Source organism: Diceros bicornis, unplaced genomic scaffold, assembly GCF_020826845.1.
Source record: "Diceros bicornis minor isolate mBicDic1 unplaced genomic scaffold, mDicBic1.mat.cur scaffold_95_ctg1, whole genome shotgun sequence".
Taxonomy (NCBI): domain Eukaryota; kingdom Metazoa; phylum Chordata; class Mammalia; order Perissodactyla; family Rhinocerotidae; genus Diceros; species Diceros bicornis.
The window spans coordinates 434,711-504,949 of NW_026691844.1; the positions used below are offsets into that span (position 1 = coordinate 434,711).

The 70,239-nt window shown below is 44.4% G+C and overlaps 1 protein-coding gene across 1 annotated transcript; it reads right to left on the reverse strand.

Moving 5' to 3' along the window:
- Window positions 1-22,478: 22,478 nt before the first annotated feature.
- On the reverse strand, window positions 22,479-59,889 carry LOC131403900 (glycylpeptide N-tetradecanoyltransferase 2-like). The gene is made up of 4 exons (XM_058538130.1): window positions 59,486-59,889; window positions 28,955-29,090; window positions 24,384-24,528; window positions 22,479-22,495 (listed from the first exon to the last, which is right to left on the reverse strand). Exons 1-4 carry the CDS (start codon window positions 59,887-59,889, stop codon window positions 22,479-22,481), a joined length of 702 nt encoding a protein of 233 aa, XP_058394113.1.
- Between the last annotated feature and the right edge of the window lie 10,350 nt (window positions 59,890-70,239).

The following is a 70,239-nucleotide window of genomic DNA, read 5'->3' on the forward strand; positions in this document are numbered from 1 at the left end:
CAAACTGCCTAAACTTCTGCCCCATGAAACTCGTGTATCTGCCACTGTCAACAACAAGGCAGCTAGGAAGAGCTTCAGAGCTCCCATGAAGAAGGAATCACTGTAAGGCAGGAACATCTGGGAGAAGTTTGAAGGAGTTAAAACAAAACACTTAGGAGTCTAAGAGACACAGCCCTGTACAGTTTAAAAATTGAAAATATGATTACCAAAACTGACTCAAATAGAAAATAAAGAGAGAATATTATACAAATGTGGCCATGTGGTTTCAAGAGAACATTTGAGAAAAAAATTCCAAATATCCACCAGGCCTGGAAGAATTTACATGGGTCGTTGCCTGCACGCCAACTTGGCCAGGAACAAGGTCTCCTGAGCTGGTGTGAATGGAGAGCAGAGGGCGAAAAGAAAAGCATTCAGCCTTTCGTCCTGCAATGAGAACAAGCTCTCCCTCCAGCATCCAGGTGCCTGAAGCTGCGGGGACACATGAGTTGAGCTTGACTTCCGCCCCCAGGAGACTCACCCCAGACCTTCCCTGACAACACACGTGTCATTATAAATAACATGTCAGTACATTTGAACATTTAGATGAAATTCACAAATTGCCAGGAAAATGAAAGTTACCAAAACTGTCTCAAGAAGAAATGAGAATTCTGAATAGTCCCATATCTAAAGAAGAAACTGAATCCATAGTTTAAAACATTCCCACATTTCATCGTGGCCAACACCGCTGCTGGCAAATTCCACCAAACATTCAGGAGAGAAATAATACACATTGACTCTAGCTCTTCCACAGAACAGGAAAAATGGGAAAAACTTTTTTATTTATTTTATGAGAATAGCTTAACTTTGCTACAAAAATCTTACAAGGTCATTACAGGAAAGGAAATTTACAAGCCTCTTTTTTTCTGGAACTAAACTCATGTATTCCTAAAAAAAATTAACCTTCCAAATCCAGCTACATATTTGAAGCAGGCCACATCATGACCAAATTTGCTTTAAGCATTGCTATTCAGTGTGCTACTTCCTGAAAAAGGAGAAATAATAATCTGGGTAACTGCGGTTATTGTCTATTATATATATCATGTTTAATCTACTATAAATAGAACTGGTCATGTTCTGTTTGTTGGCCTGGGTGGTGTTAACACATGTGTACACTTTTTGATCTTTACACTTGGGTTTGTGCTCTATTCTGATTGTATGTCATATTTCAACAAATATGTTTATTAAAAAGAGAATGAAAGCACAACAACGAATGAAAACCATAACAGTTATCCAATTGAGAAGTGCCCAGAGGACTAACCAGAAAGTTGGGGGAAAACAAACTGAAACAGACCTAACAAGTTAAAATGCAGAGTTATTTAGAGTCAATACAAACCGGAAATTTACCTTATTGAAGGTGAAATTGTAGAGATATACACATGTGCATGTGAGTATTCTATCATGTATACATACATGTATGTGATATACATAGGTACATGCATTATATATATGTATGAGTGTTTGTGGACACACACGCACATATGCTTCTCTCTATATATAGAACTTATAGGGGGAATATTTATCTGTGTGTGTGTATCCATACATATACATACGGCGGCTCTGGAGACGGCGGGAGGGACAGATGTTTACTGACCACCTACAAGGTTTCTCAAACTTAATTTTTCCAACATTTGAAATGTCATTTTTTTAAACTTAATATATGTTTCAATAACACATTTGTATTTTAATGTGTTATACCAGTATAATCCCAGCATTTTTAATTTGTTCATTAATGGCAGAATTCTCCAGCTTGTATGCATTCTCTTGATGCTGTGATGTAATAGGCTGGGCGCTGACAGCCTCCCTTTTGTATTCCAGAGGTTGTGTGAAACCTCAAGTTTGTGGTCTCTCTCTGGCCTGCAGATTTGGACTAAGTTTCTGCACGTGCTCACTAGCTGTCCTCCAAAATTCACTCTAACCACCACTGTTGGGAGCATACACAGGGAAGAAGCCCTAGGGTGGAGGTGTGTGTATGTGAGGCACGCAGAGCACTGGGGGTGCCTAAGGGCCAGCTGGGGAGATCCATGGGTGAGGCATACCCCACAAGTCGTGGGAGACTTCTTGATGGAGTGCTCAGTGCAGTTACAGGATCCACAGCCTTTAAAGCCCTCTAAGAGTACCTATCTGCCAATGCCCCCAAACTCTTCAACCCATCCACACTCATATTTTTGTGCTCCAACAGAGGGCTGGAACGTCTCTTCTTGAAACCTGGACTTCCACAAAGGCCCTCTCCTCTGTGTGTCATGATCTAAGACAGTGTTTTCAGGGGTTTCCATGCAGCAGCTGAAAGGAGCTTGAGCTGGTTCACGGGCCACTGCAGGGTCCAGAGCTGGGACGGAGGTCTGTCTGCCTATTACCAGATGCATGGGTGGGTGAGACGCCCTCTGGGTCCCTTGGCATATGGTGCTGGATCCCACTTCTCCCACAAAGGCACTTTTGTCTATGGATGGATGCCAAAGCATTGTTAGTGCAGGAGTAGAAAAACAGAAGGTGTCTTATTCCACCATGATGCTGATGTCACTCTCCTTCTTCGAATTACAGAGATTCAAATTTGACTCAGTTTTTCAGGAGCCTGCTATTTGCCTACAATTCTCTACAACCTCAGACCCTCCCAGACCCACTCTATGAAGGACATAGAAAGAATGTTCTCAGATCTACTTACAAGGGCCAGGCAAATAAAAGCCAACAAATTGGTTCTGGTCACTCTGCTGGGAACAGAGGGCAGTGGACGTCTCATACATTCTGGTTTGGAAGCAAGAATTCTTGTTCTCTGTGGAGGAATAAACAACAAGAAAAGAGAGCCTGTGGTAGGTAAATACATGCTTGATTCATCTGAAAAGATCATCTCCTCCCCTTCAACTTGAAGGTTAGTGTAGGGAGAGAGCACGGGTAGTTTCCACTGTTCACCTTCTCCCTTAATATTCAGAACAAAGAATCAGTTTTATTTTGGGTGGCAATTCAACAAACTAAAAGATAAAATTCCTAACCCCTCTTGCAGATAAGAGTGACCAGACCAAATTCAGGCCAATGATGTGTGACAAGAAGTATGGAGCGGGGGTTTGTGGAGGCTGCACAGATGGAACTGACATAGATGGGAGGTTCAGCATTAGACACATGTGACACCAATCCACAGGTGTCGTAGCTATTATCTCATATACACCTGACGATGATCCTAGAAAGCTGTTTTAGCACCATCCCCATTATGCAGGTTGGGAGACTGGGGAGATATTGAGAGGCACAGTGGCTTTTCCAGGACACAGAACTGGTAGGACAAAAGAGGTGTGACTTCAGCTCTGTCTCCTCAAAGCTGGCCACTGGTTCCACTCCCAAGGAGCTGTGGGGAGGGTGGTGATGGATATTTGTGTACAGTGATGGAGATGACATGGGCAAGGAGGGAGAGCAGCCAACAGCCTAGAGGGGGCTTTGGGTGGGTCTGATTGAAGGAAGGGGCCAAGTAATAGAACCTTGAAGAAGTGACCTCACTTCCTTGGTGACAGCCCCCAACAGAACTTAGAACTCTGGTTACCAGGCACCCACATTGTAACCACAGCCTCCTGTCCAGTTCATTTGAGTGGAGACACTCGACACAGCAGGATGTTCTCGTGTTGTCCCGTGACTTTCCGAGGCTCTGGCCCCCGGAAAGCCAAGAATGAGAGCATGTTAAGTCGCATTAGACATTGGCTCAGCCCTCACCTCGAATGTCTGTGGCCTTTTGGCAGGAGGAACCATCAGGTAACAGTGTAGCCCAGGGCAGGCCACTCTAGGTCAGGCCACAACTGTGATCCCAAATGGACAGCCCCACACCCCTTGACCCTCATTGTGTGTGTGTGTGTGTGTGTGTGTGTGTGTGTGTGTGTGTGTGTGTGGGAGGTGGAGTTAGAGAAGGTAGTATGAGGAGGAACCACCCAGAGCAGGAGCAGGTAGCTAAATGGTGGAGATCTGGTGGTGTGTCATGTTCATACTGAAGATTTGGCTGCAGGAGAGGATGGTGAGTGCTGGGGACCAAGCTCTTCTACCCACACGTGAATCCCAGGCCATCGAGGTGTCATCACATTCCTTCCCTGATGGAGACTATGCAGATGCCCCACTGTGCCTGAACTGTGGTGGGGTTTCCCTCTGTGGCGAAGTCCAGGCAGGCCCCTGATGCCTCCTGGCCTGACTTCTGGGCACTGTCACTGCAGAGCTGCACCCAAGTGATGGTTGAGGAGCTGGTAGATGGTTTCCAGTTCGCCATCTCCCTGGAGAGGACACAGGTGCACCAGTCCATCAATGAAGAGGGCTGGTCTGAGGTGAGTGTGGGTGCAGAGGGGTCTTCATACCCAGGACTCTGAGATGACCAAGGCACTACTAGAATGCAGACTCAAATCTGAGTCTCCCCTGGAACCCCCCAGGGTTTTCTCATTAGAGTGCTCCACAGTCCCACTCCCAAAGGAATCTGGACCTCCACTCCCTCCCACCAGCTACACAGGAGGGTAGAAAGTCACCTCAATCCTCCCGCTGGTTCACCATGATGTCATTGAGTGTATGTACCTCCTCCTCTCCCTCAGTGTGAGGATGAGTCCACCGTGAATTTAAATGAGGCCTGCAGGATGCGGGCCCTCCAGACAGGCATGATGGAGAAGCTGAAAGAGTCCATCGCACCAGCTTTCCTGAGGAGGAATATCTCTAGCTTCACCACCTTCATGGTCAACTACTCGGCCTTAGACACATCCCACCAGGTCCTGGACCAGCTGTTTACTAGGTGAGTGGCCACTCCCTCCTCAGCACAGTGGTGACTCTGCCCCCTGCCAGCTGTGTGTCCTGGGAGTGTCACAGAATCTCTCTGAGCCTCAGTTTGCTCCTCTGAAAAGTAGGGTGGGAGAGGATAAATTTCATGGGGATCTTGTAGGAACTCATGGGATCAGCCATGGCGGGTGCCTGGCTCTGCAGAGAGGGCTGTGGACGTGCTGTGGTTGTTCATGGTGTTTATTTCTCTCTTCCCCGTGAAAAGTAGTCTGCCTCAGCCATCTCTGAGATGCGGCCTTTCTGAGTTTGGAAAAGCACATGGAAACCACCCTGTCAAGGAGTTGGAGATTCCATCCAGCTGGTCCTGGTCCTTTTCCTTGGGGTAGCCAATCAAGGATCTCTGGGGCAGCAGAGAGGCCCTAGGCCCACTCAGGTGTCTGGGATGGTTCTGGGTGGACAACATTTATTGAACCATGTAGATTAAGCACCTACTGCATGCAGGACATTTGGAGACAGTAAACTCAGTGAATGAAGGAGACACAATGCGTGGCCTCAATTTCCGTCTGAGAGTCAGACATTGACATTCGACATCATTCGCAGGTCTTGTCATCCACCGTCCATCCCAAGGGATGCCCTCAGAGCCTCCTTTACATCTGGAGGCATCTCCCCTTATTCCAGCCAGGAGGGCAGAGTGCAGGACCACCTAAAAAAGTGAGTGGTGTTTGGGTGCAGAAGGACGGGCTCCTGTCTCTGAAGCACAAGCTGTGGGGGAGAGATGGAGGCTGTGGCTGAGGGGAGCCTGTCAGAGCCGCATCTCACGCGTCTGTTGGTTCCCATGGGAAGGCAGAGGCCTGGTGGCTTCCACTCCAGGAGGACAGGAGTCACAGAGCTATGGATGGGTGCCAGGACCCCTGGGAACCAGAGGGGTGGCTGGGCTGCGTTCTCCCCTAGAAACCCATTCCCACCACAGACCCATTTGAATCTGCCTCCCCTTCTCCACATCTACCTCTTCTGACCACCGCCTCCAGGCCCAGAACAGGAGGTGTGTGAGCAACCTGGTCACACATCTGTCTCAGTGCTCAATCCAGTTGCACAAGTGCATGGAGGGCTGGGGTGGGCTGTGTCCCAGACCTTCAGGAGAAGAGTGTCAGTGGGAAGAGAGTCACAACAGACTCTGTGTCAACCTGCTGGATAAGCAGGCCTGCCACTGCCAGGACAGCCTCACAGGGGTCAGGGCTGCCATGTGGCTCTCACCTGGATGGAGAGGGGCAGGCATAGGGCCCAGTCCCAAGCCAGGGTGCCTTGGGTGAGAAGCGTGGAGGGAAAGGCCAGGCCTCTGACTCTGTTGCCCAATTGCCTCCCCCAGTGCCATCTCTTCTCTGGTGGAAACCTGCCTGGACTCAGGGCAGGATTTCTGGGAGCTCCTGCACTATCCCTGCTTCAGCATGAAGCTGGCCTCTCTGCATCTCAGCTTGCCTGGCTCGGGGCTGCAGGGCCACGCCTACCTTCTCCAGGTCCAGCTGGAGCATCCACGGCCCATTGAGGCAGAGCTGGAAGGTGAGGCGACTGCAGTCTGGGAAGACAATTTGCAGAGTGTTCAGAGGCTTGGTTCACTTCAAGGCAGTGGGGTCTTTCCTGGCTTTGACAGGACAGGGGAAGTCAGCTATTTGAGTGAAACTGTTTTTTTCTCCTATTGCAGTACCATCTCCAGAGCTCCCTCCAGCTCCAGAGCCAGAGCAAGGGCCAGCTCCACGGCTAGATCCAGCTCCAGCTCTAGTTCCACCACCTGTGCTAGAGCTGGAGCCAGTGTCACCTCCATCAGTCCCTCCAGGGCCAGAGCCACCACCAACATCAGCTCCAGCCCCAGTGCCAGCTCCTGAGCTGGAGCCAGCTGGACCATTGGCTCCAGGGAGAATCCTCCCTCCACCTGGAGAGATAACAGCAGAGCCAGATCCAGCCCCAGAGCCCGCCTGCCCCTGGGACGTGACCACCAAGAACCTGCTGAGGGAGGAGAAGCCTGGCTTCTTGGAGTTCCCTCCCCGGCTGGTGGCAGAGCAGTTGACACTGATGGATGTGGTGAGCAGCGGGGCTCTCAGGGCAGGTGGGGCCGGCCTTCCCTGTGCCATCAGCTGCCCCAGACCTGCCATTTCCTGATCCAGAATCCCATGATCTCGGTCCAACCTCTTGCTTCCCCAGTTACCCTCATGTGACCTGAGCAGCCTTCTTAACTCCCAAGCCTTTGCTGTCCTCATGTGGACAGTAGGGGTGGACTTTGAGAGCAGCTGCCATGCAGAGCGGCTGTGCAGGTGGATGAGGTGGAGCAGAGAGGAAGTTGGGCAGAGTCTGCGCTTTGGTGGGGGAGTGGAGCACACTGAAGCGCTGTCTCGTCCTTGGGTAGTTCACTCATTTGCCCAGGAGGCCTCAACAGCCTCAACACTAATTAGGCACCTCATGTGTACATGACTACAAGGCAGACAAACAAAGCCCCTGGTTGTTGCTGCCTTCGGGGAATGTGCATCTGAAAGAGGAGTCAGACCCCAGGATGGTCACAATGGGTGAAAGATGCCCCTAGAGATGGTCAAGCAGGAGCCAAGTTCTGGTGCTTGGAGGAAGTGAGACTGGGTGGCGAGCAAATGCCACTTCCCTGCGCCACAGTATTGGTTCCTGGGTCATCCTGTGCTGGGTGCCCTCAGGGGACACAGGCAAGACCCAGGGACTCCCACAAGCCTCAGGCCGCATTCTCAGCTTCCTGAGCTCCAGCTCTCACCACTGACCCAGCCTGGGACTGGGGGCTGCAGATGCTGAGCTAGGCTGTGGCAGGGCTGGGTGACACTCCCTGTCCTCCCCAGGAGCTCTTCAAGACAGTGAGGCCCCACGAATTCCTGGACTCCATCTGGTCCCAGGGTGACAACAGGGGCATTGAGCACCTGGCACCGACCATCCATGCCACCATGACCCACTTTAACAGAGTGGTCGAATGTATCATCACCACCTGCATTGGGGACCCGAGCATGACGGCCCAGGACAGGGCCAGGGTGGTGGAGCTCTGGATCCAGGTGGCCAAGGTAAGATGTGGGAGGCCCTGGGAGCCCCTCTCTGGATTCAGGGGAACTGCCCCTTCTCCTTTATCAGCTCTCACGTTTGAAGTCCGTGGTCTGAGTCTTTGCACAAACTTTAGGCCCCTCCTGTCAGGACTCGATTACCTGACTCCTGGTCCCAGTGGTAGGAAGCTCACCACTTCCTGGGCTCCTTTCTTGGCTTGAGCTGAAATCCTCCTCCCTGGAAGTATTCCTCATCAGGTTCCAGCTGTGCCTTTTCCGGGTTACCTGAGCCGCTGTCTCATCCAGGACAGGAGACATCAATGAGGGGACAGAAGCCAGAGGAAGCAGGGCTCCAGCTCCCCCTCACAGCTCATTCTCTTCCCTTCCCCAGGAATGCCACGGCCTGAGGAACCTTTCCTCTCTCCATACGATCTTCTGGGCTCTGGAGGGCCCCTCCATTCAACGTTTAAAAGAGACGTGGAGACAGGTGTCCAGGTGGGTAGGCCTCTCTCCATGCGAGCACCACCTGGGTGGACCAGACACCCCCCACAGGGCTGGCATTGCCCTTCAGTCAGTTGGGACCTCCTGGGAGACAGCAAACCCTGGGGATAGGGTCTGACCTGGTTGGCAGGCTTCAAGTCTTTCTGAAAACTTAGGCCAGTGGTTCTGCCTCAGGAATCAGTTTCCCTAAGTGACAGATCATGGCTTGAACCAAATTGAAGATTTTCAAGTGTTTGCAGCAACAGAACTCTCTGTCCACATGAAATTAAGACTGTTTAAAACACATCTGCTGAGAAAATAAGAGAATGGAGGCCCCAGGTGACAATAGGAGAGCCCCTCCCCAGTCCCAGACACCTCAGGGCTCAGACGACACAGTGAAAATGCTCATCCAGGCTGTCTGGATCTTCTGGGTTTTCAAACAAAAGGGATTTACCCTCAAACCACTCCACAGTGTTTCTTTCGTTTTTTCCCTCCTCAGAAAGAACTGTAAAATAGTTAAAAAGATCTTCCAAACATGCCACCGGGAGAGCAGGAAGCTTCTTAAGGAGGTGAGTGGAGGCTGGAGATCTGGAAGGACGGGAGGTGAGGTGGGGAGGGACCAGGCAGGATGTGCTTTGGTAAGTTTTTCACTTAAGGTTCCCCGAGAAACAACGGTCTGTCTTGTCCAGCTGGACAGGAAGCGGGGGTGGGAGCTGCAGGGGCAGGTGGGGACTGTTTGGGGCAGGAGGCCTTGGTCACGGGATACAGTGGTGTCGCCTGGACTGTTCCAAGAGGTGAAGAGCTGGCAGAATGAGCAGGTGTCTGGCTTCCATGCGGACCCATCAGCTGGCCCTCATCATCCTCCAGGCTGGTGGGTGGATGGAGTGGGTGGGGGTTCCTTTCTTCCTAAAGCAGCCCAGTCTGTCCTCAGGAAGCCAGGCCCCTGCTGCTCCTTCTGTCTTCACTGCAGCTCGCAGGGGAGGGACCTCTGCCTGCCCCAGGGATGGGCACTGTGAGGTCACACAGGCCTTGTGGACACATGGGCTGCACAGCCTTGGGCCAAATGGTGGATCTGGGACAGAGCTGTGTGCTCTCTGGGACTGTGCAGTCTAGCCCGATAGTGGTCACTGCTGACAAACCAGTGAGTCTCCCCCGGGGCGTTGTCGACAAGGATACGCCCTAGATGGCAATCAGAATTATCAGGGAACCTACAGATTCTTAGTGGACCTTCCTGACAGATTCTTAATGGCCTCCATCGAGGCCCTGGCAGGAGGGGCCTAAGCATTGTACAAAGGCTCAGACCACAGACTTCAAACATGAGAGCTGAGAAAGGAGAAGGGACATTAGAAGTTTCCAAGTGAAAAAAGATGCAAATGTCACCATTACACAGTGCCGTGGTCTCCCCCTACACTGTCACTCAGATGTGGCACACGGGGGTCCCCTTCTTGAGTGAATAAAGGAGGAGTTCTGTGCAGGGACCATCCTGAGGGGATCCTAGGGAGCTGAGCACTTTGACATGGCTTCAGGTCCAGCCTGGTGTCAGAGAATCCCAGGGGGCTGGAAAACACAGAAGCCACTTGCATGGGACCCAGAGACACCTTGTGCCTCTCCATCCATGGCTCAGGTTGACTGAGGGCCTCAACACACCCCGAGAGTCCAGAGGACAGGACATTGGTCAGAGGTGTGTCTGGAGGCGGAGTGAAGGCCAGGGGCCAGGGCTTCTGGCTGCGAGGGGGAGCGGTCTCCTCTGTGGGCCCCTTAGCAATTCACTGCCCCTCTGTGGGCCTCGGTCTCTTCATCTGGGAAATGGAGGGAGATGATCTGTGGTGCAGGCCTCACAGGGGTGATGAGGTACAAGGGGGAGAGGAATGTGCAGCAGCTTTGTGCTCCTCCTCCTCGAGGGGGGAGGGAACAGCACTGGTGACAGTCAGATGACACTGAGTCCTCAGGGGACCCTGGGAGGCATGGGGAGTCCTCCTCACACTTTCCTGATGAGGAGAGAGGCTTAGGGGCCTGGGCAGGCCTGAGGGCACAGAGGAGGGAGTGTTGGAGCTGGGAGTGATCTAGCATCAGGGCACCCTGGAATGGGAGCAGCCATAGACACCAGATGGCCAGGGTCCAAGATCAGGGCCCTGGGAGACACGGGGAAGGGAACATGGCCTCCCTGAGCCTGTCCTTGACCCTGCAGGAGGTGTCATCTGTGAGGGCCACCCATGAGATGGACCCGCAGGGAGCCCAGGAGAGGCAACAGCAGCAGGTGAGGTGGCCTGAGGGGGAGGGTCCAGGTGTCAGTGGAGGGATCACTCTCCTCACAGCTGGAGGCTTCCCTAAGAGAGGGGTCCCTCCTCCTCCAGCCCAGCTCCTGGAGCCCAAGAGCCTGAAAGGCCTGCCCTGGAAGTGACCAGGAGGAGGCCTGGAAGGGCTGGGCCCAGGATGTGTTAGGGAGGGGAGGGGCAGGGACCACATACCCTGGGATTTGCCAAAAGCCGCCCCTGGGAGGTGACTGGGGAAGTTGGGTGGTCCTGGAGGGGGTAACTGGGGGGAGGCCGCTGAGGGTCCTAGGCTGTTCTCTGTGGGAGTCTGTGGTGGGCAGGAGGCTGGGGTGAAGGGATTTGGGGGAGGGTCCATGGGGGCACCTGAGAGGTTGGACTCATCTCACCACTCCCACCCTGATTTCACAGGGTGTCGTCCCCTTCCTGGGCATGTTCCTCTATCACCTGAAGCTGCTGGACATTGGGATGGAGGATGATGTGGAAGTGAGTGAGACTGGAGGTGGGCCCAGGGAGCAGGATCCTGAGGTTTGGGAGGCGAGAGCCCTGCAATGGGACCTGAGCTCTCAGTACCTGTCAAACCTCCTCTCATGAGAGCCCCATGGCCACCCCTGGGAGTTGGGGAGTCAGGCCCATCTTAGCAATGCGTGAATAGACGCTCTGCATAAGCCCCCCACCAGTCTACCTGGGCTGGTGAAGCTCATAGCTGCCTGCCTGCAGAGCTGCAGGAGGCTGTGTCTGAGGTGCATTCAGCCTCCCCCTCGGGCTGTGCCCCTGGGGGAGTGCCATCAGCCCCTGCAAGTGAGGAAGCACTTCTGTGTTCCAGCTGTCCCTTCCTCCCTGAGGCCTCAGTCTCCCTGTCTGTCATCAGAGAGGGTGTGCTACAGAAGGTCTCTGGCCTCAGCTCCCCTGTCCCTCCTGCTCTGGAGCCCAGAGCCTGGCCCAGTGTCAAGTTCTCTTTGTGGAAGGTCTGCCCTCTGCTGGGCCCTGACATTCCTGCAGCCTGAGAAGGGGTGGGATGAGGCTGGTTCTGGGCTTAGGGGGCTGTTTCTGATGGACATTGGCTGTCTCCCTTCCAGGGAAATTGGGTCAACTTTCAGAAATGGTGTGACGTCAGCAGCTATGGGGAGGATGGGGATGTGGAAATCAGAGACCTGGCCTGGCAAGACTTTCTCTGGCCTCATCCCTTGGGTCTTACATTTATTGGGAGAGTCAGATCCACAAAGCTGGGAATCCCATCACGTTGGCGGGTGCGGGAGGGCCTGGCATCAAGGACACCTTCCTGGATGAGGAACTAATTCAAGCCAACTGTGACGACAGGCAAGTCCTGAATGGAGTGGGAAGGAAGGAGGGTTCCCGAGTAAGCAGAGACCCCAGAACAGATCCTCACTCCGCACAAGTCCCTGGCAGCGTTCCCCACCCAAGCCCTGTCTGCATCCTGTCCTTCCTCCCAGAAATTCACACTCATCCGGAGGATCCAGCTGCTGCAGCAGGCTGCAAATGCATATCACCTGGAGCCCGACGAGCGATTTGGGGCCTGGTTCCAGGCCATGGAGCCCATCAGTGTCCATGAGAGGTGAGGGGGACAGGAGTTGGGTGAGGGCAGGCCAGACTCTCTCTGATGGCCAGCTCCAGAGCCTGTGGCTTGGCTCGCTGATGAGCCACAGAACTCGTAGCGTGGTGACCCATGGGGCATCAGGACTCAGCTGCTGGCAGGCTCTGGGAGGGGCACCTGAGGTGTGGCTCCTGGTAGCTCACAGGTCCACTCTGTCCTGTAGCTACTGGGTCTCCTGCCGGCTGGAGCCCGCACACCAGAAGGCGAGCAAAATGCAGCTCTTCAGGAGAAAGAGGAACCGGACATCCTCCAGTTCAGGGCCGAGTGAGTGTTGGGACCAGGAGCGACTGAATCCAGGGGCTCAGTACAGCTTCGGGCTAAGCATGAGACTGGATCCCAGCTCCACTGCTGAGCAGGCCTGGGACAGGCCGCTCCCCTCTCCTCTCTGGGATTCAGTTGCATCCTCTGAAATGGGTGATGCTAAATGATGCCTCCTGCCTCAGGGACAAACGGGGTGCTGTTGATGGACTGACCACTCGGTACAGGGTTTGGATCAGAGTGCAGTGGGGCAGGGAGTTGTGCCATGAATCTCAGGAAGGTTCCTCAAAATAGTCTGTTTCTTCTCTTCAGCCACCATGCCCTTGGTGATGAGCCGTCACACTCTGGAGACCACAAGTGCAGCTCCTCCTGACCAGCAGGGACACTGGGACCCTCGGGGTGCACCGGGCCAGCTCTTCCCACCCTGAGTGAACGAGGACATCCTAAGACTTTCCCTGGTTCCCCTAAAGCCCCAGAGGGAGGGCCCCACCCCCTCCAACTCCCTGACATCTCCATGCCAGCCACTGTTAACCCATTGGGGAGGAGTGATATTATTTCTTTAATAGTAAATGATAGATTTGACTCTTACGTTATATCCTGTTTCTGTCACAGCCTGGGTGTTGTGGTGTGGTTCTTTCACTTCTTATGCTCATGTAAATGAGACACAGAATCTCACTTTCCTCCTTGAATGAAGAACTTGTGTATGGTCACAGCTTATTGTATGTGGGAGAAGGGAGGAGGGCCAGCCTCCTCCCTGGCTACTGAATGACACCCTCAAGTCCCCCTTCCTCAGAGGACAGGTGCATTTCAGTGTGGTTCACCTGAGCCAGGAGCAGAGACAGCCCCTCAGATCTCCCTGGATGTAGAGGTTGGAGGGACTTTCCCAGGCAGAGCAATAACCACTGAAATGTGGGTGTCTTTCAAATAGCACTTACCAGGACCATGTCCTTCCCCAGGACAGTGGCTGTCTTTCTACAGCTTTCCAGGAAGAAGGAATGTTTTTTGCTTCTCTTGTTGAGGTTTCTTTGATCAGATATTGGAACTTGCCATTTTCTAATCAGTGTCTGGATTCGCATCAACACTAAATGAGGAAAAAATGTAAAAAGATAAAAGTTTGCATGTGGAACAGACAAGGACAGAGGAAGACCGTGTGCAGATGGAGTAAGGGCCAACAGGACATCCCCATCAGGCCTCCTCTAGGGCTCCCTGATCACCCTTCGCCTAGACTGGAATCCTCCTGGGATCCTGGCCCATGCCCGCGGAAGTCCTTTTCCTGCTTGTTTCATGTCACTTTATGATGAAGTGCTGCTGTTCACGCCCAACTCTAGAGCTTTATGGATCAGATAATACCCAGTTCATAACAGTCATCTCAGACTGTCCCATAATTAGGTATTTAGTCCCAACCAGCACCAAGTAGCAAGAAAGGTGCCATTTCTCAAAAGGAAAATGGATATCTGCATGGTTTTGCTTTAAAATCCTAGGTGCATGCATTGTCATTCTCTTTTGGAGGGCTGCCAGAAGATCCCGAAAACAGCCCTAAATGCCAAAGACCTGCTGATTCATATGGCCTAAATGGTAGAATAGCTTATACTGTACCCTGGACCAGCTTCAGAGACTTCTTTTGCTCTGAGCCCCATTTGAAACTCAGTAAATATGCAAAGTAAATCACTCAAATGAGACACATATTGGCTCCAGAACCCAAAGAGGCCTACAAAGCATTGGATCTTTTTTAATGTTAATAGGTGGAAGATACATCAACTTAACTTTCACATTGAAGGAGGGATCTCAGCATGCCCCAGAACCCTAGAGCCCTGCAAACCCACCAAGTCTTCATGGGGTTTATCTCCCACTTATATATCTTACTAAAGCTTCCAGGGTATTTGCTACTTCCTGCCCAACAAATTTATTAGCATGATTTCATGGATTATTTAGCCTCGATTATGACAGAGAGGGCTAGAGCTGAAAGCAACAGTGAATGTTTTGTTGACCCGATCATGTGGAAGCAAATTACTTCTTGGTTGATATAGAGAGAATAAAGCATTTGCCAGAACAATAGTTGCATACCAGTTTTTAGAGACTGTGCTGTTTTGCTCCAGTAAGGAGACTACATCTGTAAAAGCAGCAGCATTTAGGATCACCACCTGATTAAGTGTAGGAAAATCTGCTACCACTCTCCAAAACCCCACTACCATGCATATAGGCCAAGTCAACACACTTGCATCTCTCAAGACTTGCATGGTGGCATTACTCTCCACAGACTTCCTCAGGGAGGCAATATTGCTTTTGATTTATTATTTTGGTTGAGCAGGGCAATTCCAGTGGTTTCCAGTTGGTCTTTCCTATTATATAAGCCATTGTTCTACAGGCAGGGAGCCAGTGTGAAGAGTCTGCTAGTTTGCAAATGTGTTCTTGAGAACTATAAATTCAGGTAAAATTTAGATACAAAGAGAATTCCTATTGGGTTGTATGTGTGGACCCACTGGGCCCACTGTGAGAAGGAATCAGACCAAAGAACTATTTATCATCTAATCTCTATCAATCTCCACTCTGACTATTTGAGCAAAAAGCATTTGGGATCCCCAGGAATTAGCATCAACTCCAATTCTATCTTAGTCGTTCCAAAAAATCTGGCTGTTTCCCTCTTCCCATGCACAGATACCTTGGTAAAGGGTCCCAGGTCACTTTCAGAAGGGCAAAGAGGAAGATTTACAGTATACTATGTTGGCAGGGTTATAGCATTCTTCCTCAAAGGGACCCCACTCATATCTCAATTTCGAATATCTATTCCTGCACCAGTACCAAACTGTTTCTATTAATACAGCCTTATAATGTGTCTTGAAAATTGATAAGGCAATTCCTAATATATTCAGAGATTGTTTTGGCATTCTTTTTTTTTTTTTTTGGAAGATTGGCCCTGAGCTAACATCTATTGCCAATCTTCCTCTTTTTTCTTGAGGAAGATTGTCCCTGAGCTAACATCTGTGCCAACGTTCCTCTATTTTGTGTATGGGATGCTGCCACGGCATGGCTCGATGAGCAGTGTGTAGGTCCGCGCCCAGGATCCGAATCCTCGAACCCCAGGTCGTTGAAGCAGAGTGCAAGAACTTAACCACTATGCCACTGGGCCGGCCCCATATTTTGGCATTCTTATATATTTTCTTGTCCTAATGAATTTTGGAATCCATTTGGCAAAATCCACACACACAAAAATTCTATTAGCATTTTTATTGAGATTGTTTGGATTTATAAATTAATTCAGGGAACACAGAAATTTTTCATAACATTAAGTTATCCCGTCAGTGAACATGATATATCTACTTATTTGGCCATTTTATATCTTTTATTAAATTCTATAATTTTCTCAGTAGAAGTCTTGTACATTTTTGTTAGTTTTAGTCCTAATCGGTCTCACATAAAAAATTTAAAACTTTTATGGACTCACATTCTCATCCAGCTATTTCCCTTTCCACTTTATAGCCAAACATCTTGAAAGAGTTGTCTACACTACATGTTTCCATTTACTCATCTCACTTCCTCTTAAACATAAAGCAATGTGGATTCAATGAGCTCCACTTCATCAAAACTGCTCAGTCACTGATGACACACACAACTTTAAAAATCCACAAGTTTTTTCCTGACCCTTATCTTGCTTGATTTTTAAAAAATTTATATGTTTTCACTTTCAGTTTCCAGTTCTGCTCGTAAGGAGCTTGGAAGTTACCGCTCCATCCTGATAACAAGCAAAAAGCTGAACAGACTGAAAAATCAACAAACAACTATTCTTGGATCCATAAGACAGGGGAGGACACAGGGTAAACTGCTGCCCCCAAGAGTAGAGAGATGGACAGGCAAATACAGAGAACCGCAGCTTACCAGAGCAGAGACTCGCGCGCAGAAACCACCTCCAGAACCAGGGCCAGGGTAGGAAAACCTGAACTGTAATGGACAGATTGGTGAAGGCTCAGTGTGGACAACTCTGAAAGTGAAGAACTCTGGGGTGATCCAGTCATAGAGGGGCCCCCAGAACATTGTGAGATTTACCTCCAGGAGCTTGACTAGGTTCCCACAGTAAATATCTGAGCAAAATCCCCTGGTGCTCCTGGCAGGAGGAGGGGAAAAGGAACCATTCTAAAATACTCCAGAGCACTCTGTTCTTCTTAACAAGGCCCACCCTCAGGGAAAACTGCCTAACAAGAGCTTAACCTACTGGAGTATTATCAGAGCCTAACTGACCTAGGGGAGGGGAAATACCCAACTCCAGCCCACTCTAGCCATCCTGTCTCACCTAAGGGGGCAAAAAAAAAACTGAGAAACAGTCATGAAGTTCACAGTGCAGAGGCATAGGCTCACTGAAAAACTGAGACCTAATCTTAGGACTATAGAATGCTTCCCCTCCCCAACACCTCACTGCCACATCACTAAAGGCCTATTTACAGCAGTTCCTTTTACCCAGTGCATCACATACAGCTATCAAGAAAATTTACCAGGCATATACCAAAACACAAAAAACATAATTTGAAGAGACAGAGTAAGTATCAAAATCAAACATGGCAAGGATGTTGGAATCATCAGACTGGGAATTTAGAACTGTGATTAATATGCTAAGAGCTCTAATGCATAAAGTAAACAGCATGCAAGAACAGATGGGTAATGTACGCAGAGAGATGGAAACCCTAAGAAGGATTCAGAAAGAAACGTTAGCAATAAAAATCGCTGTAACAGAAACGAAGAATAGCTTTGAGGAGCTTATTAGTAGGCCAGACATGGCTGAGGAAAGAATCTCTGAGCTAGAGGATATATCAATAGAATCCTTGAAAACTGTAGAGCAAAAAGAACAAAGACTGAAAAAAAAAAAGAACAGAATATCCAAGGACTGTGGGACAACTACAAAAGATGTAACATATGTGTAATGGGATTACCAGAAGGAGAAAAAAGAGAGAAAGGAACAGAAGGAATATTTGAAAAAATAATGACCAAGAATTTTCCCAAATTAATGTCAGACACCAAACCACAGATCCAGGAAGCTCAAAGAATACTGAGCAAGATAAATGCCCCCCAAAATTACACTAAGGTATATCTTCAAATTATAACCAAAAATAAAGAAAAAATCCTGAAAGTAGCCAGAGTATAAAAACATCTTACCTATAGAGGAACAAAGATGAGAATTACATCTAACTTCTCAGAAACCATGCAAGCAAGTAGAAAGTTGAGTAGAATATTTAAAGTGTTCAGAGAAAAAAACCCACCAACCTAGAATTCTATACTCTATGAAATTATTCTTCAAAAGTGAAGGAGAAATAAAGACTTTCTCAGGCAAACAAAAATTGAGGCCTGAGGTCTATGTTGCCAATAGACCTGCTCTGCAAGAAATGTTAAAAGAGGTTCTTTAGAGAGAAGGAAAATAATATAGGTCAGAAATTCAGATCTACATAAAGAAAGGATGAGAGTTGAAGAAGGAATAAGTGAAAGTAAACCAAAAACTCTTATTTTTCTTATTCTTAATCTATCTAACAGATAACAGTTTGTTTAAAATAACAATGTATTTGATTATGTACACTTACGCATATGTATGCTTATGTGTGCTTACATATAAGTGAAATGAATAACAGCAATGATACAAGGGATGGGAGTAAGGAATTAGGATTATTTTGTTATTATAAAATACTTATGCTACCCAGGAAGTAGTATAGTGTTATTTGAAAATGGACTTGGATTAGTTGTAAATATATATTGCACTCTAGGGTAACCACTAAAAAAGTTTTAAAAAACTGTAAGTGATATGCTAAGAAAGGAGAGAAAATGGAATCATACAAAATGCTCAATTAAAACCATAAAAGGCAGAAAAAGAGTGGAAGACAAAAACAGGAACAAAAAACAAAAGAAACAGGGGCCGGCCCAGTGGCGCAGCGGTTAACTGTGCGTGCTCTGCTGCGGCAGCTTGAGGTTCACAGGTTCGGATCCCGGGCGCGCACCAACGCACCGCTTGCTAAGCCATGCTGTGGCGGCGTCCTGTATAAAGTAGAAGAGGATGGGCATGGGTGTTAGCCCAGGGCCAGTCTTCCTCCAGAAAAAAGAGGAGGATTGGCATCGGATGTTAGCTCAGGGCTAGTCCTCCTCACAAACAAAAAAAAACAACACACAAGAGAAACAAATAGAAAACAGTAATGAATATAGTAAGTATATGTCAGCTATATCAAAAAACACTTTAAATGTCAATGATCTAAATGTACCAATTAAAAAACAGAGAACGTCAGAAGGGATCAAAAAACATGACCTAACTATATGTTGTCTACCAGAAACCCACTTTCAATACAAAGACACATATAGATTAAAAGTAAATGGGTAGAGAGAAATATACCATGCTAACAATAATCCAAACAAAGCAACAGTAACTATAGTAATCTCAGACAGAGCAGACTTTAAAGTAAGGAAAGTTATCAGAGATAAATAAAAGCATTATATAATGATAAAGGGGTCAATTCTCAAAGAAAACATAACAATTCTGAACGTGCATGTGCCTAACAACAGAGTGTCAAACTATGTGAGGCAAAAACTGATAGAACTATAAGCAGAAATAGACAAATCCACTATAATAGTTGGCGACTTCAACACCCCTCTCTCAGAAATGGACAGATCTAGCAGGCAGAAAATCAGTAAGGACATAGTTGAACTCAACAGCATCATCAATCAACTAGATATAATTGACATCTATAGAGCACTTCATCCAATGATAGCAGATTACACTTTCTTCTCAAGCTTGCATGGAGCATTCACCAAGATAGACCACATCCTGAGACATAAAACACCTTAACAAATTTAAAAACATAGAAATCATACAATGCCTGCTTTCAGACCACAATGGAATTAAACTAGAAATCAATAATAACACTTTACATGTTTTAAATTTACATAATTCACTCTTTGTCATGTATATTTCTATGGATTTTGACAAATGCATAGAACTGTGTATACCATCAGTCATGATCCAAAAAGTTTCATCACCCCAAAAATTCCTGCTTGCTGCCTCTTTGTGATCAACCCCTCCCCACACCCCACTCCTGGCAACCTCAGATTTGTCTTCTATCTCAATAGTTTAGCCTTTCCCAGAATGTCATATAAATGGAGTCATACAATATGATGCCTTTGGGTTCTAGCTTCTTTCACTTAACAAAATACCTTTGAGATTCACACATGTTGTTGCATGAATCCATCAGGGTTACTTTCTCCCTTGTGTTGCTAAGTAGTATTCCAGTGTATAGCTATACCACAAACTGTTGATTCATTTATTCACATTTGAGTTGTTTCCAAGTTTTAACAATTAAAAATAAAGCTGAAATAAACATGCGTGTACAGATTTTTGTGTGCACATAAGTTTTTAGTTCTCTTGGGTAAATATTTGGGAGTAAGACTGCTACTCCCATATAAGAATAAGTAAACATATAAGCACTGTATATGTTTAAATTTGTTTGTTAAAAAAACTATTAAACAGTTTTTCAAAGTGGTCATACTGTTTTATAGTCTTATCAGCAAAGCATGAGGATTTCAGTTGTTCCACATCTTTGTCAACACTTGGTAGTGTCAGGATTTTTTTTTTTTTACCTTCTAATAGACGTATAGTGGTGTTTCATTGTGATTTTACTTTGTGTTTCCATCATGAGTATTGGCATCTTTTCATATGTTTATTTACCATCAATATGTCTTTTTGAGTAAAGTGTCAGTTCAAAACTTATGTTTATGTTTTTTGAGTTATTTCTTGTTGAATTTTGTGAATTCTTTATATTCTGAATAAAAGTCTTATTTTATTCAGGTATAATTGATATATAACATTATATTAGTTTCAGGTGTATAAAATAATGATTTGCTATTTGTATATATTGGGAAATGATCACCACAATAAGTCTAGTTAACATCTGTCACCATGCATAGTTACAAAATTTTTTCTTGTGATGAGAACTTTGAAGATTTACTCTCTTAGCAACTTTCAACTATGCGGTACAGTATTAACTATAGTTATTATGCTGTACATTACATCCCCACTACTTATTGATTTTATAACTGGAAATTTGTACCTTTTGATCTCCTTCATCACTTTGCCCACCCCCCCACCCCTCAACTTTGGCAACCAGCAATCTGTTCTCTGTAGGCATGAGCTTGTTTTTTTGTTTGTTTGTTTTAGATCCCACATGTAAGTGAAATCCTACAGTATTTGTCTTTCTCTGTCTGACTTATTTCACTTAGCATAATGCCCTCAAGTTCCATCCATGTTGTCATAAATGGCAAGATTTCATTCCTTTTTATGGCTGAATAATATTTCAGTGTATATATACACCACATTTTCTTTATCCATTCATCCATCAGTGGACACTTAGGTTGCTTCCATGTCTTGGCCACTGCAAATAATGCTGCAATGAACATGCAATGAATATGAAGTCTTTTGTCAGAAATGAGACTTCTAAATATTTTCTCTCAGTCTGTAGGTTTATCTTTTCCTTCTCTTAACAGTGATTGTTTCAGAACAAAAAGTTTTAATGTTTATAATTGCTCACGTTTTGGCAGCATTTGACATTGGCTTTCTCATCCTTCAAGACTCAGTTTCAGGAGGCCTACCTGAATTAGGCTCCTCCAGCTCCTTTATCTTAGCAAATTTCTATCATATCACCCTACACATTTTCTTTATGACACCTCTCACAAACTGTAATTATTTTATTCATTTATTATGTTTATTATCTGTATTCCCCACTACATTATAAGCTCCGTGAGGAATGGGGGCTGCATCTGCTTTTTCACTAGTACTATCAATGACTAATACAGCGCCTGGCAAATAACTATGGAAAGGAAGGAAACAAGGAGAGAAAGAAGGAAGGCACGAAGGAAGAAAAGGAAAATCTTGAAGGAGAGGTCCAAGATTATTCTGAGAATTCAACTTCAAGAAACTAGCTAATTGTTATGATTTAAATGGAAATAGAAAATACAGGATTGAACAGCAACTCCCCACTTCCAGCCCACCCCCCATCAGCCCTTGGCAACCACCATTTTACTTTCTGTTTCTGTGAGTTTGACTACCTTAGATACCTTATATAAGTGGAATCATGCAGTATTTGTCCTTCTGTGAGTGACTTATTTCACTTAGCATAATGTCCTCAAGGTTCATCCATATTGTAGCATATGATAGCATTCCCTTCTTTTTTAAGGCTGAATAATATTCCATTGTATGTATGTACCACATTTTCTTTATTCATTCATCTGTTAATGAACATCTAAGTTGTTTCCACCTCTTGCCTATTGTAAATAATGCTGCAATGAACATGGGAACGCAAAATATCTTTGAGATTCTGTTTTCAATTCTTTTAAATAAATATCCAAAAGTAGGATGGCTGGATCATATGGTAGTTCTATTTTCAATTTTTTGAGGAACCTCATACTGTTTTCCGTAGTGGCTGCACCATTTTAATTACCATCAACAGTGCACAAGTGTTCCAGTTTTTCAACATCCTTACCAACACTTGTGTTTTTGACAATGGACATCCTAACAGGTGTGAGGTCATATCTCATTGTGGTTTTGATTTGCATCTCCCTGATAATTGGTGATGTTGAGCATTTTTCGTATAGCTGTTGGCCATTTGTATGTCTCAGCATCACAGACCCTTTTACAGGCAGAGTCACAGGGTCTGCACCAGCGCCAAGGGGAAGGTTCGTTTTCTCTCCTTTCTACTCCCTGACGTTGTTACTTCGTCTTATCTCCCCTCTACCAGCTCATCTCCACGTGAACACCTCAGGCTTCCGCAAGTCAGCCCAAGTGGCCCGAGTCCCAGCTGCCCCCTAGAGTCCCTTCAGAGCTTTACCTAGGGCTTGGCTGTCCCACAACATCAGGGGACCATCCCATGTAAGCAGCTCCCAACGGCTGGCTGTGTTAGGCTGACCTGGGACACCAAGCACTCTGGAGAGAAATTGAGAAGTAGAGTCCCCCTGACTTTCCCACATTCCCCTGACCTCAGGCTCCCTCCTCCCCCACTAACCTGGATGCTGCCTTAACTGAGGTGTGTACTAGAAGTTCTAGGAGCTGGAGAATCCTACAAGGATTTAGGGGAGGGCCCAAAATGTGGTGAGCACCTGAGCTATCTTCCCAGAGAGGTGCGCTGGGGTTAGATGCCAGCTGGAAGCGGCCTTCCTCTCTCCAGGGCAGGGACCTAAATGCCACCAGCAGCTTGCCAAGCAGCATTCAGCTAAACCCGATACGCTCAGATCAATAAATCTACATCCCTTCAGCTAAGGGTCACTCAATTCCATCTCATTTAAAATCCTGAAATTCATTCCAGAGAGTCTTCCTCCACTCCCAAATACACTCCTGGAGCCTGAAAGAAAACCCAAGTGAGGATAAAGTATTCCTTCTTTCTTTCACACTCTGAAGCTTATGCTTTTGAAGCTGCTTGGGGTGGGTGTAGGTGGGAGATGAGTGGTGACTTCAAGTCTGAAAACCATTATTTGAAGGCAGAGAGAAGGCTTGCTCCCTGATTTAGATGTGATAAAACTGACTATTTGTACATAACCGGGGCTATTAAACAGTTTTGTTTTTGTTTTTGTTTTGTGAGGAAGATCAGCCCTAAGCTAACATCCTTGTTAATCCTCCTCTTTTTGCTGAGGAAGACCGGCTCTGAGCTAACATCTATTGCCAATCCTCCTCCTTTTTTTTTTTTTTCACCCCCAAAGCCCCAGGAGATAGTTGTATGTCATAGTTGCACATCCTTCTAGTTGCTGTATGTGGGACGCGGCCTCAGCATGGCGGGAGAAGCGGTGCGTCCGTGCGCACCCGGCATCCGAACCTGGGCCGCCAGCAGCAGAGCACGCGCACTTAACCGCTAAGCCACGGGGCCGGCCCGTATTAAACAGTTTTGAATGGCAATTACAGATTCTGGAACCTGAACAATCAAGAAAGAAAAATATAGAAATAATTATAATCTATCTTCATGCAAACGTAATACAAACTATCAAGTTTACCTTGTAATACATTTAAAACATTTTTATGTTTCTTATGTCATCATCTTTTTTTGCATAACAGGAAAGAAGAACAATTAAATGATGTTTAGGGAAACTTAAGTGGTAAACGTCTTAGTGAAACGCTGGGGCTGGCCCTGTGGCGCAGTAGTTAAGTTTGCGTGCTCCAGTCTGGCAGCCCAGGGTTCGCAGGCTCGGAGGCCGGGCATGGACCTATGCACCACTCGTCAAGCCATGCTGTGGCAGGCGTCCCACGTATAAAGAAGAGGAAGATGGACATGGACATTAGCATAGGGCCAATCTTCCTCAGCAAAAAGAGGAGGATTGGCAACAGATGTCAGCTCAGCGATAATCTTCCTCACCAAAAACAAGTCTTAGTGAAACATGATGGAGCAGACAAAGCACTGAGGGAAGAGGCCTATTACGGAGACTCTTACATGACCCAAAGCCCTCACGAGGTGGCCCGGTTCCCTTATACACTGGAATGTTATTGCATTGGTAATAATTAACACCACTGGTGAGTATTCAGAATCCTACTGTTAAGCAGCATAAAATTTTCCATTTCAGTGAGATTTAATAGGGCAAATTTTCTGCGTCTTTCAGAATAATTGAGATTTGAGACTGCTAAACATTTATGTATAGAAAAAACAACTCCATGAAGCTCAGAACAAAAACGGGGAGGAGGAGACTCCCTGTTTATATATATTTTTAATATGCTAATGTTTCAAGTTTGGGGAAACTGGATTTTTTAGAGGGATAGGAATTACACTAAAACTGTTGTTACTAAAAACCAACGTCACTATCCCATATTTATATTTTAAGAAGAAAAATGTTACTTTTGTGTAAATTTCTAATCTGTGGTCTGAAAACAAATTATATAAGTCAAGAAGAGTGTCTTCTGTGTTTTTTGTTTCTTGTTAATCCAGTTTTGTTTTGAGGGGGAAAAAAAAAGGCAGAAAAGCTTACTCAGTTTGGGTACCGGCTGCGTGTCCCAAAACTGGTATCTGTGTTTGGCAGCCTCATCGATATTCCTGGCAGGGCCCTGGCATGCAGATAACAGCTCCATGGCTCTCTGGATATCCTGCAACTTCTGCATTGGAATGGTGGGATTCTACAAAAGCAAAGACACACAGACACAAAATATAAGGAAGCTGCCACTGCTCCCAAACCTGGGGCGGGTACACGTGCATCCGCCTTGGCGATTACAACATCACAAAACGAGCAATCCTCCTCTATGCCCGGTCAGGGCCTTGGGCTCAAGTATGCTAACAGATGAAAATATAAGCAAACGTTTTGTTAAAGATAAACAGCTTTGAGTTTTAGTGGGGCTCTAAGAGTTGGGGAAATCTTACATAAATCAAACCACCATTTGCTTCAGTATCCCACCCACCTGCCAATGGCCCCCACCATTACTCATCCTGGCGGAGCAGCAAAGAGGAGTGACATGCAGTACATGCATTACTGTCACACAGCAGCCAGTCAGCCACTAGCCTTGGTTTCACTGTTAGGGTTAATGCTCTGCGGTAGCAATGTGGGGACAAAGGAAATAACTTCTAGAATGGAAACCAGGCAGAGAAGGGGAATTTTAGTTCATTAAAAAAAACGAAAGAAAGAAAGAAAGAAATCTGAATGTAGTGCTGAGCTAGGAAAGAAGTCAATCAAGAAAGGAAATCTCCAAGGATGCCTTTCTCCTGGACCACACACTGCCCACCCCCAACAATGACGCTGCTCCAGAGACAAACCTTCCAACACGAAGAACGAGCAGTTTCCACTATGAACTCAGATCCTTGGCAACCACAGCCTGTTCTCCCCAACCGAAGTGTTGGAAACCGACCTCCTTTTCAAGTAAAACCTATTCTCAGGCTAAATACCTTTAAATTCTAAAGTTCCTTCCTCAAAGCCAATATTCCTGCCATCTCTGAAGATTCCCAGCTCTTTTTTTTGGAAAATCCCTCAAATAATGTAATGCTACTCGGAAAATGAGACTATACTTGAAATAAGACAGTAATATAGTATGTAGGACTGGATGTGGAAATCAGGGAGTTTTTCCGGTATGTGAAATAATTGATTTGCTTTAGAATTGTGATGCCACACAAAGAGCACTCTTCCCTGTGGTTCAGAAGCGGTTAGAAGGAAATTTCAGAGCCCTTGGGTTTCCTGTATGTCAACACACCATGGGCACCAAGGAAAGGTACCATCGACCCTTGGTGGGTTATAAACAGCAGCTCTGAACTTCTGCTCAGTTTTGAACCTGAAGTCTGTGGTCTGGAGCAAATCTTTTACCCTGGGAAGCTTACCCGTTTCACAGTACAAAATGGGGTTTAATTAATACAGCCCAACCTGTGGTTGTGTTACTTAATGGGTTTCTTTAGGAATCTTGCCTCTAAAATGATTGAAGGAAACAAAGTACTGGAGACTAACCAGAGGCAGGTTAAAGTCTTAATGTCTCCACTTAACAAGTCTAACAGCATCGCCCAGGGCTGCCCAAATTTTTGTAAGCTGTTCATCTTATATTTTGATTGAGGTCTAAATCATAAGGTCATATCTCAGTTACACATACTAATTTAACAAAATACTTTCGCTGTTCTAATTCATCGTATTTTTAGATTTTTCTTGTTTGGGTCTCTTGTAGACCTCCAACATAAAAGGAAATGATGTCTAGCAAAATGAAATTTACACCCATTTGAACCCCCAACAACACAATCTATGAGGAAACCTACAACTTAAATAGGAACTGAGAGCACAGCATATTTCAACCAATAAGGCCTGAACATGCATCCACTTATCTTTAAAAAGGCAAAGTGGAACCCAGTCTTACAAAAATATACCTACAGGATCTGCACTGAATTTGTCATGCTAATTCTTCTTTCCTGATATTTGAGTTAAATCCTCCAACACTAAAATATCAAACTCAGACTTCTGTAACAAACGTGAATCAGCATCTTTGCTCCAAAGGAGCCAATGATATCCCAACTCCATGAAGAAGCCCTCGGAGTGGATTCTACTCGACTGAATTGGCCTCATCAGGTTGACCAGCAGTCTTTACACGAAATCACCATTCATGAAACAGTTTATCCCAATGGTCTCTATTTCCATGCTTTCTTAAAGCAGATTCAAGTAAGCACAATTCTCAAATCCAAGGTGACAAAGCAGTAAGGAAAACTCAGCTATGACAGACTCGTAAACCTATCCATTCACCTTCCGTAGGAGCACCACCTGGGGAGAAATGAATTAGTGTTAGGAAAGGTGAGCACGTCTATCAACCCCACGTTAGCATCCCACTATTATATTCCTAAGAGCCAGGCACGCCTCTTCTCCTCCACATTGCTCCATGTGAATACTTAACACCAACTCTACTCTCTACCCATTATTTTCCAAATTTAATACCTTGGAAAAAATGTCCAAGTCCCCTACCACTAAGAAGTCTCCAAGAATCCAGACAAATATCATTTTATTTTGGTTCTTGAGTGTAGACCAGAACAGTCTCTAAAGACAGTCCACTATAATGTACCGTGTCACCCAAAGCTGACATTAGCTTAAGGGAAAGAAGCCTTAGTTTTAAAAAACGCAATGGAGAAAAGCTCCCATTAAGACAATTTAGACAATTAAAAAAGAAAAGAATTTTTGTATCATATAATGCTACCAGTTCCTCCTGCCTGGGCTGGCTCTAGTTTCTTCTAAGTGACGAGAGGTGGGAGAGGGCTCAAAATGACAAGGGGTACAGAGATGGGCAGAAGCTGATGGTGATGACAGAAGCAATAAGATATCACAACTGCATGTAAGTAAGGCCGCATTTACCTGATGAAGCAGCGCTCAGAAATGGAGAGAATATCGGGCAAGCTCATGGGGGACCTTGTATGAGTTACCTTGGAAATGATGTCTGGTGGATAGAATATTTATTACCTGAGAACCAAGCTGAAAAGCTAGGGAGGAAGATTCCACTTTCTTCTCACCCCACAGAGGCAGGCAGGGAAAAATTGGGGCAAACAATGCTCCTTCTCAGTGATTCTTGGTCCTTACGTGTAAACAGGTAACACCAACAAAAACTACCTGTAAGACTCACTTCATGTGATACAATGTAAACTTTGTACAAGAAAAAAACTTAAACCCCATAAAACCTGCATCTTGCGAATAACGGCCACGGAGACAGTGCTCTGTAATATAAAAACCATTTAATAAAAATGATCTAACTATAACCTCATAACAGCCCTGTGAGATGGGGAGAAGGCATCATCCTCATTTTGCAGATGAGGAGATAGGATTATGGGGGTGCAGAACCTTGTGCAAAGGCACACAGCTTGAGAGCTGTGGGGCCAGGACTGAGCCCAGGATGCTCACTCCACTTCCTGAGCCCTTTCCACTACACCACGCATTACCCAGGACCCCAGGACAACTTATTTGGAGCTTTGCTGTTAGTGCTCAGTCGATTCCAACTCCCAGCACAGCAGAGGGGACCCCTGGCCGTTCCTGCGCCATCCTCTCACCATCAGGCACTACATCAGACAATGCTCCGCTGCTATCCATAGGGTTTTCATGGCCAATTGTTGTGGAAGTGGGCGGCCAGGTCCTTCTTCCTAGTCTGTCTTAGTCTGGAAGCTCCACTGAAACCTGCTCACCCTGGGGGCCGATATTTGAAATCCCAGTGGCAGAGCTTCCAGCATCATGGCAACACGCAGCCGCCACAGTATGACACCCGACAGAGGGGTGGTGGGTTCCCTGACCGGGAAACAGACCCAGGCCAAGGTGATGCAGGGCTGGCTTATTTAGAGCTACGACCATCAAAATATGTCATTGTACTTCTAACTCTACCCCTTTTCACTGCGAGCTGCTCACACCAAGAGGGCTCTGTGCCTCCCTGGGCCCAGCACACAAGGCCTGTGTTCACAGCCAGGGCGACTGGGGTTGGCCCACAGAAAGGGGTGCCTGCCCTCTGCACCACCACACACACGAGGCCGGCAACCTGCCAACACAGGGCCCAGCCGGACAACTTCTGCTTTGGTCTAAAATTGGTGTGTTTCTTCAGGGGGATCGTTGGGAGCTATTTCCCACCCTTCATCAAGATTGGCCACTGAAGACTGGTCCGATTCAAAGTCAACGTAAGACTTACCTGGGGCTGCTCCCGCTGAAATCTGCTGCCAGATGATGATGTGCTATTCAGGTAATTAGACAGACACCCAGAAAAATTAAAACGTGAATATCTTCTGAACTAAAAGTCATCAAAGATTAAGTGTAACTTCAAAAAAAAAGAAAAAAAACTAACGAGCTCACATGAGACTTTCTTCTAGAACTACAATCAACATACTAATTCACCGAGAAAGGGGCAAAATGCAGGCAGAATCCACACGCACACACAAGCACAGTATGTACCTCCTAGTTATTCGGGTGCCAGCGTCAGTTTGAGCAAGGCCATAAATACCTCCAGTTATAGTGGCATCTATACACAGTCACAACACAACCCTGATGACACCTCTGAGCTGCACAAACCCCTCTCGCACGCACAAGAAACCACAGAGGTAAAAATAAACCGGGCCTCTCACTTTTGAAGGCTGCTGGATTTTAATCTCCTGGGAATCCGATGCCGAGTCGGACTTGGTGCCTCCGGAATTTGGTTTCTCCTTTTTTCTCTTCTGTTTCTTCTTTTTCTTTTTGGCACCCAAATCCCCTCCGGGACTTCTGTTAGTAAATTCACAGAGGGTAAAACAACAACAACAACAAATTATTATATAAGATTAATCATCTAGAACAACACACATTATACACAGGAAAAAAAACTATGTTAGGATGTGCAATGCTGTGATTTATAAGAATAGATGTATATATTTTTGATCACTCAGATGACCAAATATATATTTCTCACATATTTGCTCTTTATCCATGGTTCCCGGCTTACAGCTCCCAAAACTTGGAATTTCCTAAGCGATGAGAGCTTAAAGGTGTCTCAAGTTAATGCGGTGACTTTTAGAAAGATGGGGGCTGGTTGCCAGTAGAGCCAACCATGTGATTAGAGAGTGGGAACTTTTAGTCCCAGCCCCCAACCTCCAGGGAGGAGAGAAGGGCAGGAGAATGGCCAATGATTTAATCAACCATGCCCATGTAATGAAGCCTCCATAAAACCCAAAAGGAGAGGGTTCGGAGAGCTTAGCTGGCGAAGACGTGGAGGTACTGGGAGAGTGGTGCACCCAGAGAGCATGGAACCTTTACGCCCCTTCCCACGTACCTTGCCCTATGCATCTCTTCCATCGGGCTGGTCCTGAGTTATATCCTTTTATAATAAACCGGTTATCTAGTAAGCATAATGTTTCTGAGTTCTGTGAGCCACTCTAGTAAATTAATCAAACCCAAGGATGGGGTCGTGGGAACCTCTGATTCATAGCCAGTCGGCCAGAAGCACAGGTACCAACCTCGGCTCTTGACTGGTGCCTGAGGTGGGGGGGTTGGAGGGGGTGCAGTCTTGTAGGACTGAACCCTTAACTTGTGGAATCTGATGCTACATCTGGGTGGACAGTGTCAGAAATGAGTTGAATTCTCTGACACCCTGCTGGTGTCCAAGAATTGCTTGGTGTTCTGTGGGAAGCTCCCCCTCTACACACACACATGTTGGAATCGGGTCCAAGAACCCAAAACAGGACGTAAGCAGGGAATGAAATTTAGTCAGATTAGGAAGTTAACGGGACAAGTAACTCAGAAGAATATTAGCCTACACTCAGTCATACTGCAGGGTGCTTAGATGTCAGTTAAGCAGAAAAATTGTGGCTATAAACCATATTTATAACGGAAGTCAAATAGCCTTCACAGTTATCATTGCTCCATGGATCTACTTTATCAGCCTTTTAAGAGAGAGATACATGTTGCAAAAAATTCCATTATAATCATCTCTCGGGTACAAGAAACCACTAATTTTGACACCACAGAACCAAAGAAAATGCTTCTCTGCAGAGGGAGGAATTCTTTCTGATAAAGACTTTTACAAAAGAGGCCGGCCCCGTGGCGTAGCAGTTAAGTTCGCATGCTCTGCTTCAGTGGCCTGGGGCTCACGGGTTCAGATCCTGGGCACGGACCTACACACTGCTCATCAAGCCATGCTGTGGCAGCGTCCCATATACAAAAAAAAGGAGAGGAAGACTGGCACAGATGTTAGCTCAGCGACAACATTCCTCAAGCAAAAAGAGGAAGATTGGCAACAGATGTTACCTCAGGGCCACTCTTCCTCACCAAAAGAAAAAAAAAAGATTTTTACTAGAAGGATTAACAATTAAAAAAACTCTACGTGAAAAAAACATTAACTGGTAAAACATTTTCGTTTGGAACCCTCGTCATCCGATGGCAATCATCTTCTGAAAGAGCAAAAGGAAAAAAAATACACAAGGAGACTTAAATTTTCCATTTGTTTGGGTCTACTCTACACAGTATTCCCAGAAGGTAAATTAAAATTTAGAGTCAGAGATTATTATTACATTATTGCCTGATGTAGGGAAAAGTGATGGAAACAATCAGTTCTGTTCTATTGTTCTCAGTCATCTCTATCTGTCCCTATTTTCTTTCTTGAATTTTTACTTAATTATCAAATACATATTCATCACACAAGACACAAATGTCATTAATATATATTAACAGCCTTATAACATTGTCGCTCAAAGGCAGCCAATAGTTTTTCTGGTATATATTCTTCCAAAATTGTCTTTCTTCTCTAAGCATGCCCTCGTTTTTACTGTGAATAAGTTTTAAACAAAAACTGAATCTTAAACATACTGTTTTACAACTTCCTTTTTTTCTCCTTCCACTTAACAACGTGTCTTGAACGTCTCTGTATCTTTTCAAGATATATTGAGCTACTTCATTTCTTTTTAGCAACTGGATAGCATTCCATCGTGTAAATATAGCATATTTTATTTAACCCTTTCTATATTAAAAATGCTGCAAAAAAATATTCTGATACATCTTTGTGCGTTCATGCTAATAGGTCCAAAGGTAGAAATGCTAGGTCAAAGGGCATGCACATTTTTAGTTTTAATGGATAATTAAGACTGCTTTACTAAATACTGTACCAATTTCCATTCCATCAACAGTAAATCAGTTTCCAGTTCTGCACGGTAAAGAGCATGGAAGTTGCCACTCCATCCTAACAACAAGTAAAAAGCTGAATAGACTGAAAAGTCAACAACTCTTCTTGGATCCGTAGAGAGAGAAGGATGCAGGGCAAATTGCCGCCCCCAAGACTGGACAGACAGAGATGAAAACAAGGAGTCACAGAGTGAGAGGAGAGACTCACGAGTGGAAACTTCTGTGGGAACCAGTGCCGGGGTAGGAAAACCTGGACTGTAACTGATGAACTGCTGTGGGTTGAGTGTGGGCAAGTCTGAGAGTTAAAAACTCCAGGGGGACCTGGTCACAGGGGTCTCCCACACTTTTGTGAGTTTTACCTCCAGGAGCTCAACCAGGTGCTCAGAGTAAATATTGGAGAAAAATCCCTTTGTACTTCTGGCAGCTGGAAGGCAAGAGGATTCATTTTGAAATAAGTCAGAGTGCTCTGTTCTTAACAAGGCTTGCCCCCAGGAGAAACTGGTTAACCAGAGCCTAACCTGCTGGAGTGTTATCAGAGTCTACTTGACCTGCAGAAGGGAAATACCCAACTCTAGCCAGCTCTAGCCATCCTGTCCCACCTACGGGGGGAAGAAAACTAAGAAGCATGTGTGAGGTTCACAGTCCAGAGGCACAAATTCACTAAAGACTGGGACCTGATCATAAATTATGGAACGCTTCCCCTCCCCCCAGCACCTCACCACATGACTAAAGGCCAGTTTGCAGAAGTTCCTTTTACATGGTACATCATGTTCAGCTATCAAGAAAAAGTTACAAGGCATACTGAAAGGCAAAAACACGGTTGGAAAAGACAGAGCAAGCATCAGAACCAGCCATGACAGGGATATTGGAATTACCAGACCAGGAATTTAAAACAACTACGATTCACATGCTAAGTGCTCAAATGGATAAAGCAGACAACAGGCAAGAACAGATGGGCAGTGTAGGCAGAGAGACAGAAATCCTAAGAAAGAACCAAAAAGAAATGCTAGAGGTAAAAAAAAAACTGTAACAGAAATGAAGAAGGCCTTTGATGGGCTTATTAGTAGATTGGACACAGGTGAGGAGAGAATTTCTGAGCTTGAGGATATAGCAAAGGAAACCTTAACAGAAACCACCAAAGCTGAAAAGCAAAGAGAACAAAGACTGAAAACGCAGAGCAGAACATGCAAGGACTGTGGGATGACAGACAAAAGGCACAACATACGCGTAATGGGAAAATCAGAAGGAGAAAGAGAGGAGGAACAGAAGAAATATTTGAAACAATAATGACTGAAATTTTCTCCAAATTAACTTCAGACACCAAACCACAGATCCAAGAAGCTCAGAGAACACCAAGCAGGATAAACACCAAAAAAACTACATCTAGGCATGTCATTTTCAAACTACAGAAAATCAAAAATAAAGAAAAAAATCCTGACAGAAGCCAGAGGGGGGGAAGAAAACACCTCACTTACAGAGGAACAAAGAACAGTGAACAGGAACATCAATTTCCCTACATCTTTGCCAGCACTAAAATATTACCATTTTTTCCATCCCTGACGGTCTTACAGGTAGAAAAAAATCTCATTGTAGCTTTAATTTCCCTTTGTTTAATCAGGAGTGAGGCTACACATGTTTTCTTATGCTTATAGACCATTTATATTTTTCCATGAATTGCTCATTCATATGCTTTTTTTATTAGCTGTCTTTTAAAAAAATTGATTTATAGGGGCTCTCTATAAAAGCATGGATAGAACTTGTCATTTATTAAGTATTTACTTTGGGCACTTTAATCTCATTTAATCTTTGAAATAGCCTTATGAGAGAGATTCTACGTTATGCTTATATTACACTGTCTAGTTTGTTGTCTATTATTTACATTGCAAATACTTTACCCAGTTTATTTTTTAGCTCTCGGCTTTATTTATGGTCTCTTTTCCTGTACAGACATTTAAAATTTTTATGGAGTCTAATATTTAAAATTTTCCCCTTGTGGCTTCTTGGCTTTTAAATCTTGCTTAGAAAGGCCTTCCCTATTCCAAGATTACCTAAACATCTTTCTATACTTTTTTCCCTATTAATTTTATGTCTTTTGGGAATAAAAAATTTAGTCTTCTAATTCATTTACAATAAAATGTGTATATTGTGAAGTACTGTGTCCCTACTTTTCAAAAATATATTATAAATACAAGAAAGCCCTATTAAAACTATTACAGGGGTCACACTGTATTGTCCAAAGACTAATAAGCAGATATAATCAAAGAGGCAGACATGCCTGCTTATTGGATGCAGTTACGTAGTGAGGTCCTCTTTTTGCCAGACACTGCTCCAAGTGCAAGCAGTTTCAAAACATGTCCAAAAATTCTGATACTTCTCCCATTGAAAAGTGGGATTTCTTCCCCTTCCCTTGAATCTGGGCAGCTTGTCACTTGCTTTTAATGCAGCAGAAGTGACACTATGTGACTTTCGAGTCTGGGTCACAAAAGGCCATGCAGTTTCCACGTGGCTCCCTTGGGATGGTCATGCTGGGGGCAGCCAGGAGCCATGGAGGAGGTCCGACTGCCCTGAGATGACAGCTGGAAGACAGTGAGGGAGACAGTGCAGCTGAGCCCAAGGCAACCTCTGAGTACATTTGCATGAGAGACCCTGACACCAAACCTCTTAATCTCAAGTTTGTGTGCCCAATGCACAATAAGCCAATCACTGAGACAGCAGTGTTTGGAGGTGGAGAAAGGTTTATTGGAATTGGCCAAAGTGAGAAGGCGGGAGGATAGGTTCTCTCAAATCTGCCTTCACAAGAGAAGAAAGCAAGGGGTCTTTATAGAGCTAAGGGGCTTGCAAGGAGGAGTTTTGAAGAAACAGGGGAAACCCATGTTTCTTTCACTCCGGATAAGCCCCTGGGCAATCAGACTTCTGGGCCTCAAGGCAGCTGGGGGCTGGTTATCTGGTGGTCCTCACTTCCTTAAAGGCACGCTTTTTCTTCTGCAAAACAAGCTCATAAATCCTTGTGACCCTTGAGTTACTCCTCAGGTTAAACAAGAAAACAGCAAATTAACAAGAGTAGCTTCTTTTCATCTGTGTCTGTGTTGGGAACCAGGTCAAAGGGTAACCATGTTCTTACTGAATATTTACAGTAACCCTCAGGTACCCTGCTTCAACCCCAAGTGAGAAACGGCCTTTTCCAGCTTCTGACCCACAGAATCCGCAAGAACAATAGAGCGACTGTTGTTCTATGTCACCAAGTTTGTGGTGATGTGTCATGCAGGGATAAAAACTGGAATGGAAATTCGGCACCTGAAAACGGAGGTGGTCTGCGACAAAAACCTAAAACATGTGGCTTCAAGACCAGGTGGAAAGACCCTGAGGAGACCTGGCAGAAGCCTGAGGGCCCAGAGGCGGCTGTTGGTGAGGGCACAAAGGAAAATAAAGGAAATATACGGGAAGATCCAGGGAAGGAGACTCTTTGTTATGTAACAGAGGAACGGTTCATAAAACTGTAGCCAGAGATAATGTGGAAAGTAGAAAATGTACCTAATGAGCGTGATGATCTACCTAAAAGGATTTCTGGGCAGAGGGTTGAAAGTGTTGGCTTCTCCCAGCTGTCTGAAATAAAATGAAAGAGGAGAGATTAAGGAATGAGCTATTCAGTTTTTGAGTGGAATCTGGAGAAAATATACACCCAGCCTATAACCCAATCTATAAACTTGCTAGATTCAAAAATACAACTGTTCCTCAACCCCAGCATCTCCAGAAGGCAAAGCATTTGCACATTAAGAAATGGCCTCAGTGTAGTGGTTCAAGTTCGGCGCGCTCTCCTCCGGCAGCCTGGGTTCACGGGTTCAGATCCCAGGCGCGGACATACACCACTCGTCAGCCATGCTGTGGTGGTGACTCACATACAAAGTAGAGGAAGGCTGACACAGACGTCAGCTCAGGCTTAATCTTCCTCAAGCCGGGGCGGGGGGGGGGAGCAATGGCCTCAGGGCAAAAAGTCAAATCTGGGGTGGAGCTGTAAGACCGTCTTTTGTCAGGGCCTCAGGAAGACCTAAGGTGGTGCCTCACTGACCATCCCAAATAGACAAAAGGCCTTCTAAGTTTCTGAAGCATGCGTCCTGTATATCCTCTCTCTAAACAACGTGGCTTCTAAGAACCCTTAGGTCATTGGGCCTCACAGGGAAGCCAAGGGAGAGAAAAGCTTACCTCGAAGACATTTGTGGTGGGGGCTTTTGTCTAAACCCATGACATTTTTGAAAGAATTACCTTGAAAGAGACAGAGCAGAACAAAACAAAAAGAAGCCTCTGGAACCCAGCCTTTCACAGGCAGGAAGCAGATGGAGGTTACTCAGGTGCAAACTCAGTTTTCTTTTAGAAGGATGACTTAAAGGCGGAACCAAGAGCCCCAAAGACAGAGGCAAGAGCCACGGAGAACAGCTCCTAAAGGATACGCGTGAACTCAAGTCAAGGATCTGGCGACATGTTACTGTCTGGAGTTCAGAAGTGCTGTGGACCACTGACTGCTGTGTGCTCTCTGTTTCCCCCTTTTTGAATGGAGATATCTATAGTGGCTCTCCTACATCTGTCCACCACTTCACAATGGGTGTGTGGGGAGCAGACGATGTATCTGCTCAGTTCATGGATATTCATATCAACCTTGAGGGGCGTCATCCATACCTAGACTTGGTTTAGATGATGCGATCCTGGACTTCAAGCCTGCGCCTAATACATACACCAAAACATGACATGATTTTGGGGACGATCTTAGGGAGGGTAAATGTATTCTGCATGTGGGAGAATATAAATAATTTTTGGCCAGAAGATGGACTGTGGTAGTTTTCAACATGTCCTCAAATTTTTTAAGACTCCTTCCAATGAAAGATGGAATCTAGTTCCCCTCCCCTTGAATGTGGACAGGCTTGTGACTCACAACCAATCATTCACAACAAATGTGTCAATATGTGACTTCTGAGTCTAGGTGAGAAAAGGCCACACAGCTCCCAGCCACTTCTCATAGAATGTTCTCTCCGTCAGAAGACCTCGAGACCCGCCATGCTGGTGAGGCCACGTGTAGGCATGCCGGATAAGAAACAAGCTGAGCTCCGGCCAAGGGCCAGCCATGTGAGTGAGCTACCTTGGGTGTCCACTCCAGGGAAGCCTTTGGTTGACTGCAGCCCCAGCTAAAATCTGACTGTGACCACATGAGGGACTCCCAGCAAGAACCCCCTCCAACTGTGCCCTTTCCAAATTCCTAACCCACAGGATCTGTGAGTGTTAATAAAATGGTTGTTGGTTTGTTACACAGCAATAGTTACTGGAACATAAGGATACAACCACAAACAAAGCAAAGTCCTGTCCTGTGGAACATAGAGTCTTAAGGCAACAGATAACACACAGATGGGAGGTCTACAGGAAATTAAATGAGACAGGGCCTGTAAGTGTGTAGCCTAGTGGCTGGCATGGAGTAAGCCATTCAATAAATAATAGGTACTACTATTATTACACACTTAAGCATGTTGTTTCCTCTGCCAGGACACCCTTCTTCTTCACTTCCTGGTGAACTGCTTGTCATTCAAGATTCAGGCTAAGAATTACCTCCTCCTAGAAACCTTGCTCCTCCCCTAATCTGAATTAGGTGCCCCTAACTCAATGATCCCCCTGCCATCTGAGCATCCTTCCATCTAGCACACTCTAAATTTGGTGTTCTTATCTGCTTTTTCCATTAGAGTGTAAGCACCTTAAGAACAGAATGTCTCTCAATTCTCTATAAAATGTGTGAAATAATAGAAAAATATATATATTGGTCTCTGCCCCTGCTTCTGGCACAGAGCTCCTAAAACCCTTGGAATTTCCTGGTTAACAAGAGTATCTTTTGCTCTAATGAGGTGACTCTTAGTGGGCTCCTGGATGAGGGTTGATCACCAGAAAGACCAAGTCATGATTAGAAGCTTGGAATTTTCAGCCCCACCCCCCATCCTCCAGAGAAGGGAGAGGAGCTGGAAATGGAGTTAATCCTTGATCATGCCTACACGATGAAGCCTCCATAACCATCCCAAAAGTACAGAGTTCAGAGAGCTTCTGGGTTGGTGAACACGTGGAGGTGCTGGGAGGGTGGCGCGCCTGGAGAGAGCACGAAAGCTCTGCGCCTCTTCCCACAAACCTTGCCCTATGCATCTCTTCCATCCGGGAGTCCATCTGCATCCTTTATCACATCCTTTTACAATAAACTGCTAAACAGTAAGTAAACTGTTTTCCTGAGTTCTGTGAATTCAAATTAATCGAACCGGAGGAGGGGGGCATGGGAACCTCCAATTTATAGCCAGTGGGTCAGAAGCACACGGGACAACTTGAACTTGCAATTCGCATCTGAAGTTGGGGGGGAGGGCAGTGTTGTAGGACTGAATACTTAATCTGTGGATCCGACACTATTTCCAGGCAGATAGTGTCAGAATCTTATTAAATTGTAGCAAGTCAATCCTACAGCTAGTGTCGCAGAATTGCTTGGTGTGAAAATGCCGCCACATCTGGTGTCAGAAGTGCCGCGTGTGTGGTAGCAGTGTGAGAGTAGAGGAGAAACACAGGAGGAGACCTGGGTTTTTCCCACTCAGATGTGTAGCAAACAGTCGTGCTCACCAATATTTCTGAATCTCCTCTCCTGCGGGCACTTGAAAGTATGGGGCATACACTTCATGGCCCCCTTGATGTCAGGCACGGGCGGCAGTGTGCTCAGCAATGGAGGATGAGTAGAAGGCACAGGTGTCCCTCCCAGAGGAAAGCATCTGAGAGCCCTTACACTTTCCTCTGTGCTGACTTCCCTCACTCTCCTTCCAGCTGAGCCCTACAGCCTTGACAAGATGACGGCATCAGGAGGTGACAGAGCCTCCTTCAGCACAGGCAGAGTCCCCTACACGCATGCAGTGTAGGTGGGAGACAAACTTTTGCTGACTCATGCAACAGAACTGTGGGGTTGTTTTTTTACCACATCATAACTCAGAGTATCCTAACCCATACAAAGTGCTGGTCTTATCATCCAATACCTAGGTCATAAAGAGACTCCTCTTTCTGTCGGTTATTCATGTATTAAAATCATAAACTTTCAAATTCAGAATGGATAATTCATTCCTCTGGGAAGTCAAAATAGGAAAGGTACGTTCAACAAGGAGAAAACTGTTTAAGAGACAGGCGCTTAGCTACAGATTCATAGTTCCCTGTTCCTAATGCTAAAATAGAAAGTCGTGCTCGTTTTCGGAGACACATTAAGACCCCGCCAAACGGTACCCTAGAGGTCTACAAATAGTAAGGCATTCCCACCCCCAAAATGAGCAGTTTATATTCATCAAATCTGAGTAGAATCCAATCTGTACTATTGTGGTGTTTATATTTAAAATCATCTGGTGGCCCATAAATATCTGACTAGCAATCGGACTTAAACAAATGTATCACAGCCAGATCCTGGAGCTCGAAATATGCCATGGGTAGTATGGTTTTGTGCTTGCTCTGCTTTGGGAGTCTGAGTATTTCAGGCTCTCCTCCCTCCATGCTCCCATGGCTGGCACCCTGGAAAGCAGCAAACTTGCTGTGCTGTGATTACGTGATTTATGTACGCATTTGTGTCGGGGTGTGGGGGATACAGAAGAAAGCTATTCATCCTTGTATCCCTAAGCTCTCTAATGCTTTAGTGCCTGACACTAGTAGATTTCTATAACAAATGTTTGTTGAATGAATGAGTGAATGATTCTGGCTCTTGAGGGGGCTCCAATCACATACTGCCAGGCGGTAAAACAGCTCTGAAAGCTACAACTCTCTCTACCTGGGTGGTGAAGCCTATTGCAGCCTAGTATCATGTATTTATACCTGCTCAGCACTGTGCTGCGTGCAGGGAGGGTCGCAGTAACTGAAGTCATTGAGGACATGCCCTTAGGTTTGCAACCCAGGGAATCATTCCTCGCCTGCCTCAATCCTTTAACTGCTGCTGGTTATGGCTTTTCTAGAAATCACTCGACCTCAGAGCTTTTCTGTCCAATACACCCAGTGTAAAATATCTCCAAATTTCCAAGAAGCTTCCATCCAGAGGGATATAGACCAAGAGGTTAGGAATGGTATGAATGCCTATCCAACTGGATGGAAATATATCCACCAATGAAGAATCCAGGAATTTTTGTCCTGAGTGTGACCCCATTTTTTTCTAAAACAGACAAATTAAATTCATGGAAGCTGGAGTGAATAGAGAGACATAAAAAATAAAAACAGCAGACTATCTCACCCAAAATTCCTTAAATATGTTCATAGCACCTATCCTGTAACTTACAGGAGACCTGCACAATGAAGTGTTCTGTTAAGTTACATTGTTGGAGTTAATTGATAGTACACACTAACCTCTCACTCAAACTGTATTATTAAAATTATACTATCTTATTTTGGTAAAATGGAGAAACTGCAATCATTTTTGTTAACTCTAGTTCACCAAGGCATTTTTTTTTCTTTCTCTCCCTCTCTCATCTGAACTTTAAAAACAAACTGACAGGGACCTACACTGCTGATGGGAGTGCAAACTAGTGCAGCCACTATGGAAAACAATACAGAGATTCCTCAAAAAATCAAGGATAGAACTACCATACGATCCAGCTATTCCACTGCTGGGTATTTATCCAAAGAACGTGAAAACACCAATGCGTAAAGATACATGCACCCCTCTGTTCATTGCAGCGTTATTCACAATAGCCAAGACTTGGAAGCAACCTAAGTGCCCATCAAGGGACGAATGGATAAAGAAGATGTGGTATATATACACAATGGAATACTACTCAGCCATAAGAAACAATGAAATCCAGCCATTTGTGACAACATGGATGGACATTGAGGGTATTATGCAAAGTGAAATAAATCAGAGGGATAAGGTCAAATACCGTACGATCTCACTCATTAAATAGTAGTAATAACAACAACAAACAAACACATAGAGACAGAGAATGGGTTGGTGGTTACCAGAGGGGAAGGGGGGAGGGAGGAGGGCAAAAGGGATAATTAGGCACGTGTGTGGTGATGGATTGTAATTAGTATTTGGGTGGTGAACATGAGAACTTGATGTAATCCATGCAGAAATAGAAGTATAATGATGTACACCTGAAATTTATACAATGTTATAAGCCAGTGTTACCGCAATAAACAAAAAATAAAATAAAAAAAAAAAAAGTGGCAATAAATTAACCATCCCCTCCTCCAAACTCCCAGACACATGTCATCATTATATAACGATGAGAAGCAGAACTCCCCAACCCTGGAATGAGGAAGAGCTACTTTTCCATTTCCCAGAAGCCTCCAGGAGACGAGAATTTGGGAATGGGAGCTGACGGGGTACACCTTCACACTCACTAGGGTAACAATAATCGAAAAAGGTAACAACAAGGTTGGTGAGGATGTGGAGAAATCAGAACCCTCGTATCCTGCTGGTGGGAATGGAAAATGGTGCAGTCACTGTGGAGAACAGTCTGGCAGTTCCTCAAAATGCTAAACATAGAGTTACCACAGGACCTAGCAATTTCACTCCTAGGTATCTACCCAAGAGAAATGAACACACACATCCACAAAGAAACTTGTACGTGAATGTCCATCCATAGCAGCATTATTCATAACAGACCAAAAGTGGAAACCACTCAAATGTCCATCAACTGATAAATGAATAAAGAAAATGTGGTGTGTATATATATATACACACAATGGAATATTATTCACCAATTAAAAAAATGAAGTGCTGACACATGCTACAACATGGATGAACCTTGACTTTAGGCTAAATGAAAGAAGCCAGTCACAAAGGACCACACAGTGTATGACTCCATTTATATAAAATGTCCAGAATAGGCAAATATATAGAGAGAAAATAGATTAGTGGTTGTCAGGGGCTGGGAGGATGAGAAGGGTTGGGAGTGATGGCTAAGGAATGCGGGGTTTCTTTTTGGAGTGATGAAAATGTTCTAAAACTGATTGTGGTGATAATTGCCTAACTCTGTGAATGACTAACTGTATACATTAAATGGGTGGATTGTAGGGTATGTGCATTATACTCAACAAAACTGTTAAAAAAATTGACAGGTGAAATTCCTATCCCCGGGGGTGGCAAATGATGTTAAGGCCCCAGGAGATCAAGAGTTGGCTATGGCTGCCTAGTGAAAATCTGTGCTCAAGAAGACTCTTCTTGGAAATCCAATCGAAGAAAAACTGACTCAGACTCTCAGGGCTTGAGGTCGTTTACTGAATCACTGAACTTTAGCCATAGAAATCACACAGCCCTTTTATAGAGATCTCTTGGTCTTTAAGAACCGAAGTCCACTTCCTGCTTCCCCAAGCATTCATATGAAAGATCCACAACAAAGAGCCTCTCAATTTCGCTACCCCAGGAAGGACAGATACTTTCGTCTGTGTCTAGAAAGAATCTCTGCCATATTCAAGCCCCAAGTGTAATCTAATAAACTCCTTCTCGCCATGGAAATGTCAAATATTTAATAAGAACATCCAGCAAATCTCTTTGAAGTGTCCAAGGATTCAACAGACAGGACTTGATGGAATGAACAAAGGAACATAGCCATGTAAACATTTTACGGATGTTCCAGGAGAAAACAAGACAGGCAGGGACTCCAGCTGCTCACAAAATCCATCCCCTCTTTCTCCCTGGGCTCACAGCTGGACTATATCTCCCAGCTCCTTGCAGTCAGGGATGGCCGTGTGACTGAGTCCTAGTCGGTGGGATGGGAGTAGAGGTGATGCCTACCACTTCCTGCTGGCCCAGAGACCCTCTTGGGTGTGGTCCTCCATGCTCTTCCTTCCTCGGGCTGACTGGACACAGGTGTAGGATGAGACACTAGAGGGACGGCAGAGCCACGTGATGTGAGAAACCTAGCCTCTGATTGACAGAAGAAAGGCAGGTCCCCTTGCCATCCATCTGAGCACCTCTCCAAGACTGTCATATGGATAAGAAGGAAACTTCCATTGGATTCAGCAATCACACCTTGGGTGATTTTGCTATTTGTTATAGCAGCTTAGCCTATCATAACTAATACATTAATTTTAAGAGCAACATCAAAAGAGCTCAATTTATGGTATGTGAATCCCAAGACACAATTTTAGACTTCATAGGATTCCACCAGCGAGATCATATAGCTCCTCCCCACAAGAACCATTAGTAATTTGATATAATTACGTTATACTTTTTCCCCCTTGATTTCCAATTTCCTGCACTGAAAATGGTGAGATTATAGGTGATTTTAATCCTCATTGTATTTTCATGCATTTTCTAAATTGTTTACAATAATCACAACACCTCTGCAACTAAAACCTTATTAAAATACAACAGAGCTCAAGAACAGACAAACAGATCAATGAAATAGAACAGACAGACCAGTGCCAACCACGGTATACAGGACCCTGAGACATGATAATGATTACATCACCAAGAGTAGCAAAAAATGAACTTATTTTAATAAAAGTATCAGAAAAATTGACTTCTTATATGGAAAAAAATAAAATTAGTTTGCAACTTCCCACAAATTACAGAAACAAATTCCAAACGAGTTCAAGACCCAAACTTGGAAAACAAAATCTTAAAACTGAAGGCAGGGCTTTTTGGCAGTTTCATTAACATCTCCCCAGTGTCTAGAACAGCGTCTGGCATATGGCAAATGCACGAGTAAATGTCTGTTGAATGAATAACCAAAAGAGTAAGACAATAACTCCATAACATCAGTGAAGGAAAGAATTCCTTAAACAAGGACCCAAAAGCACAAACCACAGATAAGAGATGATAACTTGACTACATCCAAGTTAACTATTTTGTGGCAAAGGGATTACAAACAAAATTTTAAAACTACAGAACAAGGGAAGATATTTATAAAACACATGATAAAGTATTATTAATAGCCAGAACATACAAAAAGTTCTTTTTCGCTTCACATTTTCTCTCCAGCTTAGTAGAGAGAGAGAACATAACATCTTGGTCAGGATGCAGACATTAGCTAGAGTCTGACCACCTGGTTTTGAATTTCTGGCTCCACTACTTTCCAGCTGTGTGACTTGGAGTATGTTACTTAACCTCTCTGTGCTTCAGTTTCCATAGCTGTAAAGGATGAAGTTCTCAATAAAGAGTATTACAACAACTGTGAGGATAAAATGAGCGAATACATACGAGAACTTAGTATAATAGTTGGCACATAGAAATCACTCAGTCAATGTTAGCTATTATTATGACAGTCCTGCCTTACTTTTTTTCGTATAACTTATTGCTAGCTAAAATTGTATTATTTATTTGTTTGTCTTCCTCTAACTAGAACATAAGATCCTTAAAACAGTGTTTTCCTTTGTATTCTTAGCACCTAAAACATATAAAAGGTCCTCAATAAATATTTTTTGGAGGAATGAGAAATCAATAAAAAAAATCACTAAGAAAAAGACAAAAAACTGACAGAAGGACGGGCTGAGGATATGAATTAGCGCGTCACAACAGAGGAAACCCTAACAGCCAAAAAAGTTAGGAAAAGACGCTGTACCTCACCAGCAGCAAGGAAAATTAAAATAAAACCACCTAAGATTCGACTTTTTATCCACTGATCTGCCAAACACTTTCAAGTCTGATAATATTGGAAGAATGTGAGGAATGCTCATATACTGCTGGTGACATGTAAACTGATACAACCACTCTGGAGAACAACGTGGCACTGCCGCCGCCGCCACCATCACAGCAGCTACACTTCAGCGTGCTTACTGTAAGTCGGGCACTGTCTAAGCACCTTACAGATTTCAACCTGGGGCACTGTCTCAACAACTTTGTGAGGTAAGTCCTATTACTACTGCTATTCCCATTTTACAGCAGAGGAAACTGAAATAGAAGGAGGTTGAGTACCTTGCTGAAAGTCACATGGCTAATAATACAGAGCCAGGACCCGAATCCAGCCACTCTGGCTCCAGAATCCACGTAATGACTACGCTATATTGCCTCTCGCTTGTGCGTTTCCACTGGCTGAACATCTTTTTAGATACTTATTGGCAATATTTAGGTCTTCATTCTATTCACGATCTTTGAATATTTTTTATTAGCCTATTTGTGTTTTAATGATTGTAACAGATCTTTGGTACTGTGTGTGTGTGTGTGTGTTCTGTTTGAGATACCAAATCACTTCCCTAGAAGGAATGGCACTACAAGGGAGAAATAAATGAGGAGGTTTTGGTGCAGTTTATGAAAAACAGTAAAGGTGACCCAAAGGTGCATGGCAGTGCCCTGCTGACAGAAGAGAATTCACACCCAAAGCTATGGGAAGTCAGCCAAGGCAGAGTCAGATTCTCCGGATGCACTGGCCACAAGTCCATCCTCAGGCTGGACCCGGGGCACCCATCTTACATGAGTGCATCACATAGCCACTCAGCTCAGTCATGGATTTCACCTGCAGTTCAAGTTCTTGAAGAAGTCACATGAGTGAGTCTGGTTTTGTCAGCGGCTCATCTATCCCTTCTTCATCCTTTTTCTCCCCAAGTGTAATGCACAATCCAGAGCCAACCTTCCAGCTGTCATCATCTGGCTTCCTCCTGACCTGATCGAAAGTAAGATTTCAGTGGCTTCATGGGTTTGGTAGCTGCATCCCTTTCTCAGCACACTCCTTCTCCTCTTGGGACTGACGTAGAAAATACCAGAGGTTCTTCAAAGCCACACCACCTCCGGCCAAAGCAGTAAGTCACGGACAAGCCCTTGGAAGGCTCAGAGTCAAAGCTGCCCCCAAAGATTACGGCCAGTGAGGGGCAGAGATCATTACAAACGGCAGCCAAGGGGGCAGGTGGCTGCAGCTACTGAGGCTGAAGCGCTGGGTAGAGGTCACGGTGGGACCAGCCAACAATTTCAATATTTACATGGGTGTTGGCAGCAGAGAGTGGCTGGCTCTGGGCAGTGGCTTCAATCAGCCCGGGATTCAATCCAGGCCTCGCTGGAGTAGAAGAACGTGGATGATGCCCTTTGCCAGCTTCTGGTCTACAGTTTGTTAACCAATCCTCCTTTTTCAGTTATTGGGTTGTTTCCAAGCTTTCAGTCCTTTCAACTCTTGCCATAATCTAAATGTGGGAAAATGTATCCTACCTCATTAGCCTTCTCTTTCCACAATTATTTCATTATTACCAATTTTCACGCCTACTTCCCATAAAACCCAATTCTGATAAGAGTTAATATTAAATTTTAATAAAACTTGATCAATACTCATTGGCCAGAAACTAGTCTAGTGTGAATTTTAGTTTGTGAAGTAAGACCTGTCATTGCAGATAGCCCAAGATCAGAATAAAAGAGGAAATATTTAAAAGGCAAAACAAAATTTGTTAATATATCTTCAAGATCATTACATATAATTGAAAGACTAAATGTAAATTGTTCAGCTATTCAACAAACACATTTCCTAAAGGCTTAATTCTTTGCCTCTTAGGTAAAATTGTTCTGAAAGACGAAATGATGCACAAGAAGAAAAATTAAATTTTTAAAAAAGGCTTGAGAGAGTTGGCAGAGTATATCCTTTAAGATACTCCAAATCAGTGAAAAATTACCCTATTTCCTACAGCCTTTTCTCACCCATGCTCACAAATGTTTTCCTGATAAAATAAGAGACATACAGTAGCTCCTACTCATATGTTTTTTCTCATTTCTAGGTCTTTCAGAGTTTACTAAAGGCAGATAGTTAACAAGTCAAAAACAAATCATTTTTCTGGCTGAGATTCATTTCAATATTGTATTAGCAATTCAGTATTGGATTTATCATTGTATTTAATAATATTAATATGTGTCAGTAAAGTTAACAATTTGATGTACTTTTCAAATTATATTCCTATTTCTGAATTCCCTTGCATATCAAATTTTCCGTTTTCACTTCTCTTTTCTATATCCCGATGCTGATCATGGACCTAGTCAATTCTTTCATTAAAGGAATGTTCCATATTTAGATGAAATCCTTGTAGTTACAGCACGTGGCAAAATATGCTCTTCTCACCCAGAAAAATCTGGTGAAGAAGTAAGGGCTGAGATCTCATGGTGTGGAAGGAAATCTGCCATCTCAGGCAGTTACATCTGGGAGGAGGGGCAATGAGGCTACAACAGCAATAAGGTAATCAAGCGTCAATTCCTAGTCAGGACAGAGCTGTGGCGGATGCGGGTTAAGAGACTCCGGGAGACTGATGGCTCAGAAGGAGTAGAAAAAAGAATAGAGAAAACGTGACAGCTCGATCCAAGGCAGAAGGGCTGAGAGATGAGTCTGTGACATGTGACCAAGAGCAAAGGCCAGAAGCGAGACAGACAGAAAACAGGATTGCAATGGACGTAGTCAAGGGTCAGGGGCCAAGGTGAGGCTGTGCAGGGGCACCTGTCACCGGGAATCACCAAGGTGAACTGGACTTCTCACACAGAAGGATACGAGCTCCCAAATCCAGAAGGGAGCTAAAGGTCATGGTCCACTTTGGGGTGCTAGAGGAAAGAGACAAGGACATTTTTTTAAAAGCTCAGAAACACCCTAGAGCTCAGAGAAATTGTCTAAAAGGAAAGGAACAAGTGGTGGTGCCGAGAAAGAACGGCTTCAATCTGGGACAAGCCAGGAGAGGAGGCAGGACTGGGGTCTCTTTTTTTTGCCAAAATTTCTCTTTTCCCCTTACCCTTGGGCTGTGATAGCAGAAAGTTAATGCGAGGAGCCCACTGGGGCCTGATGGGCGCCTAGGGCACAAGGTCTATGGTCCCACTATCCCTGAGGGTAGGGACCGGGCCCAGGATAAGGTGTATACTTGCTAAATCATAAGGCTTGGAGAGCCAAACTCTTCAATTTCCCGATGAAGATACTCACATCCAGAGAAGTGAACTGACTATTCCAAAATCAAACTCAGAGTCAGTGTCAGAAGTTTCTTGACTCCTGGTTTAATACCCATTTCGACACACCACACTGCCTCCCTAAAACTGGTTAGCTAAGAAAGATTTTAAAATATTCATTAAAAAATATTCTGGAGAAGTAATATATATACAAGGATATTAATTTCAGCACAAAACATTGGAAACAGCCTTAGGATCCATTAACAGGCACAGATTAAATGAATAGCAGCACATCCATTCAACGACATGACATACAGCCTTTAACAAACGAGGTTGGTCCACGTGTTCTGATACATATAATGATTTCCAAAATACACTGTAAAGTGAAAAATGCAGGTACAGCGATGGTGTGGCATGCTACCGTGTGCACTGAACGCATGTGCAGGCACATGCATGCCCGTGTACGCGCACACTTATCCTTGTATACGTCTGGAACACCAGCAGAAGGACACGGCAAGAACTAGCAACAGTAGCTGCTTATGGGAAGCGAAACTCAGTGCTGGAGAATGAGACTTGTCACTGGATGCCCTCTGGTGCCTTTTGAATTTTGTACCGTATGCTCCTACTACCTACTTGAAAAATAATAATTAAAAAAATACTGCTGTCTACAAAGACAAAGCTAACATACAGGTGTTATATTAGTCAGCGTACAGGTCAAACTGTGTGGGGTAGAGGCTCAATAACAGCAGCATCGAAACACAGGAGCTCACTTCTTTCCCTCCGGCTGTCAGCTCCCCGCGTGGGAGTTCTGCTGGAAAAAGACAGGCCAGCCTCCCTCTGCCTTGTTCTCGGCCATCCCTAGGGTGTCTGCTGGCTTTACCTGGTCCCAGGTGACTTCCCCTGACATGCACATCCCGGCAGTGGGAGGGAAGAGAAAGACACTCAAGTGCCAAGAAAAAACGGTGTTGCTTTGGAAGGAGGGGTCCAACAATAGGGCGCTAAATAGATGATGGTGCCATACACGGAGCCGCACACTGGACTAGCCAGCCATCTCACAGGACTCAGGGGAAGGCTGTGCAATGCCCCGGAAGGTCTTCCTGGTATATCAAATGACAAACAGGAATTTCCAGGACAATAGAAGTAGTATATTTGCATTTTTATAAATATATATGAATAGAAAAAGGTATATATGAATATACCAAGGCATTGTCTTTTTGCTTGATGATACATTCTAATGTTCTATATTAAAAAAAATGATGTGCTTTTGCAAAAAGAACTTATTTTTTTATTTTTGATTTATTTTTCTCTTTTGGGAGGAGGGGAAGAGGAGGCAAGACAGAGAAGTACAAGAATTTTTTTAAAAACTTCATTTGGAAAAACAAAAAGAACGCTGCTTCCACTAGTTCCTTCTTTGGTTTCTTTAAAATGTTAATAAATACCCAAAGGGTAGTGAAGAACAAGTATCCTTCCACTCCAAAAAAAAAAAAAAAACACAAATGAAGAAACTATGGGAAATTATCCTATTAACTGAGTCGTCATCTTTCTCTGGGAAAGTGCTATATGAACTTGAACACTGAGAGAACAAGCCGTGGGAATAAAGGAGCCCATATTTCGCGCGCGCGTGTGTGTGTGTGTGTGTGTGTGTGTGTGTGTGTGTGTGTTTCAGCCAGTAACAGAAGCACCAACATGCTAACAAAACAGAAACTGTAAAGTTAAAATCCCAACTCAGTTTGAGACCCCCAGCGAGTGACTGTGTGCTGGGTTTTCTCCTGTGGCTGGGAGAAAGCACTTCTGGCCTCAAGCGCTAAATAGCTGGGCTGTCGAGCTGGGTACCAGCATGCTAAGTGGATTCCTCCAGCAGCACTCTCATCCAGAGATGCACAATACCAGATTCCTGCACCCATTCTGGGAAACTGACTCTGCGGACGCCTGACCCATGGCAGTGCTCGGGGGCTGGGGGGCACCAGGGAAAGGATGCTGATATGTATGAGGCTACAGTGGGGCAGCTATAGAACTTGAACCAGAAAGGAGATGAGACAGCCATGAAAGAAATGTAAAAGAAAAAAATCTTATTGCAAATTATATTGATGCTATCATTAGAAGTCCTTTAAGAAACCTAAAGAGAAACTCAAAAGGGTTCTCTATAATCAAATTGCAATATTTTTTTAAACAAGGGAATATATGGATTTATTTACTTTTTTTATGTATATCAAAAAATAGGATGATTAAGCAAGGAAGAGTCAGAGACTGGGGAAAACATATTTCTTAAAAAATATGGCCATTCTATTATTTCAGGGCTGCTGAGCCTAACAGAATACCAGGCCTCCTCTGAATTTCATAGTACGTAGCAAGTCAATTTTGGGTCATCCCATCCATTTTAAATGTATGAAAGAACCATATAAGACATACAAGGGGGACAGAAGGAAAAATATTTTGGAATATATAAATGTTTATTAATATCAGCAGCAATATCAAACTTAAAATTTCTTAAATATGTAAATGCCAATTCCCACTGTATTTCTTTTTTTTAAATTGAGATATAATTGACATATAACATTATATCAGTTTCAGGTATACAACATAATTACTTGATATATGTATATACTGCTAAATGATCACCACAATAAGTCTAGTTAACATCCATCACCACACAGTTACAAATTTTTTTTCCTGTGATGAGAACGTCTAAAATCTATTCTCTTAGCAACTTTCAAATACGCAACACAATATTATTAACTATAGTCACCATGCTGTACAGTACATCCCCAGGACTTATTTATTTTATAACTGATTTATTTACTTTTAAATTCGTTGACATTTAGTGTTCCCATTACACTGGTGAATTTTGGCTGCAGAGGCACTCGAGTTGGTAATGTATGACATACGGGGAGATAAGCTTGAAACATTACCAAACTAATTACTCTTTATTTATTTATGGTCCATGAGACCACGCAGATTAGTGCAAAGGTAAGAGTTTAGAGTCAGACAGCGAAAGGCCCAAGACCTAAGTCTGTATCTGAGATGCAGCCCCGGCAAGTTATTTCAACTTGGATAAGCCTCAGTCTCCTTCAAAAAATTAGCTATTATTTTACAGAACTGAGAGCCCAGAAATAAACCCACACATCTATCGACAGCTAGTTTTTGACAATGGAGGCAAGAACATACAACAGAGAAAGGAAAGGGTGTCCAATAAATGATGTTGGGAAAACTGGACAGCCACAAGCAAAAGAATGAAAGTAGACTATTATCTTATTCCATACCCAAAAATTAACTCAAAATAGATTAAAGACTTGAATGTAAGACCTGAAACCATAAAACGCCTAGAAGAAAACATAGGCAGTACACTCTTTGACATCTGTCTTAGCAGTATCTTTTTGAATACCATGTCTCCTCAAGCAAGGGAAACAAAAGAAAAAATAAACAAATGGGACTACATTAGACTAAAAAGCTTCCGCACAGCAAAGGAAACCATCAACAAAATGAACAGACAACCTACCAAGTGGGAGAAGATATTGGCAGATCATACATCCAATAAGGAGTTAATATTCAAAATATACAAGGGACTCATACAACTCAACAACAAAAAAACAAACAACCCGATTAAAAAATGGGCAGAGGATATGAACAGACATTTTTCCAAAGAAGATATACAGATGGCCAACAGGCACATGAAAAGAAGTTCAACAACACTAATTATTAGGGAAATGCAAATCAAAACCACAATGAGATATCACCTAATGCCCATCAAAATGGCTATTATTAAAAAGACGACAAGAAATAACAAGAGTTGGAGACGATGTGGAGAAAAGGGAACCCTCACACACTGCTGATGGAGTGCAAACTGGTGCAGATACTACGGAAAACAGTATGGAGATTCCTCAAAAAAATAAAAATAGACCTATCATATGATCCAGCTATTCCACTTCTGGGTATTTATCCAAAGAAGAGGAAAACACTAATTCGAAAAGATATTTGCACCCCTATGTTCATTGCTGCATTATTCACAATAGCAAAGCCTTGGAAACAACCTAAGGGCCCATCAACAGATGAACGGATAAAGAAGATGTGGTACATACATACAATGGAATACTACTCAGCCATAAAAAAGATGAAATCTTGCCATTTGGGACAACGTGGTTGGACCTTGAGGGTATTATGCCAAGTGAAATAAGTCAGACAGAGAAAGCCAAATGCCGTATGATTTCACTCCTATGTGGAAGATAAAACACCAACAACACACACACAGATACAGAGAACAGACTGGTGGTTACCAGAGTGGAAGGGGTTGGGGGACGGCAAAAGGCGTACATGGGCACATGTATACGGTGGGATGGCAGCTAGACTTTTGGTGGTGAACACGATGTAGTCTATACAGAAGTTGAAATACAATGATGTACACCTGAAATTTATATAATGTTATAAACCAATGTGACCTCAATAAAAAATAAATTAAAAACAAAATAATAAATAAATAAACCTGAATAAGCCTCAGTCTCCTTCAGAAAATTAACTATTATTTTACCATGTTGGGTCCTATACAGCATAGAACACAACTAAGAAATCTACAACCCAAATCCTTTCAATGAGAATTGGAAAAAAAAAAAAAACATCTTTCACATATTCCTAATGCACATAGGGGAAAATTTTTTAAATTAGAAGTTAATTTGTCAATGGAGATTAAGAACCACTAGAATCCTGGTGGCCCAGGTTCGGATCCCGGGTGCGCACCGACGCACTGCTTCTCCGGCCATGCTGAGGCCGCGTCCCACATACAGCAACTAGAAGGATGTGCAACTATGACATACAACTATCTACTGGGGCTTTGGGGGGAAAATAAATAAATAAATAAAATTAAAAAAAAAAACAACATTGGAATCCATTCAACAAATCTTTATTAAGCTACCAACTGTGCAATGTACCAGATATTGCAAGGATTGGAGGCTGCAAATGTGGTCTCTGCTCTCACAGTCTACCTGTGAGCAAACAGGTAGGCACACGTCCATCTTCTGCAGGCGTGTTTGGAGATGCCAGCCTTGTTCACTATCTTTCTCTGAAAACTATTTTGATCACAGACCTCAGTAAAGGTGTGACCCTAAGTGGCCATGTTGTACCCCACGACAATCCCCTCTTTCCACCTTCCCACCTTCTGCCCCAGCTGACTGGACCCAAGCCTTGCTGGCCAGAAACCAGCAGACGGTGAGATCCTGTCTGGAAAATCCAAACTAAGAAACAGAAACTAAGAAACTGACAGAAGGCGGGAGCAAGGGAGGGAAGGCTAGAGAGACAGACAGACCTTATGCTTCTCACCTTCTGGTCCCCAATGCTAATAAAGCTCATTCACACTTTATTTTGTGATAAGCTACTGTATGTTTAAAATAAAACCCTCCTTTATTGGAACCAGTTTGTAGAAGATGTTACACACACACATTAAACAACAGACACAAAGAACTCTGTTACCTACTTACCAGCCACGTGACCCTGGACAAGCCACTTATCTCTATGAGCCACAGCTTCCTTCGCAGTAAACAAAGGTCTGCCTGAGAAGACAAGTGGGGAGATGGGGGGGCGGGGTGACTGGTGGAAAGGTGCCAGGTGAAGGATACGTTCAGTAAGGGCTACGGGCCTTTGACCGGGGTTATCACCCTGGGTTATAATGACCACGGGAGGCCTCATGAAAGAAAAGGCCCTCGGAGCTGGACCTTGAATTTGGAGAAGAGGTGGAGGTGGGCCGACGAAGAGACCACTCTCAGAGGGAGAAAGGACTCCCAAGAACGTTGCAGGCAGCTGAGGCCTACGGAGGGCACGGACTGTAATAAATCCTTTTAGTGACCAGTGATGTCTGACATTGAATCTGAAGTTGTTTTCTGCCCTATGCGATGATCAAAGAGATGAAAGACAGCTAACTGTATTCCACCCAGGGCCAAATGTCTAAGGAGAAATGCTAAAGGACCCAACGTGTTAGGAAATAGTGATGGGGGAGCTGGTGGCAGGACCACGAAAACCTCAGCTCCCAAGACACCCCATCAATACGTATGAGCTTGGGCCACTGTGTTTAGATATTGAAGAGAGTGATCCCAGGAGGTCAAGGATGTGGAAACCCTTGGGTTATAGAAAGATGGGAAGAAAATCCTACAAGCTGCTAGACTACAAACAAGTCAAAACAAAGAAAAAGAAGATGGTTACCTATAAAAGAAAGAGAAGCAGATTAGCAGAGAAACATCATCTGTACCACTAAATGCTAGAAGAAATAAAACAGTGTTTATGGAGTTTGAAGGAAAATAACTGTTATCAGAGAATTACACGCACACCCAGACTATGGTTTATGCATGAGGCCAAAAGAAAGGCAGCTTCAGACATAAAAAAATTCAGAAAAAATATCATCTGCATGCGCTAATAAAAATATTAAATGAGGGGCTGGCCCAGTGGCATTGTGGTTGAGTGCGGTGCACTCCGCTTCAGCAGCCTGGGGTTCATAGGTATGGACCCCGGGCACAGACCTACACCACTCATCAAGCCATGCTGTGGTGGCATCCCACATACAAAATAGAGGAAAACTGGCACAGATGTTAGCTCAGGGCCAATCTTCCTCACCAGGAAAAAAAAAAATTAAATGAGAAAGTACCCAAAGAAGAAAAGCAGAGGGTGTAATTTATACGGAATAGTGGTAATCAATAAAAACAGTAAAGTGTCAGAAAAGTAAAGTCTAAGACGTTTTTGATACTATGGATGTCAATATAATGTAATAGTTAAGAAAAAAAAGTTTTAACAAGGGCAAAAATAAAGAAGCCACATGGAATTAAAATTCCAGATTATTTCAACAAAACCTATGAAATGTAAAGGAAGGAGAAGTCAAAACATCCAACACATTTTGTCTTGTTTGGTAGTAGAATATTTTGGACAATGGTTAATTTTTGACATTGATAGAGAAATACAGAGAAAAGCACCCTTGTTCAAAATTTTTAAATAGTTCCCAGAAGAAGAAAAGAAGGATACAGAGCCTCCAAACTACTAAAGAAAAAAAAAAGGAAAAATGAAAACTTGACATATTCTGCAAATCACAAGGAAAGAATAAGGAAATACTTTGAGTACCACGAAAGCTTATAAAATTCAAAGGCAGGATATGATCTGTGCTGTCCAATATAATAGCCACTACCCACCCTGGGCTACTTAAATTTAAATTAATTAAAATTAAACAGGGCCAGCCCGGTGGCTTAGCGGTTAAGTGCGCGCTCCGCTACAGGCAGCCGGGTTCGGATCCCAGGCGCGCACTGACGCACTGCTTCTCTGGCCATGCTGAGGCCGCGTCCCACATACAGCAACTAGCAGGATGTGCAACTATGACATACAACTATCTATTGGGGCTTTGGGGGGAAAAAAAAGGAGGTGGATTGGCAATAGATGTTAGCTCAGAGACGGTCTTCCTCAGCAAAAAGAGGAGGATTAGCACGGATGTTAGCTCAGGGCTGATCTCCCTCACAAAAAAAATAAATAAATAAAAATTAAATTAAATTAAATTTAATTTAATTTAATTTAAAATCCAGTTCCTTAGTCACACTAGCCACATTTCAAGGGTCTATCGACCTCCATATTGGACATTTCCATCATGGCAAAAACTTCTAGCAGACAAAACTAATAGTCAGTGAAAAATATAAGATAACAAATGAGTCCATGTTAAGTATGATCCTATTTATGTTAGATATACACTTCTATATATATATATATATAAATGTGACCAGATTAAACTGTCAATGGTGGTTTCTCTAAGAAATAAGATGACCAGGGGGTTCTCACTCTCTATACACTTTATTGCTTACATTTTTAATAAGCATATTTTATTCTTATAATGAGTAAAAGTCATTGACATATTTTCAAATGGAATAACAAACCAATCAACCAACCTCCTTCTTGAACTTGGTACAGAACTTGGTTCCAGTCCCTGAACTAACCAAGTAACTGACTTCAACTTGTATATATTTTACTGTGTACACTTGTATTAATCAACAATTTCAAGATGGCACTGTCTGTGTCCTGTACTTAGAAATTTTCTATAGTTTCGCCAAGCTCTGGAAAAAGTTTGTTCCGGGCCCCAGGGCGATATCACCATTTCAGATGAAAGTCTGAGCAGACATTTGATAATTTCAAACTGTATTTCTTGAATTGAGAAGGTTGCTTGGGCAGAAGCTGTGAACACACCATTCCATTTAGATTTATATAGTTGATAGATCAAACTTCAGAAAGGGCAGCTTTGAATTATCCCTTAAATTTTCCATGACAAGAAAAATCTATTGAGAGTTATGGCAATTTTTTGCATCTCCCCACCGATTCCACACAGTTGATTAAGAAGTTCCCACAGGGGCCGGCCCTGTGGCTTGGCAGTTGAGTGCGCGTGCTCCGCTGCTGGCGACCCAGGTTCAGATCCCGGGTGCGCACCGACGCACCGCTTGTCCGGTCATGCTGAAGCTGCGTCCCACATACAGCAACTAGAAGGATGTGCAGCTATGACATACAACTATCTACTGGGGCTTTGGGGGAAAAAAATAAAATAAATAAAATTAAAAAAAAAAAAGTTCCCACAGCCAATCTCAACAATACACAGATCAAGTCAGAAGCAACAACATACCGCACAGAGAATAACTTCACTTTTTTTTCCTAAATTGGGGGTGAGAGAAGAGAGGTTATGTTCTTTGTTAACAGAATTCCAAAGTTTTAATTTTGCCATATACCAGATCTTTAATTTTTCTAAGAAAAAAAAATTATATTAAAAATATCTACTGAAACTACTTCATATCTACCCCAGGGAATAACTTAGTGATTTATCTGCCAAAAAAAGCATATTCATATATGCTTATTTTATCCCCTATATAAATATTCTTGGTGGCTGCCTCCTATTCCACCATAGTGAATATGGAAGATAAAAGCTCTCAGAGGAAAGGAGATGAACAACATCAATTTGTCTAGGAAACATGCATTCTGAAAGTCAGTGTTGGTAAAGCAAGGAGAGAGATTTGATTTTGTTGCCAACTTGAACACTAATTTTATTTGGGGCCAGCTGTGTGACCCTGTTTCCAACACTGGACAATAACTATGCTTAATGTGCGATGATAGGCTGAGTAAGAGATGATGACCACTACCCATGTACTGCACAAAGGGAAAAGGTGCATATCAATGGGGCAAGGATAAGAAGATAGTTAAAATTAATTTTTATCTACGTAGAAAGTCTTTGCTAAGAAAATAACAGTATAAACAAGATTATCTTAGAACTTTTAATTAGCTTGAAAGTTTTCAAGATCCTTCAAGCTTTTTACAAAGACCTACTTACTTCTCCCAAATGTAAATCAAGTGTTAAAGCAAGTTATTTAAAGAATCTTTCTGGGTAATCCTCTATTACTCTAGCTCTAATTGCTGCGTATTGTTTGAAGATAATAAAACTACACTGCTTTGAATATAGTTTCACTCAGTAAAATGGACACTCCTTCTCCTCCCTCATGTTTTTTGGAATTATGAAATTTTTGTAGTGGTATGCCACTTGTCAACCAAAAAGCTAGACAAAGAGCACATTTTCCATGAAAAATGAGATATAAAGATAGCAAGATGCAAGTATTCTATCATACTTAAGCCATTGCTTTTAATTAAACATAAAAGCCACTGCTTTTAATTGAACATAAATATTTCATTCATGGTTTTTCAGCATTATCCACAAAATGAAATACTCTTCTTAGCCCATAAAGAAAATTCTATGAAAATGAAAGAAAAACCTACACAGTAATAGTCACATTTTGGGGCAAAATCATCTAATTGGGTATTTTGTTTTTATCTGAGGCCGTAGTTTTAACTTCATATGTCTAAAATAACTAGTAAATACATTATACTCAATTACGGGGATAAATTAATTCCTTCAGGCCACAAGGGTACTATTTAGTAAATTATTGCTTTATGCACTGACCAATACCTAGTGGCTTCAAAGCGATAATTCACCTTTAAAAGGTAAAGTGTTTACCTACTCATTCCTCCAAAGGCTCATTATTTGTCAATTCATTTAAATTGGTGGAGACGAAGAGGCCAAGCATAGAAAAGAGGAGTCTTTCAAATTTTAACATTTACAAACTTGAGCTATTTACGAAAAAAAAAATCTAGGTTTCTACTGAGCCATACCATCAGTACACGAGCCAAATGAAACACAATCACCCCCAAATTTGGCGCACATCATCTAAATCCAAATCCAAAAAAGTAGTCCCACAAGCGCAGCAACTTGGATTTTGACTAATCTCCTTACATTTTAACAGACTACAATAAATCCATTATATCCACCTCTTCCCACTAGGAGCTGTTATCATGTTTCTGCTCTTGGTTATAACATTTCAGTCCCCTGGGCGTCTCTAAATGTTGAGTAACTGTGCTAACATATAATTAACGTGCTGATGCACAAAACTGAAGGCCTCTGAAGAGCGCATGGAGATGCCTTTGGGTGCTAATCTGGGAAGTTCACACAGCCCACGGGCTCCTGGGGACAGGCCCGGATCAGTGGACCCAGACATTCTTGACTGTGTAAGCAAAGAAGTACTAATGAAATCTTCAAAAGAACGAAGAACGATCAACAGAAATTACAGTGGAGAAGAGAAAAGTCCAGGGTCTCGTCAGAAAGATAATGGACAGATGCTGAAATTATCTGGGTAATCCATCATATTTGCATCTGGGTCCATTTCTGGCACTGGTGCTATTGTTTCAAAAACATATCTATATTTAGCTACCTATCACAGGCAAATTTCTATCACTGCATAAACAGAACTTAGGCTCAGATTTCTGTAGAATCTCCTTTCCTCCGTTTTCAAAAAATATTCTAGACTTGAATTATAACATTTGGTACTTGAAGCTGCCACTAAAGTACGTATTCACTGCAAAAATAAAAAAAGCAGTTCGCAAATGCGAGATACATTTAGTCAGCTTTTTTCTTGATCTCTTTTAATATTTTATAACACGTTAAGGCTCAGTAAAATTTCCTTTCTTAGACAAAGCTTCAAACAGATGTTAGAATGCAAACACTTTACGCTTTAAATCATCAATCACTTAAAGAATTCTCTCCATGAACTGAATAAATAAGCCATCTGCGACTAAGGCCTCCCTATCATGTGTTTAAGCTGACCCACTTCATCAGTCACCATGGTTTGCAAAATCTCACTTCTAAGGGGCAGCATTAAGTGCTCCGTGCCAGCGCATAGTTAGAATCCAACAGGGCGAAAGGATAATGTAAAGACCTCTCTTTATTTAACATGACCCCCCTGCCTCTAAGAACAGAACTTCAATACCACCCTTAACCGGAAGCAATCTTTTCTCCAACAGGAGGGCAAATCAAGTCTGCGAGGGAGAAAGGGAGCCGGTGAATGGAGTCAGAAACCCCATCAGGTGTTAAAACGCACGGTGTATCTGGCTTTGGAGACCGAACACCAGTTTTGCAAGCAGGATCTGGATAGGTCTGCGGGAACTGCCCCCACGACAGAGCCTAAAGCAGCGGATCGGACCTGCCCTAGAAGGCTCTGCAGTCAGCTCGGCGGTGGCAATCCTGCGCAGCCCCGGGAGCGGCCGGCCCGGGACCCCCTGGGCGCCCCCTGCCTGGCTGGCGCGGAGCAGGGTGGGGGCCGCGGCCCGGGAAGCACAACTTTCCGCAGGTCCCCGCCAGCAGCGCCGAAACGAGCGGGGACAGATACCAAACCACTCCCCACCATAGGCTCTTCTTTTTTCTGGTGGCGGCGGCGGCTGGGGGAGGGGTGGGAGGGTCTGGAGGGACTTAAGGAGAGGATGACAAGGAGCAGAGAGAAGGACGACTTGCCACCACCGCCGCCACAAAGGGAAGGGCGACGCGCCCCCGCTCGGTCCCACTGAGTCACACGCCGGCCAGGGCAGCGCGGCGCACCCGCGGGCTGGGCGGGCGGGCGGCGGGGATGGGCGAGGGCCAGCCGGCCGCGCGGCAGGTGACAGCGGCGTCGCCTGTCCCCGCACCTCCCTGCCCACCCCGGGGCCTCGCTGCGCCGCGCCGCTCCACCCGGGAGCTGCGCGACCCGGACCTCCCCACGGTCTCGGGGCCGGACGAACCCCACGCGGGGCTGCCCGCCCGCGCCCCCGAACCCAGCGCCCGAGCGGAGCCCGAGATGCGCGCGGTCCCCGCAGCCCCGTCGCGCCCCGTGGCGCCCGCGCGCCGCGCGCCTACCCCTTGGCGTGCTCCGTCTCCTCCTCATTGTCCCCGTCTATCCCGCACGTGTCCTGGTCGTCCAGCTCCAGGCTCTGCTGGCTGGCCGCAGACTCGCTGTCCCCGCCATCGCGGCGGCGCGGACCCGGAGGCGGCGCTCGGCCCGGGCGTGGGGCCGGCGAGGCGGCGGCGGCGGCGCGAGCAGCTCCCTCTAGAGCCGCCCGCCGTCTCCTCGGAGCCCGGAGCCCGGGGCGCCGCGCCCGCCCGCCCCGCCCGGCCTGGGCCCGCCCACCGCGATCGGGGCGGGGCGGGGAGGCGGCCGCGCATCCCCGATCGCCCGGGGGTGGGGGCGCGGGTGGCAGTGGGGGGTGGTCTCGAGCCGCAGCCGGGCGCAGGAGCCGAGCTCCAGACCCCGCAGCCTGCATGCGCCTCACCCTTGGGCTCCGCTCTTAATGCAGCAACGTGCACACTCCAAATCCGAGTCTTCATTTTGGGAACACAGGCCACGCGGTTTTACATCCTTAATGTTAGGAAGCGCTTTTACCCAGTGGAGGGATTTTTTTTTTACTCAGGAGTAGGCGTGCCAATGATTTCCAGAAGCTTCCCACACACACACACATATGTACACTTTTTAAAAATTCCATTTCACGTGTCTATATCTATCTTTCCAATACACTATAAAATCAAAGTCAAAACAGAGTGCTTCCAACCTTTCCACCTCCCCGTTCCAAAGATGCTGGAGCTGCCCCAGTTTTCGATGGACACCGCACACAGTCGGCTCAGACCAGAACAATCATCTTGAGGGAAATGGGGGCGTTGTCCATGATTCAGGGGGATTTGACAGTGTCAGGTAGGCCACTCTGGCTTCCGCAAGTCAAAGTCATGACCTAGACCTCAAGGAACGGAGTGGCTTTGTGGGCTGAAATCCCGTGTCTCCAGGTGAACGGAGGAGGGGCAGGAGGCACTCCATGGATTGCCCAATAAAAGGCAGAGAAGTTCAGACTCATTTGCTCTTGCAGCCTGCACACAGCAGCACTTCCTTTGCTGTCCTGTAATGGGTGGTGTTCAAAGGTCCCGCCAGGCCCCGGGAAGGTTTTACAAAGGCAGTGGAAAGTTACCAGAAACTGTTCAATGAGGAAAGTGAGACTTGAAAAAGCTGGCTGAAATTGTTGGTGTGGGTCCTATTTTTGCAGGAGGCGTTGGGAGCATTTTGCGGCTTTTTTTTCCCCATAAGGGAAAAAATGCAACAAGACAGAAGTATCTAAAGACAAAAATTGCAGAGCGATTTCAAAGTTCACCAGCCTTCTGTCACTGACTGATGTTGAGCCAGCTAAGTTTCTGTAAGAAGGGCAAAGTGGGGCCAAAACACAAAGGAAATACAAAACTTTCACAATCACAACTATTTCTGAGGCAGAAAGTCCCACGTGGCCTCTGGCTTCAAACTTTAGGATAAAGGTGGATAGAGATGAGTGAGTTTCCTGCAGCTCATCCCTATGAACATGAGGAGTTGGATAACTAACCTGGTTGGGTAACAGCAGGATCCTGACCAGGAGTAAGTCTATCAGATCAGTCACTATAACCAATTGGAAGAGTTCTCTAAAAGAGTTTTAAAAAACAAAGCAAAGGAAACTCAGCAGACATATATTTATTTGAATGTTTGAGAAGCTTTGACTAAGACCATCTGAAAAAAGAATAAGAAAAATAATTCTGGAGAAATAGAATGAGGGCATCGAAAACCAGCTAAACACTAGAAAACGATGACAAACAGGGAACATCTGTTCCCCAGAATGGAAAGAAGTTGCCAAGACGTTTGTTCAAGACTAGAGTGAGGTGTTATATAACATCAATGTTTGTCATTATTAATCATTGGAAGGTGGACAAAGTTTGCCAATGACCCTGGAGACTCCTAAATCCTATTGTCATGTATAGAAACTCGCTTTGTTTCTAAAAATGTTTGCTTTTTTCCCCTGGTTTAATCCCAGAGTTTGTGGAATTGGAACAAAGTGGTACCTTCTAGAATCTCAGATCTAAGATTTATTTGGGGGAAGAGAGTAGTGTAGAAGGACTACAGTGTTCAAAGAGGCCCTTGGGAATTTCCTATGTTGTCTGACTCATCTCCTATTACAGATGTAAGACCATAGTTGTATAATTGGTCTTGTTTGATTTAAACTATTATAACTTTTTTGCTTTTTTAAAAATTATGGTAAAATACGCATAAGACAAAATTTACCATCTTAACCATTTCTAAGTGTACAGTTCACTAGTGTTAAGTATATTCACGTTGTTGTGTAAGCAATCTCCAGAGCTTTTTTTATCTTGCAAAACTGAAACTACACCCATTAAACACTCACTCTTCAGTCTCCCCTCTTCCCAACCCCTGGCAGCCGCCATTCTACCTTCTGTCTTTATGAATTGGACTCTTCTAGGAACTTCATGTACATGGAATCAGACAGTCTTTTTGTGACTGGCTTATTTCACTTATCAATAGTTTGTTTGTTTGTTTTTCCCTTTCCTGCACTTTAAATTCCCACTGTTATGTTTTAAATTTGCCAATAAAGAGGGAGCCCACAAAACCCTAGACCTCCACCCTCCACTCCAATAAAAGCAGAACCCCAGGCCCATGTACTCTCTCTCTCTACCTGCAGCTTTGCTGTGTGGCCCCAGGTGTGCTGTGTAATTTCCAGGTCCTGCAAGTAATCAACCTTTATCTTTTCAAAGTTTCCTGATGGTTATGTCACAGACTAGGTGCCTTGAGAAACTCAAAGGTGGGTTTGGAAGCAATTAACTGTTTTTCCAATTTGTTTCTTTTCCTTTTGTGTGTTAAGGAGATGTAACCACCAGCCATCCTGAAACTGACCAAATGAGGCACTCAAGGGAGATGTAACCACCAGCCACCCTGAAACTGACCAAGCCTGACTACAAGAGCTAGGCCCATGACCTTTGCCTTATTTTTAATACAAAGATCTCTCCAGGAGGAGCTTAGGCCTCATTATGTGGAAGCATGTTCTCCAACTGAGCCTGTGCAAGCGAATCCCCGTCTCTCCCTTTTGGATATTCGTTCTCCAACCAAGTAAAAGTTCCTGCTTTCCTTTGTTTGGGGACGCCATGACTTTGAAAATGATTCCTCATGGCCTCCTATTTGCTGCAAATACACTTTACTTTGTGAGACAACTTCCACTGGTGTAGAGTCTTATTTAACTCACCAGGAGGTGAACCCACTTGGTTTGGTATCAGTTATTGCTGAAGGGCGTCTTGTAATCATAATAAAAACGACAAGGGCCTGTCCACCCACAACATTGGTTATCAATAGGCTGAGACTGGCACAAAACAATACTGTATAATAATATAATTAATAACAGTAATAATTATATTTATAATTATTATATCAATAATTAAATTGTGCATGTTAATATATAATAATTATATTATTATTGTGCACTTTTTTCAAAATACTTTCCCTTATTTTGTTTTATTCTTATAGCTCCTCTGTTATGTCTCTATATTAAGTTATTGAGATTTCCCCTAATAGGTGACACCACCAGGCCTGAGGGAAGTGACATCCCTCACCTGAGATAAACACAGACACATCATTGGTGAAACCAGATCCAGACTCTGGCATCCTGACTCCCAGAACAGCACTGTCTCCACCAGCCCAGGATGCTATTCGGAGCCCTCACGTTTACGAACTGGGATCCACCTACCTGTGTGAGTGGTATTCCCTGTCGTCGTCAACTCTCCTGCCAGCCTTTGTTAACAAAGGCAGTGACAGAGAAAATGTGCCCCAAGTTCCGTGGCTGTTAGTCTTGAACACACAATCAATATCATAGTGCTTTGTCTGGCTAGCTGGAAGTTCAAATATATCCTAACGGCTCCTTCCAGGGACTTGAATAAAAAAGGAAACTCTCTCCCTGAGAAAAAATGAATGCACTTGGAGCAGAGAAACACAAGCCCCCTTGCAGGTACTGCTGGTGCTGGTTGGAAAGGGGGCCCTGAGGAGTTGGCACATTGTCATTTGGTGAAGACACAGGACAAGATTCCATGAATGAGCCCTTATAGAGGCAGGGGGTTGCCCAGGGTCTCAGAGGATGTCACAGATCCATGTCAACCAATTCTGCACACACATTCTGTTCAAAGGGTGCCTCTCTCTGGGTGGGTGAGAACAGCAGTGCAGAAACAACATTCTGCTCTCGTATGTGTCACAGCATCTCTGACGTTAATGTCATCACTGAAGGTAAGATTAGGAGGCTCCAGTTTCACCACAGTCGGCAGCTTTACGCTACCTCACTCACAAGAGCCCAGTTTCACCATCTGTGACCCAGTGCTCTGGTCTCGTCCTGCCCATAAGGCAATTAGAGTTAAATCCAGGAGTTAGAAGACCACTGGAGTGCTGTGTTCAAGTGAGAGCTACCCTCTTCCCCCTTCCTCCCTCCCTCCTTCTCCCCCTACCCTACCTCCAGAAGCCTGGTACTAGGCGCTTTGAAATGTCTAGAATAGCGCATTCATCTTGCCTTTTGACCAAGTGAGTTGGTTTCTCCGATCCAAGCTCTGGTCCCTGTTTAAGGTTGAGAAAATAGGATTATCTTTATCTTGATAATCATTCTACAATGTCTATGTATATCAAATTATCATGTTGTACACTTCAAATATATACAATTATATTTGTCAATTATTCCTCAATAAAGTTTTTTTTTTTTAAAGGTTGAGACATATGTAACAGGTGCTGGTGAGGATGTAGGGAAATAGATGTGCTCCTGCACTACAGGTGCAAGTGCAAGTTGATGCAACCTTTCTGGGGAACAATTTGGAAATATCTATTAAAATACAAAATCCCATGCTGGAATTTACTCTTTGGACATACTCTCAAAAGCTCACAAAGATATGTGTGCAAGAATATCAACTGCAACGCTGTTTGAGTGATGGGAGATTAAAGGGACATCTCATGTTGTCTCAGAAGTGAGGCTACAGCCCCAAAGCTGAGAATAAGAGTGGATAATCCCTGTATCTGAACGACCAGCTAAGAGGTGGCAGGACACGTTCAGTGGCCGATACTGTCCTACCTCCTTCAGCTTATGTGAACCCAAGTGCAGGGGTTAGAGGACCACTGGAATGCAGTGTCTTCCCTCCCCTGAAGCCAAATGAGTGGGCTCCAGAGAACCTCCAATGGAGGCTGAGTGTGCCTGAAAGAAGGGAAGGCGGACATCTCACCTGAGCTTGCTAAGAGGCAGGGATGCACGGGCCCACCCGGGCACTCCGGTTGTTGCAGAGCTTGGTGAGAGAGTTCTGGGGAAAACCAGCTATATTTCCTCAGAAGTTTGAGAACAGACATGAAGATAGAGACCAGTCCTTGCTTCTTGCTTGGGTAATTTTGAAATACAAAGCTTGCTGGAGCAATCAGAGTTGTGTGCATGTCCCAAGGGCTCAAGCAGAAACCAGGAATAGTAGCTGGGTTTGAGCTATCCTGCTGGTACCCTGCCCAAGAGGGCGGCTGTCTAGCTAGAGGGACCTCAGAAATAATAAGTGTGAAGTGTATAACCAGGTGCAGGGGCTGAGGGGAGAGACTAGAGATCAGCTAGCTAGGAAACTTTCGGGTTGTCCAAAAGATTTGCACAAAAGCACCATGAAAGAACCGACATCTGGACACCTGCCGCATAGCGGGCATCAACAACCATGAGAAGATTATATCTGCACCAATTAAATAAAACAGCTTACATACACCATTTTGTCCTAATCCCTCTTCCCTCCCATCTGGACTCTGGAGAAGCCAGAGTCCCGGAGTGTGAGGAGATCCTGTGAGCCACAGAAAACGCCAGAACCAAGGGTGGGAGTGGATTTGGCATTGGACAGGAGATTGAAGATTTAAACAGAATGTGACTGGAGTGAACTTTTTTTTTGGTGAGGAATATTAGCCTGAGCTAACATCTGTTGCCAATCCTCCTCTTTTTGCTGAGGAACACTGGCCCTGGGCTAACATCCACGCCCATCTCCCTCTACTTTATACGTGGGACGCCTGCCACAGCATGGCTTGAGAAGTGGTGCACAGATCCGCATCCAGGATCCGAACCTACAAACTCCGGGCTGCCGAAGCAGAGTGCGCGAACTTAACGCTAAGCCACTGGGCTGGCCCCCTGGAGTGAACTTTTTAAAACCTGAAGTGCCGAAAACTCTAGAATCTGCCCAAGATATCACTAAGGGTGGGGGAAGGGAGACTTGAAAGAGCATGATTGAAAGTAGTGATTAAAGAAAACATACAACCATCTTATTTTGTAAAAACAAAAACAAAGCTGAAAAACCCTATATATCATTTTATTTACTTGTAAGTAGTATATCCAGGCAAAAACAGTATCATTCTTTTAAGAAGAAACTGTAGATTGATTCAGAGTCCTGAACCTTTTTATTTGCATTTATGGCCAAGGAAGATTCACATGTGCTACATGAAGCAAACTTCAGTATGAAAATTGGTTGGGATTATAGCCTGGCTGAATTTGTGAAAACTCTGACGTGAAGAATGGTTGTGGAAATTTGTGGAAAGGGGTTTAAGTCATACTTTTTCATTAGACGCATCCATTTGCCCACAAAGATTTCTGAATGTGACCCTTCTTGCCCCACCCACAAGGACAGCCACTTCCTTGTTTGCTCGGCAGTGGAAATGGATTGGTGCTGAACCAACCACATCCTCTCCAACTCATTTGCCTCAATCTTCTCCCCTTCACGTAACGGGATCTCGCCTGTTGGAGGTACAGCTTGTAGCCATCAACAGAGTAAACTGACTTGACCCTTGAGAGAAGCCACTCCATAATGTTGGAGCTGTTTTGCCCCCATAGCCTAGCTTTTAGAAAAAGAAACAAATGAGGCAAAAAACTTAAAAGCTGAGCCAGCCCTGATGGCCTAGTGGTTAAAGTTCCTCGCTTTCACCACCGCTGCCTGGGGTTTGTTTCGTGGTCTCGGAACCATACCACCTGTCTGTCAGTTGCCATGCTGTGGCAGCAGCTCACATAGAGAACTAGAAGGACTTACAACTAGGATACACAACCATGTACTGGGGCTTTGGGGAGAAGAAAAAAAAAAAAGGAAGATTGGCAACAGATGTTAGCTCAGGATGAATGTTTCCCTGCAAATAAAAAAAAAAAAAAAAACTATCCCTGTTCAATGTGGCTGATAAAAGTAAAAGTGATTAAATAATGAATAATAATTAAAAAAATTTAAAAACTTGTTTCCAAAGTAAAGTTACATATACTTTTCTGTTCTTTACTCTTCCCCATCTGCAATCTTTTATTTTCTTGGCAATCCTTTATTGAATGGACAACTTGAATGGTGTCCGGCATATTAATATAAATTCCACAGTAGTGGATGTGTTTTTCAAAATGCTGTTCTATGCACAAGAGAGAGTATGTTTCTCTCTTTTGCAAGGCACCGTCTAATAAAAACACCAGATTAGACATTCTTGGCATATCTGTGTCACTCATTGTACCTGAGAGAGTCCATCTGTAGTGAATAGATTTGTCTTTCCATAGTAATAGAACCAAAAAGACAGAGAGAATAGAAGTCAACTCCAGTGAACAGTGGTGTGTGGACGAATGTGGAAATCATGTCAGGAAGATGATTAAAGATTATCTGATCATCCTGAAAATCTTGCCTTATATCAGACATTCTGGTGGTTTTAAGATCAAGTAATTATACCAAATAATAATAATAATAATAACAATGTCGTGCTTCTATATTGTTTTCCCCCTCCATGATCTCTCATTGAACATAGATTCCCTTACCTCCTACAACTGGGAGGTTCTACAACTTCAGTTGAAATGAAGTACATATTTTTTGTGTTCAAATTTTTATTTAGCAACCATATGTCAGAAAAAATAACGCCTTTCTCAGGAAACTCGAATAGGGCGGTGGTTGAAAGCACGACTCTGCAATCGCTTCTGCCTCAGCTGCTTATCAGCCATGTGACTTCAGGAAAGTTACCTAACTTCTCTACGCTCATATTTCTTCTTCTCTTAAAAAAAATAAAAGGCAATGATTGCTAACATTTATAGATGACTGAGCACTTTCTGAGCACACGTGGCTGTGCCAGTAAATCGGGCAGAACTTGCTGATACGTTGGATGTGGGGGGACACGGAGAGGGAGAAGCAAGGACGACCCCCAGGATTATGTTACACAGAGGTAGCTATACACTGAGTCAATTTCGCTAAGCTGGAACTACATTTCCCCGACTTCCCATTCCATGTAGTTCTGGTTTACATAGGCTCGGAGAGACATTTTGTGTGAAATTTGGCAGATGGACGTAAAGCAGCAGCCGTAATTTTTTACTCTCTGAAGGTGGGCGCGGGGCACCAGCCAGCAGGGCAGCTCACGCACGTTGTAGCTCACCTTCTAGCTCACCTTTCGGGCAGCGGGAAGCCCCGGGACCAGCAGCGTCTGCAGCATCTGCAGTCTCCTCCTGCAGCTTCTCCAGGCCCTGGGCCAGGTGCACGTGCAGCTCTGCAGCGCAGGGCGCCGCCAGCTTCCCCTGCACGTCACCCTTAGCAGTGAGGCTAGAGTGGATGTTAGTTGCTTATCCCAGCTAGTTTCCTGGTTTCCGGTTGCCCCTCACCGGAGCCGGTTCTTCCTCGAAGCTTCCGGGTTGTCCTGGCCCGTGCCGCATGCACCTCCCCTTCCCAGTTGCAAGGCTGACTGACCTGTAGCCACTTCTGGCTCTACAGTCGAGGCAAAGTCAAGATTCTGCAGAGACTTCTCCCCTAAAATTCAGCACCCACAATTGTGTAAGGTCTAACTCCTGTAATAAATCTCTTTTTTATACCACTCATAGAGGTTCTGCTTTTCTGATCAAACCCTAATACAAGATGTCTTGTCTCTTGATATTCCAAGATTACAGTATCAGCAGTAGGCAAAAGCATTCATTGTGTTTTCAAAGAAGCTAGTTACCTAAGTTTTCCTTATCAGTGGGGCAGGTTCCTAATGATGCTGGAATAACCTTCTTCTAAAGGATCTAGCTGGGGCCATATAAATACGCAAAGGAAAGCCATTATGCAAATGTATCACCATTCACAGAGATTTTACCTTGAGAAGAATGAGAGGGTGATACTGTTATTAAGCGTCCTTTAAACACACATGCACAGATAGGTTCTCTATATGATATTCATATTATTTTCTCAACAGAATCTAGGATAGTGGTTAAGAGCAAAAAGGAGGAGGGGAAGGGAAGGGGAGCAGAACAAGGGTGAAACACGGGGACCCCAATGAAGGGGTGGGCAGAGGTGGCCTGGGAGGGAGACAGTGGAACACACAGGTAGATCTCAGAGAACCACGAAAATGCTGTATAACCTAGGAGGCAAGAGACTTTCCAGAAAAGACCAACCCGTCGGTGGGGAGAGAAGAGCAAGGTAAGAACTAAACGTGGGATCTTACTGAGAACAGTTTCCAAAAAGCGTTGAAGCAAAGGCTGGACTACAGAGGGATATGGTGCCACTGGGAGGTGAGAACTTTAAGACATGGAGAGGAAAGAGAATGAAGAAGGAGATGGAGCTGGAGAGGTGGGGTTGAGAGAAAAGAGGCTTGAACACGTTGATGGGGTGGATGGAGAAGGAGCAAGCTAGGGCGAAGATGGTGAGGTCCAGGAGAGAGACGGTTTGCCTGGAGGGTGTGGGAGAGGATTAAGTGAAGGCACCAGTAGACCATGGGCCCCCAACCCAGCAGAAACACCCTTTCCTGGAAGAAGGAACAATGGGGATGAGTGTCGCTCACCCCAAAGTCCTCCTCATCCTTCTTCCTCTGCCTGCCCCATGAATGCATGTGTCCATCAGGGCTCTGCCCTCTTCCATTCAAACTCTACACCATCTCCCCAGGCAAGCCCTAACCTCATCTGTTTCTGCATCAGCCTGTCTCATTCTGAATGTCCTACGGAGATCTATACCAACATGTCCAAAACTATCCAATCCCAGCTAGCCCACCCAAAAGAGAACATTCTGTAAGTCCCCCTACATCCTCCTACATTCTCTAGCTGCATTAGTTATCAGTCTTAGTAGCACCACCATCCATCTAGTCATTTGAACTAGCAAATTGGCTGTTCTTTGCTACATGGTTCCTTTCATTCCCCCCACGTCAACCATTTACCAAGTCTTACTGAGCCTATCTCCTAAATCTCAAACGTATTTTCTCTCCATACCCAGTGCATCTGCCCTACATCAGATTCGCATCATTTCTTGCCTGCCTCATTCCCATCCAGTCTACCCTCCATATTACTCTAATCGTCTTTGATAGTTTTACTCCCTTGCTTAAATCCCTCAATGGTTCACCATTGCTTTCAGGATAAAATCCAATCTCCATAGCATGGGAAACAAATTATTTAATTCCTCCCTAACTTGACCTTTATTTCTTCCTTACCTTCTCTGCCTTCCTATGTTTGGTGAACACTCCACACAGTTTCCCAGCTCAGAATCTTTGCATAGGAGTTTTTATTGTGCCTAGAATATGTCCCCCATAACCCTGGCAACATTCCCAATTTTGAAATCTTTCAAAGTCCGATTTCCATGGAATCTTCCTTGATTTTCTCCCTAGAGCTGTACTCTCTGCCATGCTGCCTCTGGACTTGGTATATTTTGTGATCATCATACTCTGTTAAATTATCTGTCCTGCATCTGCGTCTCCTCTGGACAGTGAGTTCCTTAAGAGCAAGATCCATTGTTAGTCATCTTCGGTGTCTTCTTTCAGGCACATAATGAAATTGTGTTGAGTTGAATTGCATTTAGATTCCCTCCACTGCTGTGGTCTTTCCCAG

What these genes read in the sequence shown, in the direction of transcription:
- LOC131403900 (XM_058538130.1), bottom strand. Translation starts at nt 59,889, where the DNA reads ATGCAGGCTGCGGGGTCTGGAGCTCGGCTCCTGCGCCCGGCTGCGGCT. An exon ending in GAGACGGAGCACGCCAAGGG is followed by an intron (nt 29,091 to 59,485) that starts GTAGGCGCGCGG and finishes ATTTACTAACAG; the next exon opens with AAGTCCCGGAGGGGATTTGG. An exon ending in AAATCCAGCAGCCTTCAAAA is followed by an intron (nt 24,529 to 28,954) that starts GTGAGAGGCCCG and finishes TTGCTTTTGTAG; the next exon opens with AATCCCACCATTCCAATGCA.